Source organism: Magnolia sinica, chromosome 9 (genome assembly GCF_029962835.1).
Source record: "Magnolia sinica isolate HGM2019 chromosome 9, MsV1, whole genome shotgun sequence".
NCBI classification, from domain to species: domain Eukaryota; kingdom Viridiplantae; phylum Streptophyta; class Magnoliopsida; order Magnoliales; family Magnoliaceae; genus Magnolia; species Magnolia sinica.
Genome location: NC_080581.1, coordinates 60,048,906 through 60,120,994, shown reverse-complemented (window position 1 = coordinate 60,120,994; position 72,089 = coordinate 60,048,906). Strand labels below are relative to the sequence as shown.

The window sequence follows — 72,089 nt, the reverse complement described above, 5'->3', positions numbered from 1 at the left end:
GACCGATGAAGATAGGGTGCTAGGCTGCTGAGTGTCCTGGATTCCGATCGAATTCGATGCAGCGCCGGCTCGGGTAGGGTTAGGGTTCGGGTAGAAGAAGGGTAAAGGTTTTAAAAAAAGAAGTAAAATCTAACTTTATAGTACCCGATTCTGGTCTAGATCGGATCAGATTGAGTTGCCACATGACCCGAACTCGACTCGGTCGGGTGTCCGATCCGAGTGTCTACTCGATCTGACCCGACCCTGGCTTTTGGTTCAAGTCGAGTCAGATCCAACCGGTTCGGTCAAGTTGGGTCGGATCCTGCCCACCTCTAGAGCCTAGTCGAACGCATTGAAAGGATGACCATAATGGCCTGCCCGTGTATCCCAACAACATAGCGATATATGGAAACAGATAGGCATTATCAATGTATCAACCTTTATCTACATAAATATGTAGCAGGCACCTCTCTTCTTGCTACGACTTCAACCTCTTACAGCCAATCAACCAACACCTTTCACTTTGGATGTAGTCACATACGTCCCATAATCATAGATATTTGTGCATTCATCCAGCTTCTTCCTTTCGGTGATCCAGTCTGCCCAAACTTCGTCTATGACAAACAACACTACTTCTCCCTTCCAAACAAGTGGAAAAGCATACTTCAACTTCAAGTCACTCCATCGCAAAACACATGCCATTATTGATGATTAGGAACATACGACATTTTTGTTGATGTGGATTTGTCATTATCTACTCTACTTGAGTGACATGCAAATCACAATAGAGTATGTTCATCTGGCCGAGGCACTCACCTAGGGTCGACAGTTAGCCCTTGCCTTGGCATGTTCAAGGCAACCACGAAAGGTTTTTACCATAGTGGAGGGTCATTTTGCCTTTTTCAAATGTGTCTTTTTGAATGCTTTAGATCTGCCTTTGTAAATTATATCCCTAATCCAGATTCTTTCACTTCTTTCGCCCATCGAAATATCTATTTCCCTATAGCAACCCATTCTTTTACCGAATATATGTTTTTTTCCCTCTCTCTTAACCCAGAAAAATCTAATCGTTCTTATTGCCCTTTCAACAATAAAGAGTTTGTTCTAGCCTGGTTCACAAAGGATTATGATGCGGCCGACGTCGAGATGATCGGGCTCGAGGACAAATCTTGGGAGAGCTATCTTATCTGCAGAAATCTCCCTTATGATGGCACGGTGAAGACGGGCGTGAATGTTAAAGTCGGGGTCGAGCAGTATTATTCCAATCTCCTTGCTCGCCAATTTGGATTAGCTCAATGCATTCCATGTCCCTTCATTCACAGATCTTGTAATCAGCCTTCGAACCAACACCCGATTGTGAATTTAGTTAACACTTACCAAATCCTTCACAACAATTTTGAAGCAATATGTGCTACTTTCAATGCTCCCTGCTTCCCTAGTAGTCCTCGCCAAATGCTTTCTTTTTACAATTGGTGGAAGAAGTATTATGCAAGATTAGTCATTGGGTCCACCGATCTCATCATCACCTGACTCTTCCCATCAACCTCCAAGACAAAAAATGAAATTGTGGTAATGATCGCTTTAGTAGAAGTGGGAATATGCCAAGGTGTCCTAGAGGGGGTGACTATGACTTTTTAACTGTTTTATGATGATTTAAAACCTATCAACCCTATCCTGAATTAATATGCAAATATCAAGATTTCTTCAATATAACTCTAATGGCTTCTAAGCAAAATACAGGATTTAATCATAAGACTATTAAAAACAAAAACAAGATGAGGAACATAGTTTATGATGGATGTGACTGTGTGTGAGATGTGATTCTAATTAGTTCTAGGTAATCATGTAAGAATGCATTATGAGAACATTCAGAGAAATCACACAAGTATTAAAAGCAAATAGCAAGCCCAAACACAGTCGTTTTTATAGTGGTTCGACTATGTGTCTACTCCACTTTCGGTGGATGCACTCAACCCTTAAGTGTACCGGATCTCACTAACAGAGGTTTTAAATCAGGTTCACCTCTAACCTTCATAACCTACACAAGGTCGACTCTAGGACCTACATAAGGAACCTAGACGTGTCTCTACGAGACACAAGTTTATGCCCCACACAGGAGCAAGGGTCAACACAACACCCGGGTTTTAGGCCACACAGGCCAATGATCCACACAAGGAACCTAAAGTTTATGCCCTACGCAAGAGTAAAGGCCAACACACAACACCAAGGGTTTTAGGCCACACAGGCCAAAGATCCACACAATAAACCTAAACTTTATGCCCTACACAAGAGTAAAGGTCAACACACAACACCTAGGGTTTTAGGCTACACAGGCCAAGGACCTAAACTAAGGACCTAAGTTTATGCTCACCAAGAGCAAGGGTCAACACACAGCACCCACACGTATTCTTCTGTCGGAGGCCTCCTATGAGGACTTGTAAGGGATAAGAATCACCTGTGACCTAATCCTGACTCTAATGACTTACAGATAAGTAGATAAGCCCCATTAAGCACATTGATGAAGATCTCCTCCTTTGTTAATGAAGAATCTTCAGCTCCCTTGCTCGGCAACACTTATGATGCTCCAATGTAAGGCAACAGGTTGGGTTAAGATTTTGTTGGTAATTACTCTATTATATGATTAATCAATGGCGTGATAGAGTAATACTACGATCTATACATTCAAGGAATCTCGGCTCAATGATTTGCCATTAATGTGGTAGTTAAAAGATCCTTGAATGCGGTAGTTCATTCACTAATCCACTCTATTGAATATCAATGATGAGGGTGGATTGAGGAATGAACTCCCATGAGAGAAAAGGGCTTAGGGTAGGTGATCTAAATTAAACACTCAAAAGCTCTCTCTATTTTCTGTACAAACAACCTCAGGCAAGCTCTCATTAAATAGGCAAAAAGTTCCAACAGAAATAAAACAGACATATTTTTTGACAGAGTTCGATATCATTGAGCAGGCTTCGATATCATCGAGCGTATACTCTTGATAATGTCGAATGACTGCTCGATGACACGAACTCAATCTGTCAAACGCTTTTGAACCTTTTTGGCAACTGATCGAGGATATCGAACATGCTTCGATGTCATTAGATTTCGAACTCTGATTTCATTGACCCATGGTTTGATTCCTCGACATTTAAAAACCTGAGAGCAGACTTGCCTTTGGAACTGAATAGGCATCGATATGATTGAGTATTCATCGATATCATCTAGTTTTGAATATCGATGATATCGATACCAGTTTCAATTCATCGATCTTTTCACGGAATTTTTCTATAAACTTGCTGGACAGTTTTGTGTCCCAATTCGATGACATTGACTTGGTCTCGATATGATCGATTTGTGAATATCGATATCATTGAGTGTAATGACCCGAAAAATTTCGTGTTAAGACCTGAGTACTACCTCAAATGCTTGAGAAGTTATATGTGGGTCACTTAGCGCTAAATTAGATTGCTTGTGTAATTAGCATCAATCACTTTAAATTTGATCTGCAGGACTCAAAACTTGTAGAATCGTTAGCGCTATGTTACTCGAAAATCTGTGATTCAACGTTAAATCCAGTTGCTCTCGGGAATATTTGGAATATTTGGATCGGACCTGGACCGCGCGTCGAAAGTCCGATAGCGATGATCTTAGACAGTTATGGTCACCTTGTTGGGCTTGACCATCATCTCAAAAATCAAGTCCAGATGATGTCCTGGGTCGATTTATTTGAGTCCGGAGTAAAGAGTGTGAGAACGGTGAGAAATTAAACATGATTTTATGAAATCTGAGTCGTGTCACTTGCGCGATGATTTTAAGCAATCTGACCGTTGGATTCTGACCCAATTTCACCCTCAGAACAGGGAAGGTGGCCCAGGCATTTCGTAGTGCTTGTGGACCTGATCGAGTTTCGGTGACCGTTGAATTGAGCTTGGTCCGCCACGGCTGATCTGTAAATCCGATCGGTACGAAAACTCAGTCTGACCTAGATCCATGGTCAGTGAGCTTAAGTCCGACCGCACGTGGAAAAAGGACCACCGAAAATGCTCCGTTGGATCGAGAGAGGCCTGATTTGGTTATAATCTAAGTATACCTTGGCCCTGGGGCTATTTTCATCAATGTTAGGCCTATATAAAGACCTTAAAACCCTTACTCTCTATTCCATACGAATATCCTAAACCCTAGCTAAGAGAGAGAGAGAGGAAAAGAGAGAGTAAGTGAGAGAGAAGTTGGTGAATCATTTGGGATTCTTTCTTGTTTCCCTACATCCTTAAACCATCACTTCTGAATCGTTATTCCGACGATTCTAAGTTCATTCTTGGGTAAGTTAATCTAACCCTAATCTATTTGAGAGCTTAGAATAGTCTATGTGTTGATTTAGCTTATTTCTATTCTTGCCTTAGGTTATCTAGTCGCCGTTGACGAAGACATATCGTCTGAATCAATTCTGTGCGTTCTTTCTGGTTTAAGGTGCGAACTATATTCGTATAGGTTATGGTTTTCAAGGCTTTCACTGTCAGATAATGATTTATTATTGTTGTGGGTGTAATTTCACATGCCAAATGCGATGTTTATATTGCGTTCCTGATATATATGAGTTATGTTGAGATTTGTGTATTCTAGGTGTATGTAGAAAGTATCGTATACGTATAAAATATGAGTATGTGTTTGCCATGATTATTTGTCGTGTACTTGTGCTAGTTGTATGTGTGTCAACTCCTTGGCAAAAGGAATTGTCCAGATGTGCGTTATCACCAACATATGTCATATATGTTGGAATATGTAGTCTAAGTGTTTGTAGAAATATTTGAATAGTCTAATGTGTAATATATTAACCTATTTACGGGCGTTGAGAAGAGATTCTCAACTCTCCTATTGGTGTGTATGATTTCTTACATTCTTTGTTCTTTAAGTTCAAGTACTACTTATGTTGAAATCCATGTTAAGTTGATATTCTTCAAATGCTCACATACTGTATGATTTAAATTGTTGTTCCATTACTGTTCTAAGTGTTAATATGAATATCTGTTGTAGTAGAATATGTTTGGGACTATGGAATAGTCCAGGAAATCGGTAACAGACTTTGAGCTCGTGGCCGAGGTTGCTTTCACCACGTGGGACGTATTTGACGAACCCGAGTCGTATTAGGGTTGTCGGCAGTGGTTTGGCCACACGAAGTGTTTGCGTACTCTATGTCGTTCAACTCAACGTGCGCTCGTGCTAGCTGAGTTCGTCAAGTAACCCAATTGTCCCGATGTATGTTAACCATGTATGGACACTATTGCTTGAATCTAAGGTACCAAACTTACCGATGAAATCCTGTTAACCGTTGTACCTTAATCCGCTAAGATTCATGAGCTGGACATGGTGGTATGGGACACCGTGGTCGAGCTGTCGGCCTACGCTGGGGTGACGAGCCTCCCCATAGTGACTAGTGAGCACACCAGACTCATGAGCTGATTATAGTGGTATGAGACACTATATTCGCACTATCGGCCTACATTGATTGGTGACAAGCCCTTTGTAGTGACCTCGATCATACCTTGATACTGCATTAAGGCGACAAACCTTAGAGTAGTAACTAAGGTATGATAGGCGTGCATTGATTGGTGATGAGCCCTTTACTGCGACCTAGAACCATATGATCGTATGAGATTGCCTAGGACTGACGACCCTAGAATGGATCACTGTGTGGAAATTGATATGAGGAAGGTACCTTAGCTTTCCAAATCCTGTTGTATGAAAAGGACTAATAACAACTTGGTAATCATGTTCATTCACCGCATTGCATGTGCGTAGAAGTCGTTGGCACTGCGGGAGGTTGTCATGCGTACCGTAAGATGAAGACGCTGAGGGAGTGCAGGCGAGGACATGCATCATTTATACATACATCCTTGCATTAACAAGAGTACTTTAGACGTGTTCAATTGTATTGCCTTATCATTACTGCTTGATTGATTTGATATCATGTTAACTTTTACTGTATAGTTCCACTGAGTTGATCACTCACTCCCATATTCTGGGATGGTGTTTTAACACCAACCAGACTCTGTCTTAGATGCAGATGATGACGCGACCCCTGAGGCAGAGCAGGAGTTCGAGGATGATGAGGACGCGTTTTCTATTATGTAGTTCTCAGGCGGGTTCATGTGAGCCATGTCCTGATCGACGGGGATTCTGGGTTTTCTTTTGGGAATAGATGAATTTCATTTTGATACTTGTATTTTGAATATAAACACTTGTAATTATAACCTGGCAGGGCATACATATCACAGGGACTTACACATGTACACATATATTTTTTAAAGTCTTAAGCTTGTATTTTTCACTTATCCCTGGATTATGTTTGCAGTTTGGTTTAATCTATTCTATGTTTTATGCACTCATACAGACAACATACATCCATCGTTAATTATGTTGCATAAGTGATGTTTTGAAACTCGGGAGCTGAGTTATGCTCGACCCCCGAATTTCAGGGCATTACATCGAGTGATTCTCAATACCTCGAACATTTTAAAAGAATTTACTTGAACGTTAGCTGGACAGATTTGTGTCCCAATCCGATATCCTCGAAGGTCCATCGATATCATCGAGATTTGAATTTTGAAGATATCGAGGCTCTCTTCGAGACATCGAAAATCACTTGATTTTTCTTAACTACTTACTAGACATAAACTGACCAGATGTCGATTTTATCGAGCCGATTCGATGAACTCGAGATTCGAAAGTCGATGATATCGACGCTGTCATTGATCCATCAATAATTCAGTTTAAGATGCATTTTGGTTGCTGGACATCTGAAGTCCTCATTTCGATAATATCAAGTGAATTTTCGAGGACATCGATAACAGAGTCCGATTTCATCGAAGCACTTTCGATAAATTGACAAAGGTTGAAAACTTCAAGATTTTCCTGATTTTGCAAAAAAAATTTCACACCTAAAAACCTATGCTGTTCTAACCATTTTTATGGGTTTTATATACCTGGTGTTTTGGGACATGAGATGTGAGGCTATGTTTACCTTTGTAGAGGTCTGAAGCCACATCCAGTTGAGGTAGACGCTTGAATGATCTTCCAATCGGGCTCACTTGTCTTACTGATTCAACACTCATGCTAATTGACAAACCAGGGCACTTTTAAAAAAAAAACTTGTGGTCGAGAAGAAGAAATCGACTGAAGGCAAAAAAAAGCCATCGACACCAGAATTATCGTGTCTCCTAGTCAGAGAAAAATTCGGTTGCAAAGAACGACCTCGAATGCTTCGACCATCCCTTCGGCAATAATAAAGTTGGTCGATCCAGTTCCCCCTAGTCAAAGTGCCAAAAGGTCATAACCATATGTCCTGCTCGGTTAGGCACAATACCTCAATAGGCTCAAGCACCTATAGCTTCGCTTGTTCTAAGGAATATTGTTGATCTTAGACCTCTTATAGGTCCTCCTATTGTACACGCACTTCTCATTGTCCCAGTCATGCTAATAAGAGTTGTTCCAATAACACAGACTAGCAGAGATATAAGAAAAATCATAGGTATTTCTGCTACAGCCGAGGCTGTTTCTTCTTTCAAAACGTATTATAAAATCAAGTTTTGGCCAAAACTTTCTCCCACAGATTATTCATAGGAGATGAAAGAGGTTTATAAGAGACACGAAGAAGCTCATTTCAATAAAGCCTTCAATAAATGACAAAAAAAAAGAAATAGAGAGGTTGAACAATCACAACCTTCCTAGAAGCCTAAACCCTAGGAACCATAGTTAACCCAGTCAGCCTAACCCTAACCTCAGAATCCTAAACACTAGGAACCCCAGTCATAAACCCTAAACTCAGCCCATTTAACCCAATCAACATAACCATAAACCCTAAGAACTTAAAACCCTAGAGCCTTGAGTCAACTCGGCGAGTCAACTCACTTGGTCAGCCTACTCAATCCAATAACCCAGTCAACTCACCTAGTTAAGCCCAAAACCAAAGCCCGAACTCAAGCCCAAAAGTAAGCCTAATCAGAATAAAAGGCAAAACCTCAAAATAACAACCCTCACACTAGAGCCTCCATATGTATGGAGGAGGCAACCTACCAAAGCAGGGAATCTCGTAGGGACCGACAGCAACTAGGTTGCCGCTGGCCACGTGACACTCCCCCTCTTCGGGGTGGTGTCCCTTAAGCATGTGGAATTCTCCTTTTCTAAATCCCAAGTGTGCGGTTGAAATTTATTTACTATGATGCCCATCTCCTTACTCAAAATTACCCATTTACCACCTCATCCAATCCATGAGATGATGCCATCTGACAATCTCTAATCTTAGCTCTCCAACCACCTTTTGTCCCTATGATCACTAGGAATTATAAGAAAACTGGGTTTTGAGGCTATAAATAGCCCCCTCCCCTTCTCATTTCAAGGACACACTCCCATCTAGAGGCATCAAGAATTCAAAGGGAGTCCCTCACTACATCTAGTAGATCCTGGTCCATTTCTCCACCAAGGAGAGTGAGAGTGAGAGCCCAGCCCTGGTCTTATCTAGCCTGGCCAGATTCTAAGCCTCCTAAGCCACCTAAGTTCAAATTTAAGCCACTCGATCGTGCCTTATGACACTACTGTTCATCCATCCATTCAACCATTAATCACTTTAATCAAATTAGAGCATTATCATCATGCAACATTCATTCCATTCTTAACCCTCTTAGTCCTTATATACATTAACATTACAGTGCATTTCATCGATTTCTTATATCTGACTAACGGGTGTATGCTTTGAGGCCTGTCGATATAATCGGAGCAGGTCCGCCAAAAACTTTAGCCGGTTAGCCGTCATTTTATCATAAGCATTAATACAACATTAAGTATCCCATACATACATACTTTACACCCTGCACTTGATCATTTCAAACGTATGTTCTACTGCTTGCCTATATAATCGAATCCTGCCCATCAGAAATTCAGATCGATCAATCACCATTGCCATTGCATTGCATTATATTTTCTACATGTGAGAACTAGTCATATTCCTTGTAAATTAGTCAGATTTTATGAAGTAAAGATTGTACATCCATACAGGTAGAGTGGGTGCCTAACACCTTCCCCTTTTGTAACTCCGATCCCTTTCTTAGAAGTTCTGTAACGTAAACGCATGAGTCATCTTAGGGTTAAGGATCTTCGAGTTCTCAACCTTAAGCATTTTTATAGGGTTTAACCAATTGTAGGATCGTAATAATTAGTTAGTGGAGACTCTGGTCAAATATAACACTTTTTTACCCCCAAACAAAAGCCCTCGAGAGAGGTAACCAATGGAAAAGGAGAGTCGATCTCTTGTCCCTTCAAAAAATTAGCCCTCTAGCATCCACACAAGGTAGTGTGGTGAGAGAAACGAATAAGAATTCAATGGTTGCATACCTATCAATAGTCAGAGACGATGGAGTTGTGTTGGTTGGAGGTTGCCAACAATGGCAGTGCGTTGACCACAGGTGCATCACCGAAATCAATTACCAAAATCAATGACCCATTTGACACCTGTGGAGAGGAGCTGAAGAGGGTAGTAAAGGGGCCTTAAGATGTTTTGATTTTTGCCTTTTCTTTCATCACTGTTAGAGTCGGGATGAAATCTTTATACCTAATTGGTGGTGGAATTGGGTGGCTAGAAAGTGAAATGGGGAAGAAGGTGCAGATGGGTAGATAGGACGTGTGTGTGTGTGTGTGTGAGAGAGAGAGAGAGAGAGAGAGCAGTGCTAGAGAAGTGAGAGAAAATACATTTGTTTTGAAAAGAAGCTTCCAACAGTTGATTTTCGACTCGTTGGAATGGATTCAAGGGGAACCACTGCCAGTGCGATCTGAATTCTTTCTCCCACCTCATGTTTCAAAAATTCCCCTTTAAATGAGATTTGGATTACATTCAAATCCAAATTCCCCCAATTTCCATGCTTCTAAGCACACCAAAAATCACAAATCCCTTCAATTACATTGGATTCCACATTGTTAAATGACCCCTTAGGGTATGACTGCAAAAATGAGGTAGGTCTAACAGTTAATTCGGTTAGGCCACAAGAAACACTAGGGATTAATACTCACTATTAAGACCTTCGCGGTAGGAACTTATGCATATAAGCAATTCTCAACAAATAATTTTTTATAATTGTTTCATGTAAATTAATTCATTTTACTTGGCATTTGATCAGTGCATAAAATTAAAATAAACTATGCGATGTACCCTAGAATAAACATAAATCTTAATACAAGTAAATCAGTTAACAAGTAAAATATGTCTATCCAGAGTACAGGACTATAGCCGAGGAAAGTTCACAGTTCTAAAAATACAAATGAGTCGACTCTAAAATTGAATCGATGTCCCACAAGTGTCCGACATCGGCCCATGCAGCAACTGGAAGAACAAGGATTCCTCCAAGTCTGTGTGAGCCTCCTCCAACGCATCGGATTCCCAGCATCTGCATCTAAAATAAGATTTGGTTAGTGTTTTAAAACACTGTCCCAGAGTGGGAGTGAGTGATCAACTTAGTGGGTTCCATTAGCAATAAGTTACACAAGTTATCAAATCAATAAGCGTAATTAATAAATAAAAAGTAACAAACACAAAGTTCTTAGCTACTCTTTTTAATGTATATGCATGTTATTATAATATGATGGATGCCCTCGCCATCCAACACTCCCTTGAGCGATATCATTTAACGTTCGTAATGCCCAACACTTCCACAAAAGGCGACCACGACGACCAAGTCACAAACCTAACTAATGCAACATGTGAATAATAATGTTAGCCGAGTATTTAATTAAATCCATTCATCCAACAAGATTAGGGAAGCTGAAACACACCCACTTAATTAATGGCCTTATCCTGATCACTTGACCCAGGGCGGCCGTAGCGGCTCTGAGCCTGTGATCCTTGATCCAAATTTAGGTATCATCCATTTATCTCACAAATCAATAATTTCAAAGGTAAGGCATGATACCCAAAGGTATGAGGATCAACTTGGTATGGGTCATCACCCAAACACCAAGTATGATCACTCAATTTTAAGGTGCGGGATTACCACATAACCAAATCACCACAAGGAAGGGCTTGTCACCCAATTCCATTAATGTCCGGGTCATTCGAACGGTACTTTGACACGGAACCATTGGCCGGGTAATTTAATAGGGGCCGTTCAAATAAGGACCTATCACCTCTTGTGCTTGCTAGTCACTATGGGGAAGCTCGTCACCCCAGAGTAGGTCGACAGCATGGACACAGTATCCCATTCCACCATGCCCGACTCTCGAGATTTGGTTGTTCACTGGTCACTACGAGGAGGCTCGTCACCCCAACATAGGCCGAAAGATCGGACACCGTGTGCCATTCCACCGTGCCTGGGTCATGAGTCTTAGTGGGATCGTATCACTAATGGTTATCAGTAGGCCTCTTAAAGGTATGGGATGCTTTAGATTGAGGCAAGCGTGACCATACATGGTGAACATACGTGGTTGGCCAACTAGTGGACTAATTCGGCTGACTTAAGCGAAGTACAGTAAGTGCTATGGTTTTCTAGCTCCTATGATTGTCAAATTTTGTAGTGTCAAAACCTCTCTTGGAATCTGTGTCTTGTGTAGCTCATCTACATAATGAAGTCTGTGCATCTCATCTCTCAAGAACAAGGGTCCTTTGTTCAAGAACTTCAAAGGAACTTCAACTGAAAGATTACATGGTCTTGTTTGAGTACACCATCAAGTGAGTGTTCGATGTTTAAGATTCATAATTCAAGTTCCAAGTCAAGACAAAGTCTTTTTCTTTGATCCTCAAGCTCAAGACTAAAAAGGTTTCAAGTTCAAGCTTCATCATGTAATGATCACAAGCTTCGTGAACTTCAAAAGATCGACTATCAACTGAAGATAAAGAAGACTCAATGTTCATACATCACTAACAAGGTTTGGATGACCTTAGATTGACCTTAGGGTAGGTCATTTTGAATATATAATTCAATTATATCATTTTATAAGTGAATGGTCTGTTTCTTGACTAGTCCTGGACTCTGTTCGACTAGTCCTAGCACTAGCTCGACCAGTCCAAGAAATTCCACGACCAGTCTTAAGTTTGTTGTAGATTTTTAAAATTTTTTATTAAGCCACGACTAGTCCTAGAGACTGCTCAATCGGTCATGTGAACAGTGCACGACTCGTTCACGACAAGTCCTACAGCTACGACTCAAAGTCAAGCAACTATTCAAGGTTCCACATGACTAATCGTGGACAGGTCATGACCAGTCATGGAGGTCCCTCGACCGGTCATGAAGGGCCTATGACTAGTTGTGGAACGGCTTTATCTGATCGCACTCAAAATTTTAAAAATCAGTTGGTCCTATGACCGGTCGTAGTGTCCTCAGGACCAGTCGTGAACGTAATTTCTTCACCTATAAATAGACGACGAATTTCAGAGTTTTTCATTAAATTCAAGCTAAATCAATATGTCACTCTGAGAGATAAGTTAGTCATTATTTTAAGCTATATTGTGCTCATTTAATATTCTCTTTTATTAGCTTTGTTTGTATTTGATTTTGAATTTCCGCATTGAAGAAGGGATTGAAGTATTCCCTTTTCTTAGAATCATAATCAAATCAAGCTACCCAAGGTACTTTAAATCTAAAATCAATCTAGAACCTACAACCATTTCATAAGTAAATGTGGACATTAAACTTCTATATTCGAACTTCTACTTCGACTGGTTATTCCGGGCTACAACAAAAGGAGAATATCCAGGTATTTTACAGTTTTGTAATTTTCTTTGTTTTGGTTTTCATTGAGATTGAGCCAGAAAAATCTCTATTGTGGTTTGTCTGAGGTGATCCAGAAAACTCAGAGTGTGGGGTTTTTAAATTGTGTAAGCCCACTTGAAAGACACAATTGTGAGGGTTTTAGGTGAATCTGGAAAAACCTATTTTCATAGTGAACGCTAATATCCACTGTGTGAGGATATTAGGAGTGGAGTAGCTGTGTGGCTGTTGTTTAACAGTTGGTGTACACACAGGAGAACCACTATAATTCTTTGTGTTTTGTGGTTTCCTTTCTTTATTCTTTTTTGTTCAAGATTGTGGGATGTATTTGAGGATGCGAATGTTATAATCTTTATATTTCAGCATTGTAGGGAATGTTGTAATAGCTTAGATTTTCTTTCTTGCTATTTTCTTTATATTCCTTTTCAGTTTGAGTTTTTGATACACAAATCGTTCTAGTAAGGTTGTCCTGCCATAAACCCTTGATTTTTATGGTATAAGGTTGTCCTTAAAACAACATTTGTACAAACCTCTCAATACTAGAATTTTGAGGTTGTTGCTTCCTTTGATTATTTGTAATTCATTTGGCTATCTTATTATTTAATTTCGCTGTTATTTTTTAATTTGGCATTGTCCTATTCACCCCCCCTCCCTCTAAGACATATAGCTCGGCCTTTTTAAGTGGTATCAAAGCCTAATAACTCGTTTTTAATTATTCTATTTGGATTTATTTCCTGAGCTAATCGATCTAAGCTATTTAAGATGTCAAATTTTGATAGCCTTTCAGTCACTAGGCCTCCACAATTTGATGGCTCCAATTATGCCTATTGGAAAGCTAGAATGAGGATTTTCTTAAAATTTATGGATGAGAGCGTGTGGCAAGCCACAGTGACAGAATGGACTCCTCCTACCACTGGAGTAACTGGTATCGATGGATCCAAATCAATGAAAGTCACACCTTATTTTACTTAGACCACACATTAGAAAAGTGAGAGTAGTGCCAATGCAAAAGCACTAAATGTAATCACTTGCGCACTATTAATGGATGAATTCAAAGAATTATATCTTGTGATACTGCAAAGCAAGCTCGGGATATTTTAAAAATGACACACGAGGGAATAACAATTGTCAAGAAATCTAAAGTCCAAATCCTCACAACCAAATTTGAGGAAATACGTATGGAAGAAAGTAAAATATTCATGGACTTTTATACTAGATTAAATGACATTGTTAACTCTATGTGGGGTCTCGGTGATAAAATCCTAGAAAGTAAAGTCTGTGGAAAGATACTACGCTCACTACCTGAACGGTTCAATTCAAAGGTGACTGTGATCCAGGAACTTCGTGATATGGACAATATGAGAGTAGAAGAATTGGTTGGGTCTTTACAAACCTATGAGTTGAATTTTAAAGCTCTTAAAGGTAAATCAATTGCCCTTAAATCTTCTAAATATTTTTTTCAAGAAAATAGTAGTAATTCTGATTTAGAAAATTCTGAAGATGATATGGCCCTTTTAGCTAAAAAGTTTTACCAAATTTTTACAAGTAAAAAGAGGGTTGATTTTCAAAAATCTAATGATAAGAAAAGATCTAAATTTAAAACTTAAAAATCTTTAAAAGATAGTCAATGTACTAACTGCCATGAATATAAGCATTTAGCGAACAAGTGTCCTAAAAAGGACAAACCTAAAAGGAAAGGTATGTTGGCTACTTGGTATGAATCTTCTGGCACTGAAGCCTCTTCTGAATCAGAAGATTCTGAAACCAAGTCGGGCAATGAAGTTAAAGCCCTTATGACTCTAGCCAAGTTCACCTTTTCAAATCATGATGATTCAACTAGCGAAGAAAATCTGAATAGTGATCATGAAAATGAAGAAGATCTTCAAGATGCTTACAATGGCCTATACAAGAAAAGTTGTAAAATTGCCGTAAAACTAAAACTTCAAAAAGAAAAATTTTTAAAACTTAAAGAAAATTTTAATACTCTTGTTTTAGAAAAATCCCACATTTCAGATTGTTTTGAAAAATCTAAGTGCGATTTAGATTTCAAAACCTCCCTTGTTGAAAATCTTAAATCTGAGAATGAAAAACTAAAACTTGAAGTCTCTTCACTTTTGAGTTTAAAGGATACATAGAGATATGCCTAAGGATATCCTAAGTTAGAAAAACTTTTATCTAGATCAAGAAAATGTGGCGATCGATCCGGTTTAGGCTTCGACAAAAATATTCCTCCCAAACATAAGAATACTGCTCCTAAGTTTGTGAAAGGAGAGTCTTTAAACTAAAAGGGGAAAAGTTCAAATCAATTTTTTTCTAAAAATGCTAAAACTTTTCAATCCTTAAAACCTAAAAGCAACCATATCAACTATAAAAATCAGAATCGTAATCCTTTAGCTGAGAAAATTGTTGATTTGCTTAAGGAGCTTTTAAAATCTAACTCAATGGGTCGGTCTTATAACAACTACAATCATAAGAAGACCAACTATACTCCTAAACCCAAAACAGTTATGAAATGGGTTCCTAAGGTTGCTTGCTTGGTTGCCCACTCGACTTTTAAAGCATCAAGCCATTCAAAGTAGTACCTAGACAGTGGATGCTCCAAGCACGTGATTGGTGACAAAGGTCTATTCACCACTCTTAAAGACATGACTGATGAATCAGTCAGTTTTGGTGATGGTAGCAACTGTAGGATTATTAGCCAATGTACGGTTCAACTTTCTAACTTTCCTTTATTTGAAAATGTTTTATATGTAGAAGGTTTAAAACACAACTTATTAAACATTTCTCAAATATGCGATAAAAATCATAGCGTAAAATTTTCTAACCTAGGGTGTGAAATTTTAAATAAAAATAGTTCTGTAATATTAACTAGTTGCAGAACTTCTGAAAACTGCTATATTGTAAGTAATACTAGCTCATCTAATCTATCTTGTTACATGGTCCATACCGATGAGACCGAATTATGACATAAATGCCTTGGACATGTACACTACTGTAACTTGTATAGATTGAGCAAAAGAGAACTGATAAGAGGTCTACCTAAATTACAGAAAGTAGAAAAAATATGTGGTGAATGCTACATTGGCAAGCAAACTAGGAGTACTCACAAAAAAGTGGACTCCAATGCCACATCCAAACTGCTCAAACTTCTCCACATAGATCTTATAGGACCAACCAGGATGGAGAGTCGAGGTGATAAAAAATACATACTGGTAATCGTGGATGATTTTACCAGATTCACTTTCTTAGCCTTCTTAAGGGATAAATCAAAAACCCTTGATGAAGTAAAAAGGATTCTCAAACGGATTCAAACTGAAAAAGGTTCTCAAGTCAGTAAGATCCGTAGTGATCATGGATCAGAATTTAAGAATAACAGTTTTGAGAAATTCTGTAGCGATCAGGAAATATCACATGAATTCTCTGCACCAAAAACACCACAACAAAATAAAATTGTTGAAAGAAAAAATAGTGCTTCAAGAAATGACAAATGTAATGTTGAATGGTATGAAGCTCCCTAGAAATTTTTGGGCTGAAGCCCTCAATACTGCATGTTATATAATTAACTGTGTTTAAACTAGAAAATCAAACAGTAAAATGGCTTATGAAATGTGGTTTGGTAAGAAGCCTACTGTCAAATACTTTCGAGTTTTTGATAGCAAGTGTTATATTTTACGTGACCTGAAAATCTGGGTAAATTCGACACCAAAAGTGATGAAGGGATATTTTTAGGGTATGCTCTGAATAGTCGAGCTTATCGGGTTCTTAATAAGAGGACCAGTTTGATTCAAGAATACACCTGTCTCAAGTTTAGATAATGATGAAGTACTTCTAATTGATAAATTAAATTCTTTATTAAGTTTAAATAATTCTGAACTAAGGACTGTTAAAGACCATCCAACTGATCAAATTCTTGAAAACCCTCTCGCTGGTGTGCGCACTCGTAGACAACTTGAAGATATGTGTAACTACGTGTGCTTTACATCTCAGATAGAACCGGCTAATGTAAAAGAAGCTCTTACTGACGAAAACTGGATAGTTGTGATGCAAGAAGAGCTTAATCAATTTGTTAGAAATGATGTTTGGTACTTAGTTCTTAGACCTAAAGATAAACATATTATCGGAACTAAGTGAATTTTTAAAAATAAGTTTGATGAACTTGGCAATATAATTAGAAACAAGGCTAGACTGGTTGTACAAGGGTACACTGAAATTGAAGGCATCGATTATGATGAAACCTTTGCCCCAATAGCTAGTCTCGAATCAATCAGACTATTTATATCCATTGCTTACTTTAGAAAGTTTAAAATTTATCAAATGGATGTAAAGAGTACTTTTTTAAATGGTGATTTGCATGAAGAAGTGTATGTTGAACAACCAATGGGTTTTGAAGACCCTAAGAATACTGATCATGTCTATCGCCTAAAAAAGGCTCTCTACGGTTTAAAACAAGATCCCAGGGCATGGTATGAAAAATTGACTAAGTTTTTGTAGTCACAACTTTATACTGGGAAGTGTTGATAAGACATTATTTGTAAAGAAACATAATAATCACATTTTAATAGTGCAAATTTATGTTATGATATTATTTATGGATCTACCCGTACTAACGTGACTGTTGAGTTTGCAGATCTTATGAAATCTAAGTTCGAAATGAGCATGGTTGGGGAATTGAATTATTTCTTAGGGTTACAAGCTAAACAGTAACCTGATGGTATCTTTATTTCTCAAACCAAATATGCTTTGAACTTAGTTAAAAAGCTCAGATTTGAGAATGGGAGGAATTTTGATACTCCTATGAGTACAACCTTAAAACTCTCAAAGGACTTTACAGGTAAGAGAGTTGATTCTAAATTATATCGCAGTCTGATAGGTAGTTTGCTGTATTTAACTGCAAGTCATCCTGATATTGCATTTAGCGTAGGGATTTGCGCTAGATATCAATCTGACCCTAAAGAGTCACATTTAACTGCTATTAAGCAGATTATACGATATGTCGCAAGTTCAGCTAATCCGGGTCTTTGGTATCCATATGATACTAATGTTCAATTAGCTGGTTTCACTAATGCTGATTGGGCTGGTAATGTTGATGATAGGAAATCAACCGGTGGTGGTTGTTTCTATGTAGGGAACTGTTTAGTTTCTTGATTTAGCAAGAAGTAAAGTTCCGTATCGCTCTCAACTGCTGAGGCTGAATACATTACAGCAGGTAATGCATGCACTCAGCTTGTTTGGATGAAAAGAATGTTAAGCGATTACGAAATTGCACAGGATTCTATGGTTTTATATTGTGATAATTCCAGTGCAATAAATATATCTAAAAATCTAATCCAGCATTCACGAACCAAGCACATTGACATTAAATATCACTATATTCGTGAATTAGTGGAAGAAAAGACAATTTCTTTGGAATACATTCCGACCGAGAATCAACTTGCTGACATTTTCACTAAACCGCTCGACAAAAGAAGGTTTAATAAATTGAAATTTGATCTTGATATGTGGAATTTGAATTGATTATTTATGCATATATGTATCATAGTGTGTATATTTGTTAAATTAATTATTTAAATTTCTAAATTATGTGCAAAATGCATATTTTTAGGTGTACACGACCAGTCGAGGACGTACTCGACCAGTTGTGGCATGACCGGTCGAGTATGTACTCGACCAGTCGTGTAGCGCAAACTGGTACTTTAATTTGGGGGAAAAACCCTTTTCTTCTTCATTTGTGTTTCCTCTCTAATGAATCTAAGCCCGACCGGTCATACCCAACTTTCTTGATCTTCAAGGTTAGTGCGTTAATTCCATTTTTCTTGTATATTTAAATCCATATCACTTCATTTTCATACTTAGAGTGATTTATTTCTTGTTTCTTTGAGGTTTTTGGGGTTTTCTTCTCCAAGATCTGTTCTAGAGAAACCTCACTCTATTTCTTTTGCAACTTCTTAATTTATTGTATTCCTAGTTGCAAATGGATGCTAGAGGTAGAAAGAAAATACTCGTGGTTCTTCAACATCTAGATTGACACCTATCAGAAGGCGCCACCTTCGGTCACCCAAAGTTGATCCTCCCTATGTGCGGGATTTAATGTTGCGCAATGTAATAGTTGAGCGACCTGTGCATGTTAAACATCTTGCTCTTTTTGATCTCCTTCCAATTCTCCAATCTGTAGGATGGGCTAACATTCTACATTGGGGTGGGCCGAGATACTGATCTATTGTGCAAGCTATATTTGCATGTATTTTTAATTTTTCAACTAAGAATTTAACTTTTCTTATAGCTACCAGAGAAAGTCCATTTGAAATTGACCAACATCTGATTTCTAGCTTAATGGACATACCTGTCAATGATGAAGGTATTCCAATTAGCTCTCTAGTAGCTAAACCTTCTGAATCAGAAAAATGTATGCTTACAAGAGCATTGTGTAATATAGATATGCAATGGAGTCAAAATGGGAATGCGCTCGCTTAAAAGTACTTGTTAACCAGATACAGGGTCCTTCATAGGATATTTATTTCAAATTTGTATCCTCGTTCTGGGAACAAAACCGAACTCACCGTTTTCCTGGTTGAAATTTTGCATTCTATTATATCTGGTACAAATGTTTGTCTTCCTTCTTTAATCTGTCATTCCATCATACAATTTCGTCTCCATCCTGGTCACAGTGATATCCCCTTTGCATATCTTATGACTGTGTTGGCCACTCATATGTTAGTAGCTATGCCTGTTGGAGAGGCTCCTATTCAACACCTTATTTTCAACAACTCCAACATCAACAAAATGAATTTGAGGTTTGCTGATGGCCAAGTCAATGAGGGTGTTGGTGGAGCTGAAGCTGTGAATGAGAGGAAGGCGATTTACCTCCAGATGATAAAAACATGGATGATATCTTTAATGAGATTGAATCAGATTCTGAGGCTGACCCTGACTATCAGCCTTTTGATTTTACTGAGAGGTTGCATACTCTTGAGGAATAGGTGGCTCAGATTCATGTAACCTAGGATTCTCAATTTTCTTATATGCATAAATATATGAGGCGCATTAACAAGGGTTTACACCAAATTGATCCATCTATTCTTGCTCCCTCTTCAGGGTCTGATTAGTTTTACTTTTGGTTTGTAATAACTTTCATGATACTTGGTTTTATGTAGTCTTTTGAGATAGTACTTGAACTTGACTTAACCGAGTTGTACTTGGTTGCCTTTGGTTAATTATGGTTGAACTTGCTTATAGATATGATATTTTGTCTTTCTTGGTTATCTTGATTCCTCAATACTCTTCTTAATCTTCCTTCTTTATCTACTTCCACTTCTATCTCTTGCTTCCTTCCTTTGTCCTGGAGAATTTTGGCATGCTTAATATATGGTGACTATATTGCTATGGATTGTGGATTGTGGATGAATGCATGTGGATTGTGAATGATTCTATTTTTTGAAGGGGAGTTGAGTAAGGCGGAGTATTATTGATGGAATTGATGCATATTGATAACTGGTGCATGATTCTTTGTGCGTATATTGTTTATGTTATTGTGGAGTGTGTTTTGTCACAAATTTGACAAATGGGGAGATTGTAAGTGCTATGGTTTTTTAGCTCCGATGATTGTCAAATTTTGTAGTGCCAAAACCTCTCTTGGAATCTGTCTTATGTAGCTCATCTACATAATGAAGTCTGTGCATCTCATCTCTCAAGAACAAGGGTTCTTTGTTCAAGAACTTCAAAGGCAAGATTACATGGTCTTGTTTGAGTACACCATCAAGTGAGTATTCGATGTTCAAGATTCACAATTCAAGTTCCAAGTCAAGACAAAGTCTTTTTCTTTGAACCTCAAGCTTAAGACTAAAAAGGTTTCAAGTTCAAGCTTCATCATGTAATGATCACAATCTTCGTGAACTTCAAAAGATCGACTATCAACTGAAATAAAGAAGACTCAATGTTCATACATCACTAACAAGGTTTAGATGACCTTAGATTGACCTTAGGGTAGGTCATTTTGAATACATAATTCAATTATATCATTTTATAAGTGAATGGTCTGTTTCTCGACTAGTCCTGAACTCTGTTCGACTAGTCCTAGCATTGGCTCGACCAGTCTAAGAAATTCAATGACCAGTCCTAAGTTTGTTGCAAAATTTTGAAATTTTTTGTTAAGCCATGACCAGTCGTGGAGACTGCTCGACCGGTCGTGTGAACAGTGCACGACTCGTTCACGACCAGTCCTGCAGCTACAACTCAAAGTCCAACAATTATTCCAGGTTCCACATGACCAGTCGTGGAGGTCCCTCAACCAGTCGTGAAGGGCCGACGACCAATCGTGGAATGGCTTTATCCGATCGCGCTTAAAATTTTAAAAATCAGTTGGTCCTACGACCAATTGTAGTGTCCTCAGGACCAGTCGTGCACGCAAGTTCTTCACCTATAAATAGACAATGAATTTCAGGGTTTTTTTTATTGAATTCAAGCTAAATCAATACGTCACTCTGAGAGATAAGTTAGTCATTATTTTAAGCCATATTGTGCTCATTTAATATTTTCTTTTATTAGCTTCCTTTGTATTTGATTTTAAATTTTTACATTCCAATCTTAATTGAAGAAGGGATTGAAGTATTCCTATTTCTTGGAATCAAAATCAAATCAAGCTAGCCCAAGGTAGTTTAAATCTAAAATCAATTTAGAACCTAGAACCATTTCATAAGTGAGTGTGGACATTGAACTTCTATATTCAAACTTCTACTACGACTTGGTTCTTCCGGGCTGCAACAAAAGGAGAATATCTAGGTATTTTACAGTTTTGTAATTTCCTTTGTTTTAGTTTTCATTGAGATTAAGCTAGAAAAATCTCTATTGTGGTTTGTTTGAGGTGATCCAGAAAACTCAAAGTGTGGGGTTTTTGAATTGTGTAAGCCCACTTGAAAGACACAATTGTGAGGGTTTTAGGTGAACCTGGAAAAACCTATTTTCATAGTGAACGCCCACTGTGTGAGGATATTAGGAGTGGAGTAGCTGTGTGGCTGTTGTTTAACAGTTGGTGTACACACAGGCGAACCACCATAATTCTTTGTGTTTTGTGGTTTTATGGTTTCCTTTCTTTATTCTTTTTAGTTCAAGATTGTGAGATGTATTTGTGGATGTGAATGTTTTAATCTTTACATTTCAGCATTGTGGGGAATGTTGTAATAGCTTAGATATCCTTTCTTGCTATTTCCTTTATATTCCTCTTCAGTTTGAGTTTTTGATACACAAATCGTTCTAGTAAGTTTGTCCTGTCATAAACCCTTGATTTTTATGGTGTAAGGTTGTCCTTAGAACAACATTTGTATGAACCTCTCAATACTAGAATTTTGAGGTTGTTGCTTCCTTTGATTATTTGCAATTCATTTGGCTATCTTATTGTTTAATTCCGCTGTTATTTTTTAATTTGGCATTGTCCTATTCACCCCCTTCCCCCCCTCTAGGACATATAGCTTGGCCTTTTTAAGTACGACACAACCGGCATTAGGTGCAAGTATCCCGTGTAGTCTAACTACTATCGGTTGTCAGTCTTCGGCCTGAATCGGTCGGATTAGCCAGGGCAGCCGATCTAGTAGGGCTGCCCTTGTTAATTTTTCTGGTTTGCTGACCAACCCAATTACCAATAGACAAATATTTTACAGCATGCCACAATCAATTCTATTCAGGAATAGGCAACCAACTAAATAGTATTTCAGGATATTGTAGCTAATATGGGCAAACAAATTGGCATGCAAGTGCATTATTCAATCATCGCATAATTTACCACAATCAGCTAATTAGACGCATGTATCAGGGAAAAATATGAAACATATGGGCATGAAATTTCAGTGTATCCAGTCTATTCTAGCATGCAATTAATAATTGGCAACCATAAACGCAAATTTTACTTCATGGAGGATAATAGGCCTAAGGATTAGTCACTAGTTAGCATGTAAAACATAATTTTCACTACACAATCATTATTTTTGACATAGGTTCGATAATTGGCAACCTAGAGGTAATGGTCTGCACCTAAGAGTAGTTTGTTGGGTTTATAACGCTGCCACTCGGATTCAAGTCCATGGATAGGTATATCGAAGCCCTGCACCGATGGGATTAGCTTGTAAGGGCATATACAAATGGCCTATAAGGCTGAAATTTGAAGAGGGCTAGAGGATTTACCTTTCTATTGTTGGTGGGCCGCTCTCTATGATGGGGCACAGTTGCAGGGTCCGTTGTGGGTAGTGCCAAGGGGGATTTTTCCCAAATCAGCTCCCTTAAGGTGCTCTTTCTTCCACAACTCCTCACTCCCTCTCCCTTGTAGCTGAAAATTCGTATGGGGGTGAGGGAGTGAATTTTTGGGCCTTATATAGCCCAAATTTTATGTCCAAATGGCCTTGGGGGCCCTTTTTCTAGCATGCATGCTCCTAATGGGCTAAATTTTAGCCCATATGGCTATTACAGTGGCCCCCTAGCCCATCTATGTCATGGGGCTAGTGCCCCATTATCGGATGAATGGTTAGTGCAAATTTGGCTGCAAACCGATGACCCGATTGGCCGTGGGGGCCTGATTTGTGATCAATGGTCACTAATGATCGATCGGGCCCACAGTTATATGGATATGAGTAGGGAAATATCCTTAAATCATGCCTTAAGTTTAGTTGCGATCTAATGATCGGAAAGCCACAACTTCGCGAAAGAGCGGAAGGTCTATTTCACTTTAGTTTTCAGATTTTAGCTTTGGGGATTCGGGTATTTCAAGCACTTGGCTTTTGGCTCAAGTTAAGCAGTTTTGGGCACTTTCTTGGTTTGCCACCCGTGATGGACGTCAAGCCCAGTGAGCTGGACATTATTCTATAATTTCGGAACTACTGGCCCACTAACGAGCGGTCTGAAGCTTATTCGGATAATTAGGGCATTTTTTGAATGAATTGGGTAGGGAGATTTCTTGGGAGCAGTTGTTAAGGTCTAGATTAACTAAGTTCACAGTGTGTGACCTATTCGAAATTAGTGAAGATGGTAATTCGGTCATGATCACTTTAAACTGTTGGTTCTTAGGATAAATGAGTAAATAGGTTAACTTGGTCCGTTAGTTCAGATCCGGGCCATAGCTGGCTCGGCTTTGGGTAGATCTTTAATTTAGTTACGATTGTCTTGATTAGTCAGTGATAGGTTGATCAGATTTGGGCCCTAGATGAACAATTCACGAGGCTAGACTTGAGGTTTAAGTGATCAACCGGATTTGTACGGTTCTTTACTGGTATCACCTACATATAGGCTCACCTTGAGCATCAAGGGTTAGTAAGTGATGACGTGGGCTAGTTACATAAATTTTTTTAAAAGGATTTTTGGCAATCCAAAATAGCAAAAATTTAGGATGTTACAACTTAACCAATTTTTTATAATCAATCTCAGAAAAGAATTTAAAATAGTAATTAATATTGAAATATTAATTTCAATTAAGTCGTATGACAACCTTCACCTAATATCTTAGGTAAGACAACCTTATTTCATTACTTCCTTAATTTCAATATTTCAAGATAATAAATACAAAGAAAAAGATTATCAATCACCACATGACAAACAGAGTTATAGTGGTTTGGTTTTAACACACACCAACTCCACTCTTAAAATTACTTCCCCATGTAATTTTGGCTTTCCACTATAATCAAGGTTTTCACAGGCTAACCTCAATATAAAGCATATAAAACAAAAATTTCTCTCTTTTTTTTCATTTATTTCTTTATTCATTTCACAAGAATATCTTCTAAACCAAAATTAGTTACTTGACGTACCCTATATGATTTTGGAGTAGGAGAAGCTACTTTAGCCAACCAACCTGGTTATTTTTCAAGATTCCAATAGATCTATGGTAAAAAATCCATTTCATTCACTTCGCGGTCAATTTTAATCAGTTCGCGGTCAATTTCACTCATTTCATTTAATTTGCAATCAATTCCATGCATTTCACAATCAATCCCAGTGATTCCGTTTTGATTCATGGTCATTTCCATGCATTTCACAGTCAATTCCCTTCACTTCACAGTCATTTCCATGCATTTCACGGTCAATCGCTTCACTTCACGGTCATTTTCATGCATACCACGGTCATTCCTGCCTATTCCGTGTTGATTCACAGTCATTTCGACGCATTTCACAGTCATGCCCCTTCACTTCATGGTCATTTCGGCGCATTTCACGGTGCAATCGCCTCACTTCACTATCATTTCCATTCATATCACGGTCATTCCCACCTATTCCGTGTTGATTCACGGTCATTTCGTCGCATTTCACGGTCATGCCCCTTCACTTCACGGTTATTTTCGCACATTTCACGGTCCAATTGCTTCACTTTACGGTCATTTCCATGCATATCACGGTCATTCCCGCCTATTCCGTGTTGATTCACGGTCATTTCGGCGCATTTCACGGTCATGCCCCTTCACTTCACGGTCATTTCCGCGCATTTTGTGATATAATTGCCTCACTTCATTGTCATTTCCATGCATATCACGGTCATTCCCGCGTATTTCGTGTTGATTCACGGTCATTTCGGCGCATTTCACGGTCATGCCCCTTCACTTCATGGACATTTTTGTGCATTTTGCGGTACAATCACCTCACTTCACGGTCATTTCCATGCATATCACGGTCATTCCCGCCTATTCCATGTTGATTCACGGTCATTTCGGCGCATTTCACGGTCATGCCCATTCACTTCACGGTCATTTACACGCATTTCGCGGTACAATCGCCTCACTTCACGATCATTTCCATGCATATCACGGTCATTCCCGCCTATTCTGTGCTGATTCACGGTCATTTCGGCGCATTTCACGGTCATGCCCCTTTACTTCACGGTCATTTCCGCGCATTTCGCGGTACAATCGCCTCACTTCACGGTCATTTTCGCCTATTCCATGATGATTATGGTCATTTCGACACATTTCACGGTCATGCCCCTTCACTTCATGGACATTTTCGCGCATTTCACGGTCCAATCGCTTCACTTCACGGTCATTTCCATGCATATCACGGTCATTCCCGCCAATTTCGTGTTGATTCACGGTCATTTCGGTGCATTTCACGGTCATGCCCCTTCACTTCACGGTCATTTTCGCGCATTTCGCGGTACAATCGCCTCACTTCACGGTCATTTCCATGCATATCACGGTCATTCCCGCCTATTCCGTGTTAATTCACGGTCATTTCGGCGCATTTCACGGTCATGCCCATTCACTTCACGGTCATTTCCATGCATTTCGTGGTACAATCGCCTCACTTCACAGTCATTTCATGCATATCACGGTCATTCCCGCCTATTCCGTGCTGATTCACGGTCATTTCGGCGCATTTCACTGTCATGCCCCTTCACTTCACGGTCATTTCCGCTCATTTCGCGATATAATCGCATCACTTCACGGTCATTCCCGCCTATTCCGTGTTGATTCACGGTCATTTCGACGCATTTCACGGTCATGCCCCTTCACTTCACGGACATTTTCGCACATTTCGCGGTCCAATCGCTTCACTTCACGGTCATTTCCATGCATATCACGGTCATTCCCGCCTATTCCGTGTTGATTCACGGTCCTTTCGGCTCATTTCACGATCATGCCCCTTCACTTTACGATCATTTCCGTGCATTTCACGGTCCAATCACTTCACTTCACGATCATTTCCATATATATCACGATCATTTCTGTCTATTCCGTGTTGATTCACGGTCATTTCGGCGCATTTCACGGTCATGCCCCTTCACTTCACAATCATTTCCACGCATTTCATGATCCAATCTCTTCACTTCACGGTCATTTTCATGCATACCATGGTCATTCTCGCCTATTCCGTGTTGATTCACGATCCTTTCGGCGCATTTCACGGTCATGCCCCTTCACTTCACCGTCATTTTCGAGCATTTCCCGGTACAATCGCCTCACTTCATGGTCATTTCCATGTATATCACGGTCATTTCCGCCTATTCCGTGTTGATTCACGGTCCTTTCGGTGCATTTCACAGTCATGCCCCTTCACTTCACAGTCATTTCCGCGCATTTCGTGGTACAATCGCCTCACTTCACAGTCATTTCCATGCATATCACGGTCATTCCCGCCTATTCCGTGTTGATTCATGGTCATTTCGGTGCATTTCACGGTCATGCCTCTTCACTTCACGGACATTTCAGCACATTTCACGATCCAATCGCTTCACTTCACGGTCATTTCCATGCATACCACGGTCATTCCCGGCTATTCCGTGTTGATTCACGGTTATTTCAGCGCATTTTACGGTCATGCCCCTTCACTTCACGGACATTTCCGCGCATTTCACGGTCCAATCGCCTCACTTCACGGTCATTTCCATGCATACTATGGTCATTCCCGCCTATTCCGTGTTAATTCACGGTCATTTCGACGCATTTCACGGTCATGCCCCTTCACAATCATTTCCGCGCATTTCACGATCTAATCGCCTCACTTCACGGTCATTTCCATGCATACCACGGTCATTCCCGCCTATTCCATGTTGATTCACGGTCATTCCGGCGCATTTCACGGTCATGCCCCTTCACTTCACGGTCATTTCCGCGCATTTCACGGTCCAATCGCCTCAGTTCACGGTCCTTTCCATGCATACCACGGTCATTCCTGCCTATTCCGTGTTGATTTACTGTCATTTCCGTGCATTTCACAGTCATGCCCCTTCACTTCATGGACATTTCTGCGCATTGCATGGTCCAATCGCCTCATTTCACAATCATTTCCATACATACCACGGTCATTCCCGCCTATTCCGTGTTGATTCACGGTCATTTTCATGCATACCACGGTCATTCCTAACTATTCCGTGTTGATTCACGGTCATTTCCATGCACATCACGGTCATTCCCGCCAATTTCGTGTTGATTCGCGGTCATTTCGGCGCATTTCACGGTCATGCCCCTTCACTTTACGGTCATTTTCGCGCATTTCGCGGTACAATCGCCTCACTTCATGGTCATTTCCATGCATATCACGGTCATTCCCGCCTATTCCGTGTTAATTCACGGTCATTTCGACGCATTTCACGGTCATGCCCATTCACTTCACGGTCATTTCCACGCATTTCGCGGTACAATCGCCTCACTTCACAGTCATTTTCATGCATATCACGGTCATTCCCGCCTATTCCGTGCTGATTCACGGTCATTTCGGCGCATTTCACTGTCATGCCCCTTCACTTCACGGTCATTTCCGCTCATTTCGCGGTACAATCGCATCACTTCACGGTCATTCCCGCCTATTCCGTGTTGATTCACGGTCATTTCGGCGCATGTCACGGTCATGCCCCATCACTTCACGGACATTTCCGCGCATTTCACGGTCCAATCGCTTCACTTCACGGTCATTTCCATGCATATCACGGTCATTCCCGCCTATTCCGTGTTGATTCACGGTCCTTTCGGCTCATTTCACGATCATGCCCCTTCACTTCAAGGTCATTTCCGCGCATTTCACGGTCCAATCGCTTCACTTCACAGTCATTTCCATATATATCACGATCATTCCTGTCTATTCCGTGTTGATTCACGATCATTTCGGCGCATTTCACGGTCATGCCCCTTCACTTCACAGTCATTTCCATGCATTTCACGATCCAATCTCTTCACTTCACGGTCATTTTCATGCATACCATGGTCATTCTCGCCTATTCTGTGTTGATTCACGGTCCTTTCGGCCCATTTCACGGTCATGCCCCTTCACTTCACCGTCATTTTCGAGCATTTTCCGATACAATCGCCTCACTTCATGGTCATTTCCATGCATATCACGGTCATTCCCGCCTATTTCGTGTTGATTCACGGTCCTTTCGGTGCATTTCACAGTCATGCCCCTTCACTTCACAATCATTTTCGCGCATTTCGTAGTACAATCGCCTCACTTCACAGTCATTTCCATGCATGTCACGGTCATTCCCGCCTATTCCGTGTTGATTCATGGTCATTTCGGTGCATTTCACGGTCATGCCTCTTCACTTCATGGACATTTCGGTACATTTCACGATCCAATCGTTTCACTTCACGGTCATTTCCATGCATACCACAGTCATTCCCGGCTATTCCGTGTTGATTCACGGTCATTTCAGCGCATTTTACGGTCATGCCCCTTCACTTCACGGACATTTCCGCGCATTTCATGGTCCAATCGCCTCACTTCACGGTCATTTCCATGCATACTATGGTCATTCCCGCCTATTCCGTGTTAATTCACGGTCATTTCGACGCATTTCACGGTCATGCCCCTTCACAGTCATTTCCGCGCATTTCACGATCTAATCGCCTCACTTCACGGTCATTTCCATGCATACCACGATCATTCCCGCCTATTCAGTGTTGATTCACAGTCATTCCGGTGCATTTCACGGTCATGCCCCTTCACTTCACGGTCATTTCCGCGCATTTCACGGTCCAATCGCCTTAGTTCACGGTCCTTTCCATGCATACCATGGTCATTCCTGCCTATTCCGTGTTGATTTACAGTCATTTTCGTGCATTTCACAGTCATGCCCCTTCACTTCATGGACATTTCTGCGCATTTCACGGTCCAATCGCCTAATTTCACAATCATTTCCATGCATACCACGGTCATTCCCGCCTATTCCGTGTTGATTCACGGTCATTTTCATGCATACCACGGTCATTCCTACCTATTCCGTGTTGATTCACGGTCATTTTCATGCATTTCACGGTCATGCCCCTTCACTTTACGGTCATTTCCACGCACTTCACGGTCCATTCACTTCACTTCACGGTCATTTCCATGCATATCACGGTCATTCCCACCTATTCCGTGTTGATCACGGTCATTTCGGTGCATTTCACGGTAATGCCCCTTCACTTCACGGTCATTTTTGCACATTTCACGGTCCATACGCCTCACTTCACGGTCATTTCTATGCATACCACGGTCATTCCCGCCTATTCCGTGTTGATTCATGGTCATTTCGAGGTCCAATCTCTTCACTTCACGGTCATTTCTATGCATTTCACGGTCATTCCAAACAATTTCATGTTGATTCACGGTCATTTTCATGCATTTCATGGTCAATTCCCTTCACTTCACGGTCATTTCCATGCACTTCACGGTCAATTTGCTCCAATTCACGGTCATTTTCATGCATTTCACGGTCATTCCAAACAATTCCATGTTGATTCACGGTCATTTCCATGCATTTCACGGTCATTTCCCTTCACTTCACGGTAAATTTAGACTATTTTTGGTCATGGAATGGTAACTTGTCAAGTTTCCAAATGGGACCAGAATTGCCTAATTCGGACACCGTTCGATATCTTAAAAGCACGATGGAACTCATCGATCATTATTTTTCAATATCATCTGGTGGAGGATCTAAAGTGGAGGAGGTGGGCCACCATCTTCCAACTGAGAATCTCTATTTGCATAAAGGGGGAGGAGACGATAGTGATTTAGAGGGTATGTTATTCCACCAATCAAGAGCCTTGATTTTCGTGAAGTGCCAGAAGGAAATGGTAATGTACTGGAGGGTATGTTACTCCATCGATTTAAAGATAAAGGGTCACTATCATGTTTTGGTGAAGGATTCCAGGTGGAGGAGGTGGGCCACCATCTACCTAGCAAGGAGCCCAGTTTACATACAGATGGGGGTGCAAGAGATGTTAATGGACGAGAGAATGCGACAAGGTAAGATTAGATATATCGAAAAAGGTCCACAAGTCTCTAAAGAACTTATGTTCATTTACACGATTTGAGGTCTTCGTATCGATCCATAGTGGCGGTGGATAACATGGAGTGTGTACCGACATGGGTGTGCACTAACAAGCTAACCTTTTTTAAAAAAAAGAGAGTAAAAATTACCCTTCGATATATCCAACAGTACAAGATATATCGACATTTGCTACATTTCGATATATCGAATGTCAGATGATATATCGAAATTAGTCAAAAACTGTCCAGAGATGAAATGATGTTTTAAAACAATTTTTCGATTATATCGAGATAGTTTTGATAAATCGAAGGAAGAAATTTCGATATCAATCGAAAGACACTCGATTATAAAAACAGAATCCATTGAATTTTTGTAAGGAAAAAACAAAAGTACGCTTCGATGTTATCGAACTCTAATTGATGACATCGGGCTTAAAGTTGTCGATAACATCGAACTCTAGTCGATGCTATCGAACTAAGTCATCGTTACAACGGAACGATACATCGCCTTGAAATTGATGTCATATGTTGATATATCAACTATATTTCGATTTATCGAAAATGGTCAGAAAATGTCCAGAGACAAAATGTTTTTTTAAAAGAAATTATCAATAATATTGAGAACATTTCGATATATCGAAGAGACAATATATCGACTAAATTTTGATATATCGAAAATGTTCTTCAATTATCCATAGACACACTGCTCTTCTGAAACGAATTATCGATAATATTAATACTCCGTCGATATATCAAAGATTCGATATATCGATTAAACTTTGATTTGTATGTGCATATATATCTTTCATAATCTCCTGGTGAAAGGAGTGAATGGGAACAATGTACAATCTCGGATTATAAATGAAACTGTTTTCACTTTAGTTTACCTTGTGTAGTATTGCATTTTGTGTGTTGGATTAATTATGTCCTCATCATAACTACACCAAAAGTGCAGCTTCTTATAGGTTATGAACTTTTCTATCTATTTTTAATTTGTATTTGTATGAATATTTTCGAAACTTGATATGATTAATATGCTTCAGATGCGATATGAGTTATTAAAATTATGACTTAATGGTTTTGCATGTTTTTGAGATGTGATTTGTTCCCTGCTTAGAAGAAGCCATGTATATGATTTGTTCACTGCTCACTCTATTGAAGTTGTTTGCTTGAAATAGAGTTCAGTGCTAATTTTGATTGTTGATAGTGGCCGAATGTAACCTTTAATTTCCTTACTGTAATGTTTTTCTGCTTATTTTACAAGAATAGTAGTGAGAACAAACTGTTTTATTTTTTCCTGATTTAATTGTACTAACAAGATTTTAGAACCACCTTTGAGTTCTCCGATTTTCATCCAATCCATACACAAACAGTATAGAAGCAACTAAAGAGAAGGGACTTCCCTATGAGTACCTCTATACACAGCCACATGCCCAATCTTGCACGTATGCAGGACATACAAGTTGTTCACTAAGACTGCATGGATGATGATGATGATCGTCATCTAAACTTTATCCCAATTAATTGAGGTTGGCTACTCTAATCATGTTCTTCCATTCTACTCTATCAAGGACCATGTCCTCGGACACCACAGATAATCATGTTCTATCCGATGTTAATCTTGAAATATCATATTCTTTTCTATTCAGTAGCAATTTATCGATTTCACTTGTAGAAGCAGCATTACAGCCCAAAAAGGGGGAGTGTATAGTCTTTCCTTAACATGCATCACCAACATACAAATCCTCCTTGCATTTGGATTGAACATGATATGCGCCGAAATGACGGTGAATCAACACAGAATAGGTGGGAATGACCGTGATATGCATGGAAATGATCGTGAAGTGAGGCGAATGGAACGTGAAATGCGCGGAAATGACCATGAAGTGAAGGGGCATAACCGTGTATCAACACGGAATAGGCGGGAATGACCGTGATATGCATGAAACTGACCGTGAAGTGAAGCGAATGGACCGTGAAATGCGCGGAAAAGACGGTGAAGTGAAGGGGCATGACCGTGTATCAACACGGAATAAGCGGGAATACCCGTGATATGCATGGAACTGACCGTGAAGTGAAGCGAATGGACCGTGAATTGTGTAGAAATGACCGTGAAGTGAAGGGGCATGACCGTGTATCAACACGAAATAAGCGAGAATGACCGTGATATGCATGGAATTGACAGTGAAGTGAAGTAATTGGACCGTGAAATGCGTGGAAATGACCGTGAAGGGGCATGACTGTGAAATGCACTGAAATGACCGTGAATCAACACAGAATATGTGGGAATGACTATGATATGCATGGAAATGACTGTGAAGTGAGGAGATTGGACCGCGAAATGTGCGGAAATGTCCATGAAGTGAAGGGGCATGACCGTGAAATGCGTCGAAATGACCGTGAATCAACTTGGAATCGTCAGGAATGACCGTGATATGCATGGAAATGACCGTGAAGTGAGACGATTGTACCGTGAAATGCGCGGAAATGACCGTGAAGTGAAGGGGCATGACCGTGAAATCCGTCGAAATGACCGTGAATCAACACGGGAATAGGCGGGAATGATCGTGGTATGCATGGAAATGACCGTGAAGTAAGGCAATTGGACCATGAAATTGGTAGAAATGTCCGTGAAGTGAAGGGGCATGACCGTGAAATGCGCCGAAAGGACCGTGAATCAACACGGAATAGGCGGGAATGACCGTGATATGCATGGAAATGACCGTGAAGTGAAGCGATTAGACCGTGAAATGCGCGGAAATGACCGTGAAGTGAAAGGGCCGTAAAATGCGCTGAAATGACCGTGAATTAACACAGAATAGGTGGGAATGACCGTGATATGAATGGAAATGACCGCGAAATGAGGCGATTAGACCGTGAAATGCGCCGAAATGACCGTGAAATATAGAGGCATGACCGTGAATCAACACGGAATAGGTGGGAATGACCGTGATATGCATGGAAATGATCGTGAAGTGAGGCAATTGTACCTGTAATGCGCGAAAATGACCGTGAAGTGAAGGGGCATGATTGTGAAATACGCCGAAATGACGGTGAATCAACACGGAATAGGCAGGAATGACCGTGATATATATGGAAATGACCGTGAAGTGAAGCGATTGGACCGTGAAATGCGCGGAAATGATCGTGAAGTGAAGGGGCATGACCGTGAAATGTGCCGAAATGACCGTGAATCAACATAGAATAGGCAGGAATGGCCGTGGTATGCATGTAAATGATCGTGAAGTGAGGCGATTGGACCGCAAAATGCACAGAAATGACCGTGAAGTGAAGGGGTATGATCGTGAAATTCGCCAAAATGACAGTGGATCAACATGGAATAATCGGGAATGACCGTGGTATGCATGGAAATGATCGTGAAGTGAGGCGATTGGACCGTGAAATGTGCGGAAATGTCCGTGAAGTGAAGGGCCATGACCGTGAAATGCGCTAAAATGACCGTGAATCAACACGGACTAGGCGGGAGTGATCGTGATATGAATGGAAATGACCATGAAGTGAGGAGATTGGACCGTGAAATGCGCCGAAATGACCGTGAATCAACACGAAATAGGCGGGAATGACCGTGATATGCCTGGAAATGACTGTGAAGTGAGGTGATTGTACCGTGTAATGCGCGGAAATGACCGTAAAGTGAAGGGGCTTGACCGTGAAATGCGCTGAAAGGACCGTGAATCAACACAGAATAGGCGGGAATGACCGTGATATGCATGGAAATGACCATGAAATGAGGCGATTGTACCATGAAATGCGTGGAAATGACCGTGAAGTGAAGGGGCATGATTGTGAAATGCGTGGAAATGACCGTGAAGTGAAGGGGCATGATTGTGAAATGCGCCGAAAGGACCGTGAATCAACATGGAATAGGCGGGAATGACCGTGGTATGCATGGAAATGACTATGAAGTGAAGCGATTGGACTGTGAAATGCGCCGAAATGACCGTGAAATTAGGGGCATGACCGTGAAATGCGTCGAAATGACCGTGAATCAACACGAAATAGGCGGGAATAACTGTGATATGCATGGAAATGACCGTGAAGTGAAGCCATTGGACCGTGAAATGCACGAAAATGACCGTGAAGTGAATGGGCATGACTGTGAATGCGCCGAAATGACCGTGAATCAACACGGTATAGGCGGAAATGACCGTGATATGCATGGAAATGACCGTGAAGTGAAGTGATTGGACCGTGAAATGTGCAGAAATGACCGTGAAGTGAAGGGGTATGACCTTGAAATGCGCCGAAATGACTGTGAATCAACATGGAATAGGTAGGAATGAACGTGGTATGCATGGAAATGACCATGAAGTGAGGCGATTGAATCGCGAAATGCGCGGAAATGACTGTGAAGTGAAGGGGCATGACCGTGAAATTCGCCGAAATAACCATGAATCAACTCGGAATTGGCGGGAATGACCGTGGTATGCATGGAAATGACCGTGAAGTGAGGCGATTGGATCATGAAATGCGTGGAAATGTCCGTGAAGTGAAGGGGCATGACCGTGAAATGCGCCGAAATGACCGTGAATCAATACGGAATAGGCGGGAATGACCGTGGTATGCATGGAAATGACCGTGAAGTGAGGCGATTGGACTGTGTAATGCGTGGAAATGTCTGTGAAGTGAAGGGGCATGACCGAAAAATGCACCGAAATGACCGTGAATCAGCACAGAATAGGTGGGAATGACCGTGATATGCATGGAAATGACCGTGAAGTGAGGCGATTGGACCGTGAAATGTGCCGAAATGACCGTGAAGTGAAGGGGCATGACCGTGAAATGCGCTAAAATGACCGTGAATCAACACGGACTAGGCGGGAATGACCGTGATATGAATGGAAATACCGTGAAGTGAGGCGATTGGATTGTGAAATGCACGGAAATGTCCGTGAAGTGAAGGGGCATGACCGTGAAATGCGCCGAAATGACCGTGAATCAACACAGAATAGGCGGGAATGACCGTGATATGCATGGAAATGACCGTGAAGTGAAGTGATTGGACCGTGAAATGCGCGGAAATGACCGTGAAGTGAAGGGGCATGACCGTGAAATGCGCCGAAAGGACCGTGAATCAACACGGAATAGGCGGGAATGACCGTGATATGCATGGAAATGACCATGAAATGAGGCGATTGTACCATGAAATGCGCGGAAATGACCGTGAAGTGAAGGGGCATGATTGTGAAATGCGCCGAAAGGACCGTGAATCAACACGGAATAGGTGGGAATGACCGTGGTATGCATGCAAATGACCGTGAAGTGAAGCGATTGGACCATGAAATGCGTCGAAATGACAGTGAAATATAGGGGCATGACCGTGAAATGCGCCGAAATGACTGTGAATCAACACGAAATAGGCGGGAATGACCGTGATATGCATGGAAATGACCGTGAAGTGAAGCCATTGGACCGTGAAATGCACGAAAATGACCGTGAAGTGAATGGGCATGACTGTGAAATGCGCTGAAATGACCGTGAATCAACACGGTATAGGCGGGAATGACCGTGATATGCATGGAAATGACCGTGAAGTGAAGTGATTGGACCGTGAAATACGCAGAAATGACCGTGAAGTGAAGGGGTATGACCTTGAAATGCGCCGAAATGACTGTGAATCAACACGGAATAGGCGGGAATGACCGTGATATGCATGGAAATGACCATGAAATGAGGCGATTGTACCATGAAATGCGCGGAAATGACCGTGAAGTGAAGGGGCATGATTGTGCAATGCGCCGAAAGGACCGTGAATCAACACGGAATAGGCGGGAATGACCATGGTATGCATGCAAATGACCGTGAAGTGAAGCGATTGGACCGTGAAATGCGCCGAAATGACCGTAAAATATAGGGGCATGACTGTGAAATGCGCCGAAATGACCGTGAATCAATACGAAATAGGCAGGAATGACCGTGATATGCATGGAAATGACCGTGAAGTGAAGTCATTGGACCGTGAAATGCACGAAAATGACCGTGAAGTGAATGGGCATGACTGTGAAATGCGCCGAAATGACCGTGAATCAACACGGAATAGGCGGGAATGACCGTGATATGCATGGAAATGACCGTGAAGTGAGGCGATTGTACCGCGAAATGTGCGAAAATGACCGTGAAGTGATGGGGCATGACCGTGAAATGCGCCGAAATGACCGTGAATCAACACGGAATAAGAGGGAATGACCGTGATTTGCATGGAAATGACCGTGAAGTGAAGCGATTGGACCGTGAAATGCGCGAAAATGACCGTGAAGTGAAGGGGCATGACTATGAAATGCGCCAAAATGACCATGAATCAACAAGAAATAGGCGGGAATGACTGTGACATGCATGGAAATGACTGTGAAGTGAGGTGATTGTACCGCAAAATGCGCGAAAATGACCGTGAAGTGAAGGGGCATGACCGTGAAATGCGCTGAAATGATCGTGAATCAGCACGGAATAGGCGGGAATGACTGTGATATGCATGGAAATGACCGTAAAGTGGGCGATTGTACCTCGAAATGCGCGAAAATGACCGTGAATGAAGGGGCATGATCGTGAAATGCGCCGAAAGGACCCTGTATTAACACGGAATAGGCGGGAATGACCGTGATAAGCAAGGAAATGACCGTGAAGTGAAGTAATTAGACCGTGAAATGCATGTAAATGACCGTGAAGTGAAGGGGCATGACCGTGAAATGCGCCGAAATGACTGCGAGTCATCATGGAATATGCGAGAATGACCGTGATATGAATGGAAATGACCGTGAAGTAAATGAAATGAATGAAATTGACCGCGAAGTGAATGAAATTGATTTTCGACCATAGATCTGATGGAATCTTGAAAATTAACCATGTTGTTTGGCTAAAGTAGCTTCTCCTACCCCAAAATCATATAGGGTACGTTAAGTAACTAATTTTGGTTTAGAAGATATTCTTGTTAAATGAATAAAGAAATAAATGAAAAAAAGAGAGAATTTTTTTTTCATATGCTTATATATACATATTTATATAAATATGTATTAGAGAAAATTGTAGGTAGAATAAATTTATCCATGTAAAAAAATAAAAAATAAAAAATAAATTAAAAAAATTCATAAACTGGCACAGACTACAGTTATGGCTACGGTTATAATCCGTAGCTATTGGTAATATCACCTTCAATACATATCGAATACTCTTCGATATGTATCGAAAATTGCAGGATTTTTGAGGCAAACTCGCTGGACAGTTCTGGACCTTTTTCGATTAATCGAAAGACCTTCGATACATATCTAAAGACCTTCGATACATATAAAAGGACATATCAAAACGGTGGGCCTACGACTATGGCTACGGTTATTATCCGTACCTATAGAAAACACCGTATCCATAAGTTCCTGACCTACTTGTTTATTATTATTTTATTTTTTTACTGTTGTAATCCCCACTGCTTTTTGTGGGTCCTATTATGAGGTATGTGTTATATCCAAACCGTCCATATATTCAAAGAACTGGTATTAAGGCTTGGGTCGAAAAATAAGACAGATCGAGCTATCAAGTGGACCACATTGTAAAAGGCTGTGGAGGATTGAGCGTCTACCATTGAAACCCTTTTAGGGGTCACAAAAGTTTTGGATTATTATGAAATTTGTTTTTCCTCTGCATCCAGGTCTTTGTGACCTTATGAATAGATTGGATGGAAAATAAATGTTATGGTGGGCCCTACAAAATTTTTAACGGTGAAAATCAATTTTCCGGCTGCTCTTTGTGGTGTAGTTGATCTTTGGATATGATTTTTTTTTGATAATGCTCCCAAATGATCTCGAAATATGGATGAACGTTGCGGATATAATAAATATGTAACTGTGGGGCCCACGTAACTATGATATCTTTTGAACCGATCGTACAACTCGGAGTTCGAGGAGTGTCAACGCTCGTCTTCGAGTACCACCGATCCGCTTGAAGGAAAAAGCAGGGGCATTTTCGACCTTTGGCGAGCCATCCGTACAGCTGGGGCTTATTTTTGCAAGGTAAAATAAGGTGGGCTTGGTCTCGTAAATGGGCCATAAATGGGTCGTACAGTCGCAAATTTCTCCTTTCACGGTGACTTTACTCTCTCTCACGCATGTCGTATTGTATGTTGCTTTGTGGGCCCACGATAATGTATGCGTTTTATCCACAACGTCCTTCAACCGTGGATCATTATTTTAGGGCAAAAATGGTGCAAATCCAAATCTGAGGTAGACCACACCACTGAAAAACAGGGGTGATTAAATGCCTGCCATTAAAAACCTCATAGTATCCACTGTAATGTTTATTAGACATCCAACTGGTTGAGTAGGTCACAGAGACCTATATGAATGGAAAACATAAGTGACCCTGAGAACTTTTTAACGGTGGGCATTCAATCACCATTGTTTCCTATGTTGTGGTCTACTGAGGTTTGGATCTACTTCATTTTTGGAATCATGCCCAAACATAAACGGGCAAAATGGACGGACAGCGTGTATAAAACACATACATCATGGTGGGCCTAAAGAGCACCATCCAGTGGGAAACGTAGAAAACGGATGGGCTACTCCCCTGACACCAGCCCAGTGGCTGATCGTGGGTGCTCTGTGGGCGCTCTGTGGGCCCCACCATGATGTATGTGTTTCATCCATTTTAACAGATCATTTTATCATTTTATGTCTTTATCTAAAAAAAAATGAGAGGATTTAAATCTCAGGTGGATCACACAACACGAAAAAAAAGTGATTAGATATCCACCATTTAAAACTTCCTAGGGTTCACTGTACTGTTTATTTGACATCCAATCTATTGATTAGGTCATATAGACCCAGATGAAGGGAAAAACAAATATCAGCATGATCCAAAACTTTTATGGACCCAAATTTTTTTTAATGGTTGACGTTCATTCAACACTGTTTCCTGTAACGTAATCCCCTTGAGATTTGGATATATCTCATTTTTGGTGTAATACCATAAAATGATCTATTAAAATATATGGACGGCATGGATGAAACACATACATCATGGTGGGTCCCACAGAGCACTGACCACCGGCCATTGGTTGGCGGCAGGTGGAGTAGCAGCCAATCCGTTTCCCATCCAATAGCGAGTCGCTACAGGACGTGTCAGTAGGCAATCAGCGTCCCTCTTAACCAATGCGATCGGAATAATTGCGAGGATAAAAATGTCCAAAGCAATTGTTCTTTGCATAATAAGGTAGAAGAGAGAGGATGAGCGAAACAAGGAAGCGATGGTCACTGCAAGGGACGACAGCTCTTGTAACGGGTGGAACCAAAGGAATCGGGTTCGGGTCTTTATTTTTTATTATTTTTATTATTTTTATATATAATACTTTCCATTAATCTATGCTCTCCCTTGAGCTCTCCTCTTTTGCTGGAAGGATTCGTGTCTGTTTATTTATTTTCCCCAGAAGTGCGGGGACAATTTGCGCAAGGAGGGATTGGAGTGGGATTGGGAGTTCGTGGCACGTGTGACAGATCCGTGCCGCTCATCAGGTGAAAGATATCATGAGAATGGGGCGCGGCTTTGGTGGATTGCCAGATCCACCGAGGTGGGTGGATCCCTGACTGTGGGGCGACCTTGATATATATGCCTTACATCTACGCCGTCCATTCGTTTTGAAAGCTAATTTTCGGGCATGATGTAAAAAATGAAGTAGATCCAAATCTTAGGTGGACCACACTACAGGAAAGAGTGGTGATTGATCCGTACAGATATCAGCTTGATCCAAAACTTTTATGGCCGCCAAGATGTTTTTAATTGTCAATCACCTCTGTTTCCTGTGGTGTGGTTCACCTTGGATTTGGATCTTCTTAATTTTTGGGATCATGCGCTAAAATGAGCTTTCAGAGCGGATGAACGGCATGGATGTTAGGAACATACATCGAGGTGGGCCCCACAGTCAGAGGATCCACTGAAGCGGCGCCGTCAGAATGGAATGGCCAAAAAGATCAAGGTCCAGAAATCATCTGGGCGATGCATACATTATCAGAGGAATACTCATAGGCACACGTGCCAACAAATGACAGTTGTGTGATCTCCATATCATTTATCAAGTAGGGTGCGCTTTGAACATTTCCTGGTCCAAAGCAAAAGATGGATGGCTAGAAACATGGCCAACGGTATAGATTGAATTTGGCGTCCTTGATGGATGGACACGCCTCTTTCTTTGGTTTAGGTCATGCTCCCAGCATGCACTACATGATGAATGGCTCAGATGTCACACATGCTTTCCATGCTGGCCCGTGTACCAGAAAGCAACGCCAGCCTGGACGAGATGATGAGCGGACATTCTTGAATTTTGGACTGGGCCATCTACTTGGCGACCTCTGCCTGATGAGTGGCCCTGATCTCTCAAAAATTCACCAAATAGTCACGTGTGCCGCGCACCACCACTTCAATCACTCGCGCGAATCGCCCTAGCGTTTGTCATTATTGTTTGATGTTTCAGGCGTGCTGTGGTCGAAGAGCTGGCGGAATTCGGAGCATCTGTGCACACGTGTGCACGGAACGAAGAGGAGCTACGCCAACGCTTGCGAGACTGGACTGAGTCGGGTTACCGGGTCACCGGCTCAGTCTGCGACGTTTCCTCACGTGCCGCACGTGAGAAGCTGATGGAGGAGGTCTCTAATGTCTTCCAAGGGAAGCTCAACATTCTCGTGAGTTCCTTCGTCTATTATTATCTGAATTGTATGGTCAAGATTGCGGGGATTATTTAAATATTCTCATTGGTCCAATGCGAATAGACAGTAACATCTTTCCCTATCTATTTAGGATTAATAAGAATATATGTTACAAAAATGTTCCCCTTTCAATTCAAATGAAGGCCTGTTTGGGAGCGTGGATTTGGAACCCCCTGGATTTGAAATTCTTTTGCTATGTTTGGCACCTTGGATTCAGAATCCCCTCTAATCCAAAAGTAGCTATGTATATTGTATTTACAAGGGTTTGAATTTAATTACTAAATCAACTTTAATATATCTAATTAGTGTAAGTATGTAATGTTTGACATAGCGGTTGTAATAAGCCCGTTGAAATATATACTTTGCCCGAAAATGATGAAATTCCAAGTCTTGGATAGACCACAAGCACAAGATCACATCCGAGTGACTAACCAATGATTTTTAACTGTTGATTTACATGGACAATGTTTGGACGGCGCAGATCATCGTATTATAGTAATTAGAGTGATGCAATTGATAATCTGATTGTTTTGGGATATCATCAGTGGGCCACGTGTCCAATCTGTTAATAGCCTAATGACACACATGTTACACATGCAACTCTTGGAAGGATTTTAGATATAATCCAAGCTTTCATCTTGGATTTTAAACCCCCTCTTTGAAGGGATTCGAAACCCCTTGCATTTGAAACCCCCGGTTACTTTATGTGCCAAACATATTAGGGGATTTGAAATCCCCTCAAACCCCCCCAAATCCATGGTGCCTAACGACCCCTAAAGACAAGATGCTACATTCTTCTAATGTCAGAGAATTTGTTTAATGGTCAATTCGAAGTGCCCCATCAGACCAAAATAACTAAGGGGTCGTTTGGATGCTTGTAAATGTGGCATGACTTGGCTGCGGGCCTAAACCAACGATGTGGGTGAGACCCTGACCATAGGGCCCACTTCGATGTATTTATTGCATATCCATGCCGTCCACCTGTTTTTCTAGATTACTTTAGCATATGTTCCAAAAAATGAAGCAGATACAAATTTTAAGTGGACCACACCACAGGAAATAGTGGTCATTGAACGTCCACCGTTAAAAAGTTCCTAGGGTTCTCTGTAATGTTTATTGACCATCCAACTTGTTGATAAGGCCACATAGACCTAGATGAAAGGAAAAAAAAAACAAATATAAACTTAATCCAAAACTTTTGTCGGCTAGTAGCTAACCCCAGCTTGGTAGTCGAGCCTGTCTTGCTAGCTTGGCTAGGTTCGGTCAACAGCTTGGGCCGGTTCGAGCCGAGTTCGAGCTTGTTCGGCATTTTCTCAAACAGGTAGAATGCATCTTCAATTTCTCACAGAATGTAAAACAGTAACAATATCTTACAGGTATTTCTTCAAACACCTGGACAAGCAACATCAAAATCAAACACCGGACGTATCCATTCCTTCCTCGCCAACACTTCGTTGAGTCATTTCATCAAACACTCGGCGAGCAGAGTTCATATCAAAATAAACGAGTCACTGAGCTGATTCGATCCGAGTTGAGGTTCAATCCGAGTCGAGCTCGGGCAAGCTCGAACTCGACTCAAAATTTTTTCGAGCTCCGAAAACTAGCTCGATTCGGTCTGAATCCAATTTCGAGCCGAGGCGAGTCGAGCTTTTCCGAGTTGAATTGAGCAAGCTGACCGAGCTAACTTGACTCGTGTACAGCTCTAGTCGAGCTCCTGTAAATGGGGTTAACTGTAAATGATTTATAGGGTGTTTGGATGCTGAAAAATGTCTGTAAATGATATTTTTACAGTTTTCCACCCCAAATGATTTACAGGGAAAAAAAGCTGCGATTTCATTTACAGGCTCTCCGCCATAAAATTGGCTCTCCATTTATAGGACTTAAAACAATTTACAGGCTATCCAAACACATACAATCATTTACCTATAAATCATTTATAGCTTACAGCCAAAAATGACAAACTATAAATGATTTAAGCCTATAAATCATTTACCACTTAAATCATGGTGTGCCATAAAAGGCCGTTACGAGATTGTAAATGCCATTATGTAAAGGTAATGGTGGCAACCGTTACACGTTACGGGGTTGTAAATGTCGTAATGGCCGTTACGGAAAAAATGATCCGTAAAGGCTGTTATAGCTCTCGTAATGGCCTAACAGTCCCATAACGGTCCATTGCGGGTCGATACAGAATTTTTGTTTATTGTTTTTTCAATAAAAAAAGATTCTGTAACAGCCATTACACCTTGTATCGTAAAGGTAATGGTGGTGGCCGTTACGACCACCATTACCGTTACAACCACTGTTACTATTATGGAATACCTTAACTTAAATATTTGGAGGCAAATGACCCCTAACTATGGATCACAATCCCATTCCATTAACTAGAACAACCAATGAATTTGTGTCTATTCTCCTAACTTGAACCAATAATAAATAATGGATTGATAGCCTTCTAACTTGAAAAACAACCATCATACGTCATTGTCTGTAAGCCTTGTTTTCAAACCTAGTAATAAGTTTTTTTTTTTTTCTTCTTCTTATTTCATGAATGTAGATAAACAATGTTGGGGGAGGCATAATAAAAACAACTGTGGAGTATACTGCTGAAGATTACTCATATATAATGAGCACCACCTTCGAATCTGCTTATCATTTAAGCCAACTTTCACATCCTCTTTTGAAAGCATCAGGATTGGGAAACATTGTATTCATCTCCTCTGTTGCTGGGTTGGTTGCTGTTGACTGCGGAACCATTTATTCAGCAGCTAAAGGTAACTCATTTCTCAATGTTAAAACCATGTAGTTCTGTTTTTAAAACCTAAAATTTTCTCATTTCTTTCAGGAGCGTTGAATCAACTAACAAAGAATTTAGCATGTGAATGGGCAAAAGACAACATTCGGACTAATTGCGTTGCACCATGGCTAACAATAACCCCGGCGATTGATGATGTAAATTTCCGCCCTCTATTTACATTGTATTGCTCATCTAATCATATGACGTGATTTTATTATTTTATTATTTTTTGCATTTGGATTTAAAGCCTAATAGAGAATTCTATGTCAACTAGTCATGATTTGCATTCGGGATGGTGTTTGAAAAGAAAAATGCACTAAGCATGCTTTGCATTGTTCTTTATGTCTAATCACAAGTGAGAACTATATGGGAAGTCCAAAGTATCTCGCAAAGGTTTTAACGCAAGTGTATCCCAAATCGGTTACGTATCGGCCGTAACGGCCGATACATAACGGTAACGGTGGGACCCGTTACGCGATACGGGGTCGAAACGGCCGTTACGGATTTCTGTGACCGTAACGGCCGTTACGGGGCTGTTACGGGCCATAACGGCCGTTACAGACCCAAAAAAAAAAAAAAAACAAAAAAAAAACCTTACCTTTTTTTGCTTTCTTCTCTTCTTCTTCTTCTCTTTCTTCTTCTTCTTCTTCTTCTCGAGCAGCTGCGGCTGCGGCTGCGGCTGCGGCTTCTCGCGGCTTCTTCCTGTTCTTCTTCTTCTTCTTCCTCTCTCTCTCTCACTCTCTCTCCTTCCTGTTCTTCTTCTTCTTCCTCTCTCTCTCTCTCAATCTCTTCTTTCCCCCTTTCCCTCTTTTTTTCTTTTCTTTCTTTCCCTCTGTTTTTTCTTTTCGTTTCCCTCTCTCTCTCTCTTTTTTTTTTTTATGTCCAGTAGCGGTAGGTACGTGTCACGCAAAGACGAGCGCTGACACTCCTCGAGCTCCGAGTTGTACGAACGGTTCAAAGGAGATCAAAGTTATATCGGCTCCACGGTGATGTATTTATCACATCTACACCGTTCATCTATTTTCAGAGATCATTTGAGAGCACCAGCCAAAAAATAAATTATATCCAGAGATCATGTGGACCACGCCAAAAATAGCAGCAGAGATAATGATTTTCACAATTAATTCGTAGGGCGCGCGGTAATGTTTATTGGGCCCCCGTAATGTATATATTTTACCCATATCGTCCATCCATTTTGCCACGTCATTTTAAGTTAGGATTCAAAAAATTAATAATATCCAAATCTCAGGTGGACCACACCATAGAAAATAATGGTTATAGAATGCTCACCATTAAAAATTACTTAAAGTCCACTGTAATGTTTATTTTCAATCTAACCTGTTAATTGGGTCACATTGACATGGATGAAGGGAAAACACACATGTCAACTTGATCTAAAACTTTTCTAGCCCCCAATAAATTTTTAACGGTGAACATTTAATTATTGTTGTTTCTTATGGTGCAATCTACCTGAGCTTTGGATGTGCCTCATTTTTGGGCTCATGCCCTAAAATTATTTGGCAAAATAGATGGATGGTGTAGATATAACACATTCATCACGGGTTAGGCCTAAAAAACTTTGACACGTGTGCTGCACTTTACATCCGAGTCCCTCATAATTCAAGCTTTAAAAAATTGTACATGAGACATATATTAACTTGAAATTTGACAATTAAATTATGGACTGCAATTGCTAACTCACAATGCCAAAATCAAATTATTTGAATAGTTTTAATTATTAATTTGTGAACTTTTATTTTTTAAAATAGGGTCTTTTGATTTTTTATTTTTTTTTTATGATTCACTATCCAATAAATGTCCACCAATTTATAAGTGGGATAATCACAATAAATGGCATGAATTTGAGGCTGATTTGGAGAATAGATTGGTCCTCCAAGTCAGTCCCAAATTGGCAACGCCATCTACCTAAATTTAATTTCATTTTTTTAAAGAACTATTGGGAGAAATGATATCAAGTTGTTAAGTATATAAATTACATATTTAAAAAATTAAATATATGAATTTTGTGTTCAAATTCAAATTACCTGGTTAAAAAATTAATCAGACAGTCCGATACAACTTCTTACCAAATAGTGGACCGTTACACCACTATAAACATATTCCAATTTATAAATGAATGCATATTTGGAATGCTTAGAATATTTCGGATTTAATCCATATTTTTTCATATTTTTTTGGCAAAAAAAAATAAAATTACACCGTTACGGTCCGTTACACCCCCGTATCACCGTTACGCCCCCGTATCTGTATCGGTTTCGGAGGGCACCGTTACGCCAACCGATACCGATACGGGACACCTTGGTTATACCTATGAGAAGATTTCCCTTGAATTACTATTCTCCATCATATTTATGGGTTGAATAATATATACATGTTTGTAAAATGTGCCTTTCATCATTACTATAGTTCTTGTGTCTTCAAGAAAGTGAGGAATCATAAAAATACATGGGGATGTAGATCAAAGTATCACAATAAGATTTCACAATAATATTCAAAGCCTTTGGATCTCTCTTGGGGATTGAAGTGGATATAAGTTTAACTAAAAAGAAAAAGGAAAAACAAACAATGTGTTAAAGCTGTCTTTCAAAATTATGAACAAGAGTTGCACAAAATCCCTAACACCTAATTAAATAAGCAAATGATTAACATATCATGAATGGATCCTTTCAGAAGGTTATTGTATTCTTAGATGACTGTAATATCTTAATAATTAGGCTAAAAACTTGGTTGCAACTGTTAAATATGTGTCCTAGAAAGCCAATGGTTCATATTGATGGATCGTACTTATTGATGTCCACTCGATCAAATGGAATATACTTTTATTTTCATCATTAATTTTGTCTGGAACTTATGCATTAAATATGTTTAGGAAGGTATATGGATCCTTTATGAATCTCTTTTGTGGGTCCATTGGGAAAGAATGAAGTGGGCACAATGGTCCCTATGGCTAAGGGAGAGTTGTGTATCCAGTATCCACAGCTCTTGAATACCCTAAATTCCATAACCACTTCATCCGGTTTGGGTGATTTGTGATTAATGCTATGGTTATTCTGTGTGTCCAACTAATAATGAGTTGGGATGGATTAATCTCCACCATTGGGCATCTTGTTGCCATCACCTTTCACCACTTGGGAATGTCAATATTCACTTGTTTATGAGTTCTTGCAGTGTTCTCTATTAGATCTTAATTAGCATTGGAGGATCACATTAACCCTCCTAACCTAGAAGCAGATCATGTTCAGGATTGGATTGACTTTATTAGATCATGTTCAGGATTGGATTGACTTTATCATGTGATAGCTTTGATGAATCCTTAGACCTGAGGTCATTGAAGGGCTTCATGGTTCTAGTGTTGTGGGCCTTGACATATTTTTTAAGGTTACATTGATGGCTTGCGCATCGAAGTTGTTGAGATTGTATATCAACACGTAATAGTACCTTTACTTGTGCCAACAAGGGATTCATTATTCTTCCCAAACTTAGTTGTAGATAGATCTTTTCAATGGATTTTAAAGCTAACCAATGCTGTCAAAATGTTTTCAAAAGGTTTCTCGATCATTTTCAACCGTTAAAGTTTTTATGCACCATCAATGTGTTCGATCACACTTGATGGACATCCAACAATTAAATCTTTTAAAGCTTGTTTGGTTCAGTGCATTAGGTGGTATTAGATGGGATTGAATTAAAAATACCATTGAACTACTCCCATATCCTGTTTGTTTTCTTCATTGGCTATAACCTTGGCATGCTTTGGAAAACGATCCCTAATACCATCAAATTAGGAGCGGTAAACCCTCCAAATTCGTACGAACTCCATCCATGCTCTGATTTTTGCAGATCCAGCAAATGTGGGTGTCTAGATGTCGGCAAGATCTATGGGTCCCACCATGATGTATGGGCAATATCCACACCATCCATTCATTTTTCAAGAGCATTTTAAGGAATCAGCCCAAAAATCAAGCACATTCAAAGCTCAAATGGACCACACCACGAAAAGAAGTGGGGATTGAACGCCTACAATTGAAAACTTCCTAGAGGCCACGGAAGTTTTGGATCAAGTTGATATTTGTGTTTTCCCTTCATCCGGGTCTATTAGACTTTTTGAATAGGTTTGATGGAAAATAGACATCAAGGTGGACCCTAGGAAGGTTTCAATGGTGGGCATCACTATACCCACTGATTTATGGAATGTGGTCCATGTAAGCTTTGGATCTGTCTCATTTTTGGGCCCATCCCATAAAATGATGTCCTAAAACGGATGGATAGTGTGGATATAACACATACATCATAGTGGGGTCTGCATAACTTGGTGACACCGACTACGGAGGGTGGCGGTGTTTTGTGGAATTTCCAAACATGTTGTAGACAACAGATGAATCTCCACAGCTTTCACAATTCAATCCAAACATGTTTGGAGTTACAATTGAGGATCTACATTTTCATGGCTTCTTTTCTAAACATGAAGTAGGATGGCCTCCAAGCCATGGGATTCCACTACAAACCTGACACCCCATAATTATTACATTGTCCCAATTCCATCCCACCTAAACCCATCTAATCCCATGCACCAAACACCCCCTAGTGGTTTACCACTTGTGATTGGATGGGATTTTAGGCCAAGGATGGATACCATAGTGCAGGGATTAACACATGGATAGGCAGGAACACAAACTTTTGATGGTGTAAGTCACACTTAAGGTTGTAGCGATATGGACCACCATAAGGTAATACTCCCTAAGAACTCTGGACTCTTCCTATATATATAAATCCTATCCTTAGATGGGATTCCCATAAGAAAGAAAGAGGCACCTCCTGGGCACACCAGAGTGCGCTTTTGTCCTCTGCAAGTGTGGTCTACCTTATGGACAACTCGAACTCCTTTGTCCGGTGCATGTGTGGTTTACCTTATGCACAGAGAAGAACTCCTTTGTCCTCCGCATGTGTGGTCTACCCTATGGACAACTCTCATGTTTTCTCTTCCCCATAGTCTTATAGTGTGGGCATGAGAATGCATTCTAGGCATCCATTCTATTGGAGATAGATCAAGAAGAGACACCTGCGTTGAAGGATCAACATTGGGGTTCTACACACTCAAAGAGGACATTGCTATTGTTTTGTATTTTAGAAAACTTCGTATCATGTAGTTGGGAACTAGATCATAATAAAATAAAAGTAAGTTTTGAAAAAGTCTTACACTTTTGTCTTTCAAAAATTCCTAACAAAAGTGGTGTCGGAGATGCCCCAATTTTAATGATATTCAATTTCCCTTTTGAACTTTTATTTCTTGCTTTTACGACACAAATTGAATAGGGATACGTTAAGAATCTCCACATTGAATTTAGGCCAAAACATATGCTCGGATCAGCATATATGGTTGATTCAATTTATTGTATTGTCAACAGTGGAAGTTAGATAAAATAGTTAGTTAAGACACTTGAGGCAAACTTTTTGGAGTGTTTTATTATGTGGTTGATGATTTTCTCTGCTTGAATGTTCATGTGTTCAAAATATCGATACTATCGGCCAATATATCGGCCGATATTATTGGTATCGAGCCCCAGTGAGACGAAACTCCTCCGATAACCCCGGGAAGATACCGAAAATTCAAAAATCCAGATATTGGATGATATTATCGTCGATATTGCATGATATATCGTCGATATTGCCGATACAACCCACACCGTACGATATCGTAGTATTTCCGCCTCCATTATTGTCGAAAATCGACAAACAGACAAGCTGTGCGTTTGCAGGGGACTCACGAGTCCCACTATAGCCAACAACTCACAACTCACAATGATAAAAAGCCACCGTGCCGGGTTGTGGAGAATCAAAAAAATTTGAATTAGAAAAAAAAAAGAAGAGGAGAAATCAGAGAGTACCTATAGCCATAGGCTGTAGCGGTGATCGGAGGTGGGCCATTCGACAGGTAAGTATCTGTATCCCTCTTTCTTCGATTTTTTCGGCTCGAGAGAACGTGGGTCCAGAAGCATTGCGTGCATGAAGGAGAGGGAAACGGAAGAAGAAGGGTGCGATTTTCATGTGAAGGAGACGGAAAGGGAAACCTTCATTGTGGTGGTTTCCACAATACGCTCTTATCGTACTTAGTAAATTCAATTGGGCCCACCTTTAATGTATGTAGTCTATCCACGCCGTCCATCCGTTTTCCCATCTAATTTAATGGGTTGATCCCTAAGTTCAGTAGCCAAATCGCTACTGAATTGATGCCACCAAGCTCTGTGGACCCCACCATAGAAAACAGTGGGGACAATGACATCCATCGTTCAAAACTTCTCAGGGGCTACAGAAGTTTCCGATCAAGCTTATATTTTTGTTTTCACTTCATCTATCTGTATGTTAACTTACGAATAGGTTGGATCTAAAAAAACACATCATGGTGTGCCCTATAAATATTTTAACGGTGGGTGTGACTGCTTTAACGGTTTTTTGTGATGGGTCCACTTGTACTTTAGATCTATATCATTCCTTTTCTCATGCCATAACATGAACTGTAAAAATGGTTGGACGGTATGGATACAACACATGCATTATGGTGGGGTCCACAGAGCTTGGTGACGTGGGGTACTGATTTCCACTGTTGAAACCTTTCTCCGCCCCTGCGGTGATGTTTATTGGTCATCCAAACCGTTAAAAAGATGATACAGACGTGGATAAAGGGAAAATACTAATATAAGCTTGATCCAATCATCCAAGTGGCCCTCAAGAAATGTTCAACGGTAGATGTTCAATTCAACTGTTTTTTATGGTGTGGCCCATTTGAACATTGTATATGCTTTATTTTTGGGCTAAAGCCCTGAAATTATTTGGTAAAATGTATGGACGGATCGGATAAAATATCATCTTGATCACAAACTCTTGTGGCCGTCAAAACTAGTTTGTAATGGTGGGCGTCACTCTCTCCACTGTTTTCTGTGGTGGGGTCCACTCGAGCTCTGGATCTTACCCATTTTTTGGCTCATGCCATAAAATGAGCCATTCAAATGTATGGACAGTGTGGATACAAAAAATGCATTAGGGTGGGACCCACAGAAGTTGGTGACGTCCATGGTCACGTCAATTAGGTTGTGTACTAAGTTACTCAGTACGCTATTATCATACTAGGTAAACTCTGTTGGGCCCACCGTGAATGTATGTGATCTATACAGGCTGTCCATCGGTTTTTCCACCTTATTTTAACAGTTGAGCTCAAAATTTAATCATACCCAAAGATCAAGTGGACCATACCATAGGAAATAGTTGGAATAATGATTTCCACCATTGATACCTTTTTAGATAGATGGTGTGGATTGGTCATGGGTCCACTTGAGATTTGAAAAGTTTATTTGAAAAAATAAATGGACGGTGTGGATATAGATGCATACATCACAGTGGGCCCATGGTAAGGGTTGCACCATGCTATGGGGGGCAACCTTGATGTATATATTCCTGATTCATTCTGTCCATCCGTTTTTCCAGATAATTTGATAGCAGGAGTTGTTAGGTGCGCTTTGGCCTCATCCAAGATGGTGTGGCTTTACTGTGGGGCCCACCTTGATGTATGTATCCTACATCAAAGCTGCATATCTGTTGTGTCAAATCATTTTAGGGCATGAGCCAAAAAAAATAAAATGATGTAAATCTAAATCTTAAGTGAACCATAATATAGGAAAAAGTGGTGATTGTATGTTTCACCGTTAAAAACTATACAAAGGAAATTTATTATGTGCATCTTTTTTTTTTGAGATGTTATGATTTAAAAGTGTATATTAAGGGCCTTTTTAACAATCCCCAGATTTTCGTTAAAAAATTCAACCATTTTCCCAATGTTTCCCTATGTTTCCCAAAAAGTGCAATAAACTATGCGATACAAAAGATATATCCCGTGCGATAACTGATACGCATTTGTATCCCAAGGGTGCGATACATTGTGCAATACCAATATTTCAAACACTACATATAAGAATGAAGTGGACACAATGGCCCCTATGGCTAAGGGAGGGGCTGTATGCACAGTTCTCAAGTACCTTAATTTCCATAGCCACTTCATCCGGTTTGGGAACTTGTCAGTACTTTTGTGGTTATCCTACATTTTGAACCAACAACGAGTTGGAATGTATTAATCTCCTTCATTGGGTATCTTGTTGGCTGTTGCCATCACCCTTCACCACATGGGATTGTGATCTTTCACTTGTTTAGGAGTATGTGTGTTGCACTCAATTGAACATTTGCATTGGAGTATCGCATCAAGTTAGAAAACCGAAAGGTTGATCATGATGGATTGTATTTTTGCTTGATTGTATGCTAGCTCTGATTAATCCTTAGACCTCAAGTTATGGAAGAGCTTCATGGTCATAGTGTTATGAACCTTGGCATACCTTTTGAGTTTACATTGGTGTCCGGCACATGAGTTTTGTTGGGATCACGCATTAGGATACGGTGTAGAAACCTTACATATGTATGGTTTGCCTTGAAAAGCCAATAATGTTTGTTATGATCATGTTCATATATAACCTCATGTGTTTGTTTTATCATGGATGTCATACTTACATGTGTTGAAAACCTCAATTGCTTATGATTTTATGGATTAAAGGTAAGGGTTCCTGCAATTGTCCTAAAGGAATATGAGTTTGACACAATGACCACTGATCAAGGGAGTGTTGTGTTTCATGGATCTTAGTACCCTAAATTCCATAACCATAGCAGTGGGATTAGGCAATCTGTAAAAGGTAGATTGGTTATCCCATCTGAGGGAACTAGCGATGAGTTAGGAGGAAAAGTTTCGACCATTGGGCTCAATAATTTAGGCCCTACCTTACATAGGACTATTGAGTGTTTACGGATGTAGGTTCTTGTGTCTTAGGCCCAAATGATCACTTACATCAGTTCGAGAGGCCCATCATGCCTAGACTGGGTTGACTTGATAATGCATTAGTTTTGACTAGTCCTTAGACCCGAGGTCATGTCAGGACTTCATGGTCCTACTTTTGCATTTTGGCTCACCCTGCGAGGTTGCATTAGTGACTACCATACGAGTGTGGTTGGATGCATGCATTAGAATTTGTATAAGAATCCCAAATGGTCCAACATATGATCTAGTGGTTACATCGAGGAACTTATTTGTATCTTTGATCTTAGTGATTGGACCGTTTATCAAATGGTTTCTAGTTGGGCCCAATATAGAAAAGATCTTTAATGTTTAACCAGAGGTTTTTAGTTGTTGATTTTTTTTTAAAAAACTTTTAAAAGCATATTATCATGCTTGATGGATGTCCGATGGTTGTGATCTTATGGTTCACCTCTTAGGCTGGCATGTGATTTTAGTTAAGAGTAGATGTCACTAATTTGTGGAGGGATTCGGTCAATTTGGATGATGAATGAGGCAGATATATAGACTTTTGATGCTGTAGGGAGATAATGGTTGGGCTTTATGGAGGACAGCTCGATCATCCAAAGGGGGCCTGCAAGTGTGGAGCAGTCGCGGCACACCAAAAAGGGGCATGATCCATACGCCGCCCGTCCTCTTTCCTAATTTTTTTTCTTCCAGTTTCCTCCTTTCTCTTGTTCTCTTATGTTGTGAGGTTTTCACGTGTTTCCCAATTGGGAAACTTCTCTTCTTCTCTTTCCTTGTCTAGGAAGGTTTCTAGTTAGAGAAGAATTAAAAAAGATTAAATCTGCAAATTACTGAAAAGTTAAGCCCCATATGTTTCCTTAGTCATGCTTTCCTCCTAATTTGTATGTGATTTTGATTGATCCCAAATTACAAAAGTGTGCTTGGATGCCAATGAGAGAATGATTTGATGCTGGAAAACAATCTGATATGGACACCCAAGTGGATCAATGCATGGATCACACAATTTTGAAATGTTGAGATTGTCCAAAACGTTTTTTGGTTAGTATCTCATCCATTGTGAGTTGGATTAACCTGAAAATAGAGCTGATGACTCATATCAATGAGATTCACAATGTGGATGGATTGGATCTGATGTTTTCTGATCGGATATGGTTCAGATTAAATCTGGACTAATGATCTTATTTTCAATTAATCTCGTTTGTTTTAGATTAAATTAGGCTAAAAATTGATTCATAGCTGAATGTCAATGTAATGAATGCATTTGAAAGATCAGATTGTCTGATGGATGTCTTAGAGTATGAGTTTTGGACAGGCAAGTCAATGTTTGTGTGCAGTGAGATCCATGTCGTTCCTTCTTTCCTAATTGATACTGATGGGATTTGGAATGCTTAGGTTGCTGCATGTGTCATCTAGATGAGTGGGCATACAGTATTTCCAAGGATGTCCTAGATGATCATATTCAGTGATGTGGTTCAATGCATGTGGATATAAATAGAATTCAAACCGTGCAGTGGATCACATGTGGTATTGATTTTACAGGTGGTATGAGGAGATGTGGGATATGTATGTATTTGTGCATATTATCCTGTACATGCCTATTCTTTGATGGCATTATGATGAAGAATGTTATGGATGTGCTTGTGGACATGAATAGAATCTAAGCGTGCATACCTAGATCAAGCGATCTTATACGATGGCTTGGATGGTATGATATGCATGCATATGCATTGGCAAACAAAAACTTATGCACACTCATGATGTTATGGCTGCACTTGTGTGGTGGGAGTACTTGAAGTACTCGGTGCCTAGATTGCCTAAAATGTACGCCTTGGCATCAGATACATGGTTTCCCACATGTATTAATCATGGCATATGTTTGTGATCCTACAAATAGTCTATGATGTCTAAAGTATATCCACTTTTTGAAATTTCCAAAATGAAAAGATGGTTGGGAAAAACTATATAAATTGGTCCCAGAAGGTAGAGCCACTTCTCACTATGGAGAGAGTGATCGGGGTCATCAAGGAGCCACCTCCACCTGAACCTAATAATGACAATGACCCTCTAGTTATGAGGGTTGGCTATCAAGGATGAAAACAAGGAAATGAGGTTATGAAAGTATATATACTTTTCTCACTCTCTGAAGTACTCAAAATCCACATGTGCAATATAAGAAATGCTACAAAGATCTGGGACCGCCTAAAAGCCATGTTTGATCCCCAAATTGTCGAAATTTAGATCCTAGAGTGACAATTGTAAACCATAAAACTAGAAGAAGATGCTCCTGTTACTGATAAGGTTCTTAAACTGTATGAGATCGCTAATGAACTTGAGATACTTGGTGCTACCAAGAAAGAAGCTACCGTAATTAATGTTTAGTTCTTTTAAAAGTAACTATGATATGAACAAGTTGTCCAACCTAAAGACTGAGCTGTTCACTTGGTCATCTTTGAAGTCAACAATAAAAGTGAGAAGTAAAGGACTGCCCACTTGGTAGAAGGGTCCTCGAATTTGAAATGAAAGAGAAACCTCAATAAAAGAGGTGGGCAGAAAGGTAATCTTGAGGGTGAACCAAAAATGCACATAGGGGGTATCCAAGAGCCTCCTAGCCAACGTAGAAAAAAGTTCAAGAATCTATGCTGGAATTGCGGATACGATGGTCATGTTAAAAGTGATTGCTTTCCACTCAAGGGGAAGCTGGCTGCTGAGACGTTAATGTGTAATGCGCTCATTTCACATATTCTGTGAGTACTTTAACTGTGATAATTAAGTGTTGGATCTTTACCACTTGCTTAACTCTTCATGTGTGAGTGGAGAGGGTCAGAAAGGATAAGAGGTAAAGTGAGAGAAGTTGGCCTGAAGATGTCAAAGCACGGGATCGTCGCCATTACTATTCATTTAAGAGTTGTCTAAAGCCGTGGAGAATGTTTTGGGTCTTTGACCCAGCTTTTCTTAGAAGAGTTTTAAGTTTACATGGTTTAATTTAAACTTGGTAATTTACTGTTCACATTATGTAACAATTTTTATTTTGGATTATTGGTTTAATTAATCTATGGTTAATTCTCTTATGGTTCTTCATGTGGTCTTATGACAACTGCTTAATTTGTTATATTGCATGTATATGCGATCTAATTGGTGAGATATGTATGCGTAACTAATTCCTTCCTTGTGCATCAGACTAGAATCTCGAGATTGTATGAATTGGAAATCAGTTTGGATACATACCCATGTAAATTTTAGATCATCAAAACAAGACTTCTTTCATAGATGCCTCTAAGGAGAGCCTCAAGGTTTATTGAAGACTTTGTTGTCTAGTGATATGTTAATAATGAAAGGTGTCCATGATTAATAGAAGTCATGATTTAATGATCATGTTTAGCAAAGACTTAGTTAACTATCAGTTCATATGTATAAAAATCCCTCGATCATTGGGGTTTTTTGGTCCAAGATGTTTTATGGTTGTTGAAACGAAATAATGATATCTTATCTTTAAAAGAGTTCTTTTCTAGGAGTGGAATCATTAGTATAGTATGAGAGTATTTTAACCTGGTCTAGTATGCATGATATCCTAGATCATAAAGAGCCTTAGACATGCCATCATTCTTTCGTAAAATGCTTTGATGAATCATCGAATTATTAAGCATAGGTTTTCACCTCAAGCTTCCTGGTTCATAAAATGACATCTAGTAAATGCCATCAGGTCTCATTGGAGATCTGGACTATATGATTAGTTTGGATATCATGTAAACCACATTTCTTCATATACCCAGTGTATATGTTCCTCAATTAGGGCAGTTGTAATCAATGTTCGAAATATCGGTATCGCGTTACGTATAGCACCCTTGGGATACAAATACATATCGCTTATCACACAGGATATATCGTTTGTATCGGGTAATTTATCGCACCTTTTCAGAAACATTGGGAAAATGGTTGAATTTTTCAATGAAACTTTAGGGGTTGTTAAAGAAGACATTAATATAGACTTTTAAATCATAGCATCTCAAAAAAGAAGTGCACATAAAAGGTTTTCTTTGTATAAGGTCCTAAGCTATGCGCTGTCTGACTGAACTAATGCAATTATATTCAAATTGAATGCATAAATAGTGTAACTGATGATCATTTCATTAAACACTCCTAAATATTCGAAATTAGTCTCAACTAAGAGCCGATTGAAGGGAAGTTTCAAAAAAAATTTATTAATTTTTAATTAAAAAATGATTTTTATTTTCGAAAATTGATGAGGACTTAACAAATCAGTAGATCAGCCCTCATACATGCTTGATTTTATGTTTGGAGCATAACATTGCAAGTAATTTGGGAGAAATTGGGGAAATTTTAAAATTTCCCAAATCGGACCACCTATACTCAAATTTTGAAATTAGAGTGTATGCGATGATCATGTCATCAAACACTCCTAAATACTTCAAAATTAGTCTCAATTGACAGTTGGTTGAAAGAAAATTTTGAAAAAAAAAATTGGAGAACATGAAAAACCAATGTATATCGAAATCAAAGCTCCAACTCCGTGATTTTTCATGGAAAACATGAAGAACCAATGGATTTGTAACCATTTGAAGCTGATTTAACATAATTTCAACAAAAAAAAAAAGAAGATCGGAAATCGAAAATGCTCACGGGATCGAACATGCGGGATATATTAGCACTACCTGTGCATTTCATATCGCACGGGTGGGATAAAAGATATATCGTGGGATATATTGGCCGATATCGTTGATGATACAAACATTGGTTGTAATGATATGTCTATCTATCTCCTTGGAGATTGATGGTTTTGAGATATCTCTAGAATGATTCCATCATGTGGCCTCTCTTATGTTTTAACAATTCACATGGTAAAGGGAATGATTCCTTGTTGGCATGGTCTTACAATCTAATCACATATTCTCTAATGTGAAGGAATGTGAAAGAGTTCCTTGTAATCATATGGGAAAGAACATAATAATGATGCATATCCTATGATGGATGAAACTTTGGATGTGCTACGCAGTGGTAGAAAGAAAGATATACCATAATTACCCTGTTTTGGATCACTGTTTTGACTAAGGTCATGTTGGGCAAGCTTCATTCTTCTTTTGCTATATGGTCCGCATTGTGATTATGTGGATGTTGGAGATTGTCATTGGTTTTTCAAAAATTGGATTTACTCAATGATACTGTCATGTTGCAGCATTTTTGTGCATTGCAAATGTATGGTGATCTAGATGCATGGTTATTCATATTTTGCATCAAGACGTTTGGCATGATTTTTGTGTTTTCTGGTAGTTGGGCTTATTAAAAGTCCGATGATCATGTTAGGAGTTTTCACGTGGACACTGTTTATCAGCATAGAGAATCCTTTAGACTTCCATCAGAGAGAATTTGTGATATCCTGTTCTTATCCTTTTGATCTTCTATTTTCTTGCTGCAGTTGGATGGATTCTGAATTAGACATATGTTGCATAAGTATTTGACTTGAGCATGATTGGCTTTAGGGCATGTGTGAGATTGTTAGTATGGTGTGCTCGAAAAAGCCAGTAATGATTATTATGTTCATGTTCTATATGAGTTCATGTGTTGTCTTGTCAAGGATGCTATAATCAAATGTGTGCGGAACCTTAGCTATCTATGATGTTATGCGTTAAAGGAAGGGTTCCCTTTGGTTGTCCTAAATGAAAATGATCTTGGACATAATGGCCACCTGCCAAGGGAGAGTTATATTTCATGGATCTTAGAATCCCAAATTCCATTACCATAGTAGCGGGATTGGGCAATCTGTGAAAGTTAGTAGGTCACCCTGTGTGAGGGAACCTGCAACAAGTTGGGATGGAAAGTCTCCACATTAGGCTCAACGGCAAGTTGTTGCCTAGGCCCTACCCTACATAAGAGTGTGAGCATTCATGGATGTAGGTTCTTGTTTATTAGGACTAAGTACTTGCATTGGAAGATCGCATCAAGTCCCTAGTTTTGGAGGCCCATCATGCATGGACCAGATTGACTTGATCATGCGCTAGCTCTGACTAGTCCTTAAACCCAAGGTCTTGTTGGGACTTCATGGTCCTAATGTTGTGTGCTTTGGCTCACCTTGCAAAGTTATATTAGTGATTAACAAATGGGTGTGGTTCTGTGCTTGCATTAGGATTAGGTATAAGAAGCCCATGCTCTAACACGGGATTCATTGGCTACCTCAAAGAACTTATTCGTGGCTTTAGATCTTAGTAACTGGACCACCCATCAAGTGATTTTCTAGCTGGGCTTGGCAATAAAAAAGGTTTTCTATGTTTAATTGAAGGTTTTTAACCGTTGATCTTTTTTAAACCATTAAGAGTATTCTATCGTGTTTGATAGATATCCAATGGTTGAGATTTTATGTCCATTTCTTAAGCCAGCATGGAATTTTAGTCGAGTGGATTCCACTAGTTAATTGAGGTATTTGGTCAATTTGAATGCATGGATAAGCTACGATATAGAGTTTTGATGGTGTAGGGCATACACCAAATTCTTTAGGAGTGGGGTTCACCATAACTGTTGTTCTCTCTGAAACCCTGGTTCCACCTTATAAATAGATCTTATCCCAGATGTGGAGAGAGAGAGAGAGAGAGAGAGAGAGAGTGAAAATTGAAAGAGGGGGAGGTAAGAGTGAGAGAGAAACGGGGATCTCTATGGCCTGCTCTCATGTACACATGCATAGTGTGACATGGCTCTCTGCTCCCCTCTTTTTTGGAATAAATCAAAGAGAAGCATCCTAATTTGGAAGAGCATCATTGGACTCCACAAGTGATTTGACAACATAAATCAAAGGTATGTATGTAATATTGATTTTTGCTTTTAAAACTTGATAATATCTAGATGGGGATCAGTTATCAGGATTTACCAAATCTGAAATTATTGTAAAGTTTTAGCTTCCGTGTTTTGAAAATTTGGGGACAACAATCTGCACTAATAAGGTTTCCTAAACTTAGTCGTTGATAGATCTTGCCGATCGGACCATCCATCAAATGATTTAAAGCTTTCCAACACTCTCAAATATTTTCAAAATGATTTCCTGAATATTTTCAACCATTAAATCTTTTCATTTCATCGTGAAAGTGTTTTGATCAAACTTGATGGACATCCAACAGTTTGCTTCTAGTGGTCCATCACTTGTGCCTACACGGGGTTTTGGACAAAGGATGGAGATCACAGTTAGTGAAAGGATTTTGTCAATTGCACACGTGGATAACTAGGATGATAGACTTTTGATGATATAGGGCATGCCAATGCCTATAAGGATAAGAACCATCATAGCCTCGAGCTTCTACACACTAAGAGAGGATACGATCATATCCTAATCACAGAAAAATAACTTTTGAAAAAGTTTTACACTTCCTAACTAGTAAGGATTTCTAATTGTTTGTTGGCAATAATTTTGTTCGTTTGGAGAATTTTTATTTGGTAAAAGTTGATGATCAGATGGTTGTAGTCCAACATGGATTCCTTGTTACCAAGCTTTTGGCGTTACAAAAGTCATATCTTAGATAGGGGTTGAATGCTGAAGTACGCCAATTTAATTTTTTTGACTTATTTTGGGGTGAAAAGTCAATTTTTTTATTACTCTTGAGGCAGCTAAGAAAAATACCCATGCAATTCAATATATGACAAATGAATGAAAAATAAATTAGTTTTTGTGCTTTTAATTCAATTATCAATAACATTTTTAAGCCCTATTGCTGTCCAAGTATTGTATTGTTCCTTCGGAAGTGAGAAATCTGTACACATTTCGATTTTATTTTATTTTATTTTATAAAATTGAACAGTTTCTCCAATTCCACACTGATGCGGTGATCTTCACTATGCTTTTAGCTTTAGATCTCAAATGTATGATGTAGTTAAAACGAATCAATTAGAATCAATTCACTTCTTTGTACAGGTACTTGAAAACAAGGAATTGGTGGAAGAAGTTATTGGCCGAACTCCTCTTCGCCGCATCGGAGAGGCGAAGGAGGTTTCATCTTTAGTGACATTTCTTTGCATGCCTGCTGCTTCGTACATTACTGGGCAAGTTATTGCTGTTGACGGAGGAGCGTCCATCAATGGTTTCTATCCGACAAAAGACTAGAATCCATTAATCGTTTTTGTTGGAAATTACATCCATGGAGCAAATGATACTTGAATAAATCTTCAGATCCCTTTATGTAAGCTATCTAGATTCATCACTCAAATAAACCATTACTTGGGGAACATGTATAAGTGAAATAAGCTGCGGTTAGTACTTGAAAAACATGATTTTATTTACGACATATTGATTGGTCATCATTGGAAAGTTCATACTTTATCGGATATATTATTATTATTTTTTTACAATCATGAAGACTTCAGTAGTCATGAATTATGTATCTTCTACTTATAAAGATTCTAACCACATTGATACTCATTTATCATTTTACGATGTGCTTGGATGAGCAAGGGAATGGCAAAAAAAAAAAATGATGTTTCGTAGTATTTGTAATGAGGAAGTAGCACTCAAGTACCTTTTTTGGTGTCCAACTAGAAAGTAGAATGATTCGGTTAATTTCATACAAGTTTATCACTTAAGTAAGGTAGCTAGGCAGTTTTATTGCTCTAGTGCGAAGCTATTGCCAATCACTTAAAAAATATTAGATTTGATTAAGCTGTTTAAACCCATGAAGAATGCTATGTCACCATAGACACCCCTGTTTGGACGTTCGATGATTGGTTATTCATATTCCCCTATTCTCAAGACAATGCATGCATGTGAACAATGTGTTAGGGCCTGTTTGGTTCGTTGAATACCATAACTAGAGATGGGCAAGATCCAACTCGATCCGAACTGAAAGCCAGGGTCGGGTTGTATCGAGTAGACCCACTCGGATCTGAAGCCCGACCTAGTCGAGTTCGGGTACGTAGTAACTCGATCCGATCCGAAACCCGATCCAATCCGGAATCGGGTACTATAAAATCAATTTTTTTTTTTTTTATTTATTTATAAAACCTTTACCCTTCATCTACCCAAACCCTAACCCTACCAGAGCCGGCTCCGCACCGAACTCGATCGGAATCCAAGCCAGTTAGCAGCCCAACACCTCATCTTCACCGGTCATCCTTGTCCATTCATCAAGTAGGTTATTTTTATTTTTATTTTTTATTTTTTATTTTTTTTGTGTTGATTCGAGCTTGGGACAGCGGGTGCAGCCGTGTAGGCCACTGGTGGCCCGCCTTGCCTCAGGACCTTGGTCGTGGCCCACCTTGGATCGGGAATTTTTCCGAATTTTTCCTTATATATATATATTATATGTGTATATATATATAGATATATTATATTTGTATATGTGTGTGTGTGTGTGTATATATATATATATATATATATATATATATATATATATATATATATATATATATATATATATATAAAACAAAAGACTCAATCTGAATCGTACCCACTCGATCCGACTCAGTTTCCCTGACTGAGTCGGACTCGGTTTAGGTTTTAGGTTAGGCCAGCTAAGAATCGGTTCGGATCGAGCAGCCCTGCTAGACTTGGTCTTGAGTTGGATCGAGTTCGGGTCAAGTACTTGGCAAAACCGGATCAAGTCGAGTTGGACCTAACTTGGTCCGACTCGACTCGATGCCCACCTCTAACCATAACAATGTGGTGGAAAACTCACATCATTACACTTAACCATTGATTGGATATAGCCAGCTGTCAAACCATGGTAATCCTTTGGAATCACCACAGAGAGTTTGATTGGTGGAGTTGTGTTTACGTGGCATAGTTCCATGTGATTTATGTGTTATATCCACACCATCCATCTACTTGCGAGATCATTTTATGGAATGATACAAAAAATGAGGTAGATCCAAAGCGGAAATGAACCACACCATAGAAAGCAGTGGGGATTGAATGCCTACCTTTGAAAACTTCTTGGGGTCCACAGAATTGTCGGATCAAGTTGATATTTGTGTTTTCCCTTCATCCAGGTCTATGTAACCTTATGAACAAGTTGGATGGAAAATAAACATCCTGGTGAGCCCTAGGAAGGTTTCAAATAGTGGCAGCATTGTTCGCATTGCTTTCTGTGGTATGGTCCACTTGAGCTTTGGATCTGCCTCATTTTTGGGGTCATGCCCCAAAGTGATATTGGAAAATGGATGGACAGTGTGAATATAACACATATTGAAGAGTTTACATCTACATATATCTAACCACATTGTGTACTTTACATGCATATCCATGGTCGAAAGTGGAGCTATGAGAGTGCTATTGCATATGGTGAATACCCTGATTTACTTCCAACTGCAGTGGTAACGATATTAATCTTTACTCATTTACAGCACATTACGGCTATAATCACTAATCCAAACAAGTCCTTATGTAGTTATTTCTCATGCAATATATCTCTTGTAAGACTTGGTATTGTTTTGATCCATTTCAAGAAAAAAAAGGAAACGAAATAATCTTTTCTATTTCTTGAAGATGAAGACAAGCTCATTAGATTTTTTCCATTTAGAGTCTGTTTGAATAGAGGGAATCCTTAGGAAAAGAAAGGAAATTTTAATCATGATTTCCACCACAAGGTGATTTTATGGGTAATAAGTGGATTCCCTTTTAGGGGTTGGTTTGTTTGTTTTACAAGTGGAAATCTCAAATACATGAGACAATAGTTACCTTGTGCTTGGGAAATGGAATTATTAAAAAAGGCTAATGATTACTTGTTACAATCCATGATTTTCTTTGCACATTAGACAGGTTAAAACGTCTTGATTAACAGATTTCCTTTCTTTTCCTCATGATTCCTATGTCGTTTGATACTCATAGTTTTTCTTCATAGAGATATTGCTATAAGACAAAAACCATAGATAAACCATATACATTTCCATGCATCCAAATTTAAAATATCTCAGAAAAAAATAATTACTAGAGTGTTTATCACATGAAAAGGAACTGTCCAATTGAAATTTTTTGACAAATGATATATGACTAAAATTATGTGGAAGATGCGAGTTGACAGAAAGAAAGGAGAGAAAATTTTCTCTCCATAACAATGTTCTTGCAGGTCTCAAACCTTTATGAAATGTCTGCAAATGTCATCCATTGGTTATCATGTTTCAGAGACAATGGACCTGTCATCGTCTTCTTTAATGATGCTGATCATGTTAGCAACTTGTTGAGAGCTTGGCCTAGCCTCTGGAGAAGGATCTATGCATTTCAATGCCACCTGTAGTAAGTTCACCATCCTTTCTTCATTTGCACCTTCGGCGATCAGGGCCTTGTCGAAGACTTCAACTGTCCATTCTTCTCTTACCACCGAATGCACCCATGTAGCCAAATCGAACCCGTTAGTCTGCACCAGCTTCCCCGTCAATAACTCAAGAAGAATGACACCAAAATTGTACACATCATCCTTGAACAGACTTGGGCCGCCTGGACTGGGACAGATGGCATTATAACTGTTACCATGGTCCACTGATGAGATGGCCTTATTGTCTATCACCATCAAGCCATATTCACTGATACATGGCTCTATGCTGTTGTTAATCAAGATATTGGAGGATTTTAGGTTCCCATGAGAAATCCCATCTTCATATAGCTCTTTGTGCATGAAAGCCAAGCCCTCACCAAGGCTTGCTGCAACACTCAGTCTACTACCCCAATCAAAATTTTTTTCACTTTGGGTTCCTGTAACATGAAAGGAGAAACATCAGCAGCAAGAATTTTCACACAATAAAATTTCAATTTACTAAACTTCAAGACAAGCATGCTTCCATGCATTGATATGTAGTCCTAACTATTTGGGTTAGTTTTGCAAATCATATTTTGCTAACTGGAGTTGTTTCCTATTCCGGCTGCGTATGATGCTTGATATGCAGGCACTCATACAATGAATACTTTTCATAAATTAACTTGAATTGAACTGACTAAATTGTGGAACTCAATGTTGGCAGGTAGTTTTTTTTTTTTTTTTTTCCTTTTTTGTGTATATTTATTTATTTATATCTTTGACTGTCCAATAATTGTCCAATGCATGCATGCATTAATACTTGCAAACATATAAAGAAATCAATTAGATATCCCTTAATTGTCCTTCTTGGCCAGGTCAGATCTAGCCCATGTCATCAGTGGACCAGTTCTGTTTCATTGCCAGCACTCCACTTTACACCTTGATGTACAGTTCACAAATAAGGGATGTTTATCTGGTTGCCCCTACACAGATGGCTCACAGCAGAAAGATGACACTGAAAACACCCAATCCTAGCTGTTTAATCTGTGGCCTTCCAATGGAGAGCAAAAGTCAGAAGGGTTCAATGGTTGAGATCTAAGGAAAATGTTAGTTACTTGGATAGCTAGGATTATTCAATAGGTGTGGTTTTTTGTACCATTTGATACCTAAAGAATGGACCCCCAGATGGATGGTCTAGATTCACCAGCTGCAAAAGCTCGTGTATGGTGGAGGGGTTAAAATCATGAATGCTTAGACTGCAAATTGAAGTTCAAAGAAATTCGAAGGAATCAACTATAGACTGACTAAATACATGTGAGCATGCATACATACATTCACCATGCATTATGCAAGCATCCATAGACACATTCATAGAGGATCTTTCACCAAAGGCTTCACACAATACATTCTTTTTCTAGTTCTGACCATGTTAGCAAAATGCCATACGAAAAAATAATAATAAATAAATAAACAAAATAAAGATTCAGGGAATGGTTGCATTTAATTCAGCCTCGATCATTAAAAATCTAGACTAATTTCTATCAAGGAAACGGAAACATCATATGGATAATGAAAAGTTCAGGTTCAATACAGTTCCGAATGAGTAAAATGGAGTGAAAGAAATGGCTGTCTATACACATGTGTGTGTATATATTATATATAAATAAGGTTAAAATAGAAAAATACAATAAAATTATTAGAATTTCTTTCTTAATGTATGCAGGTAATTGAATAATGGGTTAGCATCATTCTTTGTCTTTCTTAAATTCATTTTTTCATGTAATCACCTTATAAATCAACCAATCTGTACTAGGATTTTCCATACTATTCAATCTATCAATTGATGGAAACCACCAACTCTATTTTTTAGATCGCGCCCCTAAATTCTTTTTTGAAGAAAATGTTTTTTTTTTTTTTCCCCCAACAAAAACGAGTTTGTTTAGGTTTGTTTTGTTTCGTTTTGTTTTGTTTTGTTTTGTTTTTGTTTTTGTTTTTGTTTTTGTTTTTGTTTGTTTGTTTGTTTTTTTTTTTCCTGTTAATGTGAAGTTTAAAATGGAGTTTTTCTAACTATGGTGGAACCCATGGGTCAGGAATCTGGATCATTCGACTACAACATCCCTCATTAGATGGATCTTGCCCTAGAACTCACCATGATTAGATGGTAATAACCCCAAATCTTGCGCCTTTTTCAGTTGATTATGCACAGTCTATCTTAGATTACAAATCAAAAGGTTAGAATTATCCTTCAGGATATTTTTTTTGGGCATGGTCCATCCAAGGTGAGGCCCAGCATCACACCAAAGGTCTGGATCCCTGATCTATGAGCCCAACTTTTCAGAACTGAAACCATGGACACTTGTAGGAATGCATATATGTATCTAATGTTTGATATTCTAACAGATCAATGCTTAAGAATGATAATGAGGTTTGAAGGACATACCATGGAGAAAATTGAAGAGACTTCCATTCTGCTGATATTCATAGACCACAAGCTTCTCTTGTTTTGAGCAATAAAAGGCCATGGCAGGCAGCACATTTGGATGCCTCACTTTGTCTACTTTCTCCATCCTCCTTCGGAAATCTCCGCTTGATATTGTCCAGTCCTTAATCCGCTTCACAGCCAGAGTGGTCTCATCTTCAAATGTCACTTTATATAGGCTACCGTACCTTCCTCTGCCGAGCAACTCAGCCGGAGCCTTGAGCAACTCCTCGAATGTCAAATCCCTCATCTTCGATTTTGAAAGAATGACCAAAGCTGATGACACCACACCACTTCCCGTTGATGAAGGGATTGAAAACTCAGATCTACTCCCGCCTGTCTTATAACCACTGTATTCGCTACTAGCTTTGGTTTTGCTTTCGGTTACCACCTCCTTCTTCGTTTTGCTGTTGTTGCTCTTGGATTCTCTTTTCTTCTTCCGACGGATTATCCTGTAAACAATGAAGCTGAAGAAAACAAGGGCAAGAAGAATGTATCCCAAGTACATGAGAATCCGTTCTACCGACCGACTTTTCGACCGCTGTTTCATAGGTGGAGAAGAAGGTGGGCATGCTTTAGGCAGTGGCTTTCCACACAAAGAGGGATTACCGAGCAAACTTGTATCATTGAAACGGCCATTGAGTTCTGGAACAGGGCCACTGAAATTGTTGAAAGAGACATTGAATTGCTGAAGGTTAGAGAAATCGAATGCGGGTATTTCTCCCCTGAATTGGTTGTTCTGAGCGAGGAATGTTACTAGACCAGAGATTCTTGCAAAATCTGGCAACTCTCCTGAAAAGCTGTTGCTTGAGAGAAAGAGCCGTTTTAAATTATTTAAGCGGGAGAGAGAGGGAGGGAGGCTTCCAGAGAATCTATTGTCATTGACATATAGGTGTGTCAGTTGCTTGCAGTTTGCAAGCTCGGTCGGGATCTCCCCATGGATGCTGTTGTTTTGAATGCTGAAGACGGTGAGAGAATTCAAGGTGCAGATGGAATTGGCATCGAGAATTCCATTGAAGCTAAGGCCTTCGAGTGCTACTTTCTTAATGAATGACCCAGAATTGCATGTTATCCCATTCCAGCGATCTGAGCAGGGGTCAGAAGAGGCATTCCAACCAAAATCAGGATCAATTGGATGGGTCCCATTAGAGAGACGTTGATAGAAGTTGAGGAGGGCTTGTTTTTCTGCTTCGTCTGCCGAATTTGTGGTGTGGAGGAGGAGAATGAGAGAAATGGAGAGTACCCAAATGTGGATTTCGTCCATAGATTGATGGAGGATAAGAGATTTGCTGGAACAACAGCTGGTCGTGCTTGCAAAGTGGGTTCTTTTGGGTAAGATCAAAGCTCCAACATAAGATGGTTTTTCAAATGGAAGAATGAAGGCTGATTTCCCAATGGAAGATAGAGATTTTGTGCATAAAAAATGGGTTGCAAATGGGTTTGTCTGGACGAGGTTTGATTGGAAACATGAAGAAGGGTCTGTCTTCTTCTTCTTCTTTTGTGGAAAATATCAAAGCTCCAAAATGAGATGGTTTTTCTGGAGCATAGAATCCAAATCGTCTTCAGTGAAATTGCATTGGGTATATGAAATGGGTCTTTTAGAAAAAGATGAGAGCTAGAATGAGAGATGGTTTTCTCAAAGGATGGGTTCAAATTGGGTGTTTCTATTGCTGGAGAATTAGAGAATTGCTTCTCTTGACGAAGCTATGGGGTGCAAGTCGGATTTGAAAACATGAAATGGTTCTGCAAGAACAAGATCAAACTCTCAATCAATGACGGTTTTCTCAATTGTGCGAATTCGATTTGAGAAGCTTTCATGCAGCAAAAATGGTTGGGATTGGCTCTTGATTGGATTGAAGTGATAATATGAAATGGGGTTTTTAGAAAAAGAGAAGATCCAAGATAAGATATCTTTGCTCAAATGGTGGGATTTCAAGTGGCTGATTTTTCAATGGAGGCTGAGAGCATTGATGCAAACAGAAAACGCTACGATTGGTTGTCCAATGAGTATCGTAGTGATGATTTGAAGTGGGTGTGTTAGAACAGAATGAAAAATCCAAGATGAGACGAGTTCTTTCAAATGACAGGAGGCCAATTGGCTGATTTTTCAATGAAATTTGGAATCTTTTGGCTGGATTGCCACTATTCGGGTATACTGCCAGTATGAGGTTTGAAATTTTAATGCCGGCGGGTAGAAACGGTCAGGGGAGGCTTTTCAAGACCCGAACTGGTTTTGGTGGTCCGCAAGTGTCACTTCCAAATTGTAACTCACATTCCAAATGTGTGGGTCCCATTGCTAAGCAGAACCGTAGCCTGATATTCTATTGGTCATGCTTAGAAATCTCATAGGCCAGTGATTCAAAACATCAGAATGGTCGATTTTATTTTGAAATGGTTCATTTTCGAGGACCCATTAGAGAATTTAGACGGTTCGATTTGTGAATAATTTTGTTTAATGGTCTACAAATGTTGGAGGGCACTGGATGAACGGTTCATATGCAGGGCAGATCGCAATTTGTTCAATAAAAATTGAAGCAGATCACAATTTAGGGTAATCCAGCAGGCTACCTCCGTTTTCCTTACATGATACTCGGGCAGCTTATGATTATCGATACGCAGGCGCTCTGAAATTGAAAACGTGGCTACGGACTAAATTGTGGAAACCAATGCCGGTAAGATGCATTCCCGAAATCAGACTGGATGAGTAATACTATCCTCTGATTCGTGGACGCTTGGTTGTTGAAACAGGGCCATTGAATTCTTTTCATTTATAATCGTTCAATAAATGTCCACCAATCAGATAGTCGGATAATCAATTAAGTGAAAATTTTAGTTCATAATACATATAAACAGAGTACCATAATTTGGACGGATTAATTTGAGTTAATTATATGACACATATGCAATGCCTAAGTGCGTGCGTTTCATTCATCAAACTCCGCCAGTGTATCAAAGTTTTTCTCCTGCTCATTTGCCAAACAAAAGAAACAAAAAGGGTTGCACTGCAATGTGGTTGTCGCGATTGACGAAAGAGCCCACGCGTCCTTTCCTGTTGGCATTTAATTGGAAGCGGACTGCGTACTGAGTAAACACGGTGGGCCCTGATGTAGGTGTCTTATCTACGCCGTCCATCCGTTTTTCCGGATCATTTTAGGGCATGATACGACAATTGAAGGATATCCAAAGGTCAAGTGAACCATACCACAGGAAACAGTGGGGATAATAAGGCCCAACGTTGAAACCTTTCCAGGGCCTACAGTGATGTTTGTTTGTCATCCAACATGTTCATAAGGTTATGAAACCATGGCTGAAGGGAAAAAACGTAAATGTCAGCTTCATCCAAAACTTCTGTGGCCCACATGAAGCTTTCTAACTGCAGGCGTTCAATTCACTGTTTGCTGTGGAGTGGTCCACTTCAGCTGTGGATATGCTTCGATCTCATGCCCTAAAATGAATTGCTAAAACAGATGGATGTCGTGGATAAGAAGCATTGATGGCCCCACAAAATTAACTCTGTACGCTATATAGCATACTGACTACTGAGTTACTCAGTACTAGGTCGAGCTGAACTGAGTCGAGCTGGCCTCAACTTGACCCGGTTAGCCCACTAGCAAACCTCAGCTTGAACTCGGCTCAGCTCGGTCCTTGAGCCTGATGAGCCAGATCGGCTCAGTTCGTCCGCAACTTGGGCCAGCTTGGGCCTAGTTCGAACTGAGTTTTTCTATGCGGCATTTCAACAAACACTTGGATTGCACCTTTAAAATCCCATTGTTGTAAAACAACAGCAAAAATTGTTTAGGTATTTTAGCAAATACCTTTCAAGCAACATAAAAATTTTAAAAAAAAAGAAAAAAAAAAAAGGGATATTTGTTTCATATACATACCTTCCTTGCCACCAGCCACACTTTGTTGAATCATTTCATCAAACGCTTGGTGAGCAACATCAATATCAAAGTAACCGAGTGATTCAATCCGAGTCGAGTCAAGCCGAGTTGGGCCAACTTGAACTCAGGTCGAACTCATTTTCGAGCTAAAAAAATCAGCTCAACTCGGCTTGAACTCAGCTTTGAACCGAGCCAAATCGTGCTTTTTTGAGTCGAGTCGAGCTGTCTCACTCGGTTCGTGTAGACCCCTACTCAGTAGGCAATGCTACCCATTTAATTGGACCGCTGTGGGGCCCAACGTGACGTGTGTTTGAAATCTGATCTGTCCATCATTTGATCCATCTCATTTTAGTATGCCATCCCAAGAAAAGGCCGATCCAATATTCCAGTGGGCCACACTATAAAGAACAATGGGAATAGGACGCACACCATTTTTCCTGTGTTCTACTGAAGTTCTGGATCAGGTTGATATTTGAATCATTCCTTCATCCCATGTACTCACCATTTTAACGGGTTGGATTTCATGTAAACATTACGGTGGCCCCTTGAAGCTTTCAACCGCGAGCGTCCTTATTCCCATTGTTCCATGTTATGTGGCTCATTTGAACCCTGTATCATCCTGATTTTTGGTTTAAGGTCCTAATATGATCTGGCACAGTTAATGGACTGTGTGGATTTTACATACACGTCACGGTGGCCCCCACAGATTTCTTAGTTGCCCAGTCCAACGTGTGGCTACGGAGCGCGGATTAAGTGAGACCCTGGCATCACCGAAGACGATTGGGCCCTTACCGTGGGGCCCATCTTAATGTATGTATTATGTTTTTAAGCTGTCCATCCATTTTACAAATCATTTTAGGATATTATACTAAAAATGAATCAGATTCAAATAATCAGAAGTATACAGTAAGAAATAGTGGTGATTGGCTATTAATGGGCCACAAAACTTTTGGATCAAGCTGAAATTTATATGTAACCTTAATAACAGATTGGATGGTAAATAAACACTACAAAAACATTAAAATGCGCCTTAAGAAGTTTTTAATGGTGGGAGGGTCAATCACCACTGCTTTTTATAGTATGGTCCACCTGATAATTGGATCAGCATTATTTTTGGGATAATGCTCTAAAATGATCTGGAAAAATGTATGAACGGCCTGGATACATGATGCATACATTAAGGTGAGCCCAACGGTAACCCTGCAGCAAGGGCTGCACTGTCTTGGATGGGTCCGATGTGAATGATCACACCCATGTGAGTGGTAACAATCAAACGGATGATGCAACCTTTCACCGTTCAACAACCAAAATGAGACACTTAAGTTCATTCTATCAGTGTCATTTCCGAGCCACACTCCATCCACAACGAGGGCCGAAATCTGAACGGACCAGATGGTCGTGCATATAGGCCACGGGTACGATAATCGAGTGGCACATCTTGGACACAAAGAAGACGTCGAGTATATTTTGGTCATTTACATACGCATGGGCTTTCAACAGCTGTAGGCAGGGCTCTGTGGGGCCCACCATGATGTATGGGTTTTATCCACGCCGTCCATCCATTTTTCCATATTATATTAGGATATTAGCCTACCCTAACCTAAAGATGAAGCAGATGCAATACTCAAGTAGACCACACGGTGGGAATTAAACGCCCACCCTTGAAAACTTTTTGGGAGCTGCAGAAGTTTTGGA

General features: G+C 39.8%; 2 protein-coding genes across 3 annotated transcripts; one reads left to right on the top strand and one right to left on the bottom strand.

The window, feature by feature from the left end:
* Positions 1-39,556: 39,556 nt before the first annotated feature.
* Positions 39,557-61,131, top strand: LOC131255490 (tropinone reductase homolog At5g06060-like). 2 transcript variants are annotated; one of them, XM_058256232.1, is made up of 5 exons: positions 39,557-39,744; positions 40,912-41,119; positions 43,701-43,917; positions 43,989-44,095; positions 60,722-61,131. In XM_058256232.1, the coding sequence occupies exons 1-5, from the start codon at positions 39,671-39,673 to the stop codon at positions 60,908-60,910; spliced, it is 795 nt and encodes a 264-aa protein (XP_058112215.1). In that variant the 5' UTR covers positions 39,557-39,670; the 3' UTR covers positions 60,911-61,131. The 2 variants fall into 2 exon arrangements, with proteins under 2 accessions (XP_058112215.1, XP_058112216.1); XM_058256233.1 differs by lacking the exon at positions 39,557-39,744 and adding an exon at positions 39,784-40,011.
* A 2,780-nt stretch (positions 61,132-63,911) lies between these two features.
* On the bottom strand, positions 63,912-68,112 carry LOC131255013 (probable inactive receptor kinase At2g26730). Its single transcript, XM_058255711.1, has 2 exons — positions 66,472-68,112; positions 63,912-64,489 (listed from the first exon to the last, which is right to left on the bottom strand). Exons 1-2 carry the CDS (start codon positions 67,772-67,774, stop codon positions 63,912-63,914), a joined length of 1,881 nt encoding a protein of 626 aa, XP_058111694.1. The 5' UTR covers positions 67,775-68,112.
* Between the last annotated feature and the right edge of the window lie 3,977 nt (positions 68,113-72,089).

What these genes read in the sequence shown, in the direction of transcription:
- LOC131255490 (XM_058256232.1), top strand. Translation starts at nt 39,671, where the DNA reads ATGAGCGAAACAAGGAAGCGATGGTCACTGCAAGGGACGACAGCTCTT. An exon ending in GGTGGAACCAAAGGAATCGG is followed by an intron (nt 39,745 to 40,911) that starts GTTCGGGTCTTT and finishes TTGATGTTTCAG; the next exon opens with GCGTGCTGTGGTCGAAGAGC. An exon ending in TAACCCCGGCGATTGATGAT is followed by an intron (nt 44,096 to 60,721) that starts GTAAATTTCCGC and finishes TTCTTTGTACAG; the next exon opens with GTACTTGAAAACAAGGAATT.
- LOC131255013 (XM_058255711.1), bottom strand. Translation starts at nt 67,774, where the DNA reads ATGGACGAAATCCACATTTGGGTACTCTCCATTTCTCTCATTCTCCTC. An exon ending in TCTCTTCAATTTTCTCCATG is followed by an intron (nt 64,490 to 66,471) that starts GTATGTCCTTCA and finishes TTCATGTTACAG; the next exon opens with GAACCCAAAGTGAAAAAAAT.